Below are 72089 nucleotides of genomic sequence, written 5' to 3' on the forward strand. Positions count from 1 at the left end.
AAATATTTCTTGAAAAGTGCCTACTTTCAGAGCATCAAATGGTCATGAGATCATTGGATTTAGATAAGGGTCAAAGAGACAAATGTTTTCTCCACAACATAAGAAACATTTCATGCATACAAGATGTTTCCTAACCCTCACTCTCGCATGGTCAAGAATGCCCTTTGAAACAAAGAAAACCACTTTTAAAATTTTTTGACTCGAGATCTCACATGTAAACATACCCAGAATGACATAAAACACAATCAAAATAATGTCTTCATGTGCTCAAAACAAAATGTTCTTCATAAAACTAGCCTATTACATTCTCCCTAACCTTAAGAACTTTCTCCTCAAAGTTGGAATGCGGGAAATTCTACATGCAAATTGTCGAAATTAACCCAAGTGGCATCCTCAAATAGGATAGTTTTGCCACTTAATCAAAACTTCGATACTACTTCTATTCCTAAGATTCTTGACTTGCCTATTCAAAACAACATCATGTTCCAATTTCAATGTGCCATCATCTTTCAACTTAGAGTTGTCTTGCAAAACATGTGTAACATTAGGAACATAGGTGCTCAACAAACTCACATGAAAAACGGGATGAGCTTTGACATGCCAAGGCAACTCAAGTCGATAGGCTAATGAACCTATCCTCTTAAGAATCTTAAAGGGTCCTACAAAATGAGGTGAAAGTCTCTTATCCCTCCAAATATTTAAATTGGTCCATTCAAGATTAACTCGCAAAAAAAACCATTTTTGAATCATATTGAGTTCCTCTTCCATCTTCTCTAACATTTAACGAGACACTTCCACATTGTTTTGGGAATCCACAAAACTAATGGGACAAACACAATTATAACCATACATTGCTTCAAAGGCTATCATGCAAATGGATGCATGATAGAAAATATTATACGAAAATTCATCCAAAGGAAAATACTCGTTCTAATTACTTTGGTGTTCATTCATATACATACAAAACATGTCTTCAAGAACTCTATTCACCCTTTCAGTTTCCTCATCAGTTTGAGGATGAAATGCAGTTGACATTCCTAATTCGGTGCCTATGGCTGCAAATGTGGCTTGCCAAGAATGAGATGTGAACTTAGTTTCACAATCAGAAACAATACTTTTAGGCATACCAAGCAATCAAAAAATTTATTTTTCAAACAATCGTGCAACAATCAAAGCGGTATCAATCTTCTTCATCGGAAAGATAATTGAAATCAAAGTCATACTACTCAACGAAAAGTTTCAATACAACGTCATTGTTGCCACAGCAAGGGCTGTGTAAAGATATATTTCAGACTTTGATGATTGGTGTGTAATTCAAATTTCTCACCAAGTAGAAGATGTCTCCAATGTTTCAATAATGCATGCACAACGGCCAAAAGCTCCAAGTCATGGGTCGTATAATTTGATTCATGTTTTCTAAGTATCCAAGATTCATACGCCACAATCCTCCCTTTTTGTACAAGCACACAACCCAATTGATCCCCACATGCATCGCAAGAAACAACAAAAGGTTTACCCATCTTAGGCACTTTCAAAACACAATTTTTGGCAACCTTTTAATTTAACATATCAAATGCATGTTGACAATATGAAGACCATAGAAAACCCTTATTTTTCTTGTAAGGAATCTCCTTAATGAAATAATCCATATTCTCATCAAAAATCCGCTATGAATCAAGGAGTTTCTTAGTTATCGTTACATTGGTATTCAGAGCTTGTTAGGTTACTCTTTTCTTGCTTAAGAAGAGAGGTCCTAGGGTAGACCACAAGGTTAGATTTGTTTCTAGCAAGAACATACTTAAATTTTGCTTAGCATGGCTGAAAATAATCAAGAGAGTAGGATTAATGTTGATAACTTTGATTTTGCACATGATGGTGCTACTAATGATGGTCGTTGGCTTGTAAATTATCTAGTGACTAAGCTTCAACAAGCCATGGATAACCCCGCTCTACTAGGTGAAGTTATACAACAACTTCACACACATCGTATTCTTCCAACCACCCAAGAAGAGAGAGCTCCTATGAGGCCTCTAGGTGCGACCTCCAAAAGAGGAACCTCTATGGGTGATAAGGAGAATACCCACCATGAAGAGCTTCAACAAACATTTGGGGATGTACCTCCACTCAAAAGGAGAGATCATGCTCCAAATGAAGAGTCTCCATTAATGGAAGGATATAGAAGTGAGTCTTCAAACACTTCTAGTGAAGATGTGGCTCCAAGAAGACGGCGGTCACAAAGGTCTCCAACTCCTCCAAAGAGGAAAAGATCGCCGCATAGCTCTTCCTATCCTAATTCCAAGAGAGAAGGAAGAAGTACAAAGAGGAAAAAGGAGAGAGAGAGAGGTCACCCTCTTCTCCATCTTCCTCATCACCTTCTTCCAATGGAAGTAGCGGCTATTCTTCTAAGGAACCCAAGAGGAGAGGACATCGAAAATCCTATGCCGCATGGAAAAGCCGCATGGAAAAGGTTCAACAAGCTCAACATTGTTAATTTAGTCAATGGACTACCAGTTTTAGAGAAATCATGAATATGGGCTCTCTCATATTGTGCTAACCCTAGAAAACTCCTCATGTCCCTTAGACTCTTATGCGTAGGCCACTCCACTATGGCTTTAACCTTATTAGGGTCAATATGTATCCCATCCTTGGAAATTACCCTTTCCAAATAAACAATCTTGTCCTTGGCAACAAAGAAGCATTGGACAATTTATGTTCACACAGGATCTCCAAATTGCACAAATGATGAGCAGGTTCTTCTTCATGTTTTGAATAAACAAAACCATCATCCAAAAATACAAGAGTAAAGATATCAAGATACAGATAAAAAATATTGTCCATCAAAGACATGAATGTAGCAGGTGCATTAGTTAACCCAAATGCAACAACAATAAATTCATAATGCCCATAACGTGGTCTTTGGAATGTCTTCGTTTTTTAGTCTAATTTGATGATACCCAGAAAGAAGATCAATCTTGGAAAAAATCATAGCACCACTTAGCTAACTCAACAACTCCTCAATATGAGAAAGAAGATACTTATTCTAGATTGTTTGTTTAGCCTCCTGTAGTCAATGCACAACCTATAGGTACCATCTTTCTTTTTTGAAACAGAATTGGACTATCCCAAGGAGACACATTAAAGGTCAAATGAAATCTTTCTTCAAGAGACTATCAATTTCCAACTTAAATTCTCTAAACTCATCAATGTTAAATCGATATGGAGCCCTTGAATATGGTTTGGTGCCAAGGTGAAGGTCAATTGCATGGTCCATGGCTCTAAGGGGAGAAAGACTAGGTAAGTGATCGGGGAACACATCTTGATATTCACTTAGAAGTTTTTTAACATATTCAAAATTTGGGTTTTTTTCTTTCTTTTTCTCGAGAATCTCCTTGGCAAACACCAAGAAAGTTTGACAATCCTATCGGACACCCCTAGTGAGACTCATTGCAGATACCCCTATCGAACACCCCTAATGAGATTCATTGCAGATACCAAGATTGATTTTGCGTCTCTCTCTCAATAGCCTTAATCTTATGGCCATTCCCATCCCGTCCCCTGAAGACTAATTTTCTCGTTTTGCAAGCAATAATAGCTCGATGGAAACATAACAAGTCCAAGCCCAAGATGAAATCATGCATGCCCATACTAATCACATTAAAGTTAAAAATTTATTTTTTCTTATTTAGCATGAAAGAAACATTCCTAAAATGTCCTTGTGTATAATGCTTCTTTTCATTGGCTAACTCTATGTGCCATTTTGTGTTTGAGTCTACCATCAATTTTAGTTTTTGGACAAGTTTTGATGAAAGAAAACAATGTGTACTACCAAAATCAATCAAGAAATTCACTTTCTCAGTACCCATATTTCCCAAGAGTTTAATGATAGAAGCTCTTGAATGATGCAGAGAAGATGTCATGCACTTCAAAGTTGGGTCAATGCACTTACCTTTGTTGTTTGCATCATCAATTATAGTATCCATCCCATTTATCTTTGCTTACACCACACACACACAAGGATTCTCACTCTCTCTCTCTCGCACACATGCACAAGTATACACACACAGTCACATGATCACATGCCAACACGTACATGCACACATGCAAATACACAGGTATGCACACATATCCACATCTAATTACACTTATGCATACACTTGTTACACACACATGATTTCAAACACAAACTACCTTTGTCGTCTCTGCCTCATTGTCCGTACCTACTGCTTTTGAGTCCTCCTTTGCTAGCATTAGCTACGTCTAGAACACCATGAGCCAATTCTCTATCTCTAGAATGTATTGCTCTAGCTGCATCACCTGCTCACGATTTAATATCTATAAAAACATTTACTCCAACAACAAATACAACCAGCGAGTCTACAACATCATCAACTTTTTGCTTAACCCTATCTCTTTGCTTAGAAGGTACCCCTTAGTTACCCATGGGAGGAGGAAGAGGCAACAGGGCCGGTAAACAAGGTCAGGGCACATCCTACCAATTTTGGACTTGGGCTTCCCAGTGCCCTTGGATGTCCGCCTTCATTTTTGTCATCAAATCTCGAGGGTCAAGCAGGAGAAGGTTGGTGGCAGCATGCTGATAAGCCGTTTTTCGACTAGCATCCGCCCGATGCTGGGCCAATTTATCCCTGACCGACAAGGCAAAAGCCGCTTGCCAGCCCTCTACTATGGCTATCACTTGGGCTACAGCTAGTGCTTGATCCTTTGGTATTCCTCCACTTGTTGTTCCACTCGGCAGGCCTTTTCTACTTCCGCTCTGTGTTGCACTTCCAGAGCATCAACCCTCTCTTGCAATTGCTCATTTGCGGCTTGGAGCACCATATGCTATTGTTGGATAGTAGTCATCTGGGTGGCATGCTCTCTCGGAAGCAAAGATTCACTTGATACAAAAATCGCAGGCAATCTGTCATGTTGTAGTTGTCTAGCACATACCCTAAATCCAACCACAGAAAGTTATTGTCGCATTGTTGTAAGCCAGGTGCTCCTCGCAATTCTGTAAAATATGTGCCTTGGCTGCCATGCCAATCGGTGGACTGCATCGGTCTCAGCAAGGTTGTCCTTTCAGGATGCGTGGTCAAGACCGTGGAATCAATCTACACCATGGTCATTGCGAGTGCAGTTCTGCCCGTAATGAGTCCAACGGTGATGACTCGTGTGGCTTCCCTTCCAGAGCTGTGTGCAAGCCCTAATTATTTTAAGCCGTTGAATCTTAAGCCTAAGGTTCATATGATGTGCAAGTGGCCAAGTGGGCACCCCCACTTGCAAATTTCGAACCCCCCTTTGTAGGACTGTGACTCCTCATGTACTCTAAGTCTTTAGACTCTCCTCTAGGACACATGTCAAGCACAGAGTATTGTGGCCCTTGAGTAAGCTTAAATTTCATTGGATAGCTCACTTTGAGAGCCAATGAGAATTAAGCTTTACACATACAAAGGACTAAGCTCACCCTTCTCAAGAGGGAATGAAGGACACTTGTCACAATGCTAACACTCTGGCTTTATGAAGCTATTGGCTAGTCTATGTAGCAAGAGCCAATAGCTTCCAAGCATGCCTTTCTAGGGAGAATCAATTGGGGGTAGTCTCAAGAGAAGCCTCATTCAAGCTCTTTATGCTCAAGCAAGTCTCCTTCTCAAGGTGAGAGAAGTAGAGAAGCCTACCTCAACAACACTTGATCATGGAATGCAAATCCAAGCAAGTGCCATGCTCACAAGCAAGCTCTCTTTCTTCTCTAACTATTGTATTATGCTATGCTATACTCTATGAGTTGATGTAAGTAGGAAGAGTACTTCTTTCTTGTAGACATACTTCTTCTTCCTCTCAAACTACCTCTCCCCCCACTAGCTCTCTTCACCTTTGAAGGTGTTTGAGGTCTTGGGATGGAGGTCTCATCATCAAGTGTAAGTATTGGCGCATGAAGTTTTCCATCTTCATGGTATCAATGTGGCTTTTGAAGAGCACAAAGCTTGTATTGTAATCAAGTCTCTCTCAATGGGAGAAGTTATAATACAAAGTCCTTTTGGAGGGGGGACCGGCCCCAAGTAAATCTGGTCCTCAATTGTGAAGTTCAAAGAGGGAGGAAAGAGCATTACTTTCCTTACCTATGATGGAGGTTTTGGAGCCACTGACAAAGTGTTGGCCTTTATACAACAATTTGATGCGGCCTTTAGAGATGAAGGCTTCACGGAGTCTTCTAAGCTACGACATGTTGCTATGCATTTTCTAAAGTCCGCCGCTAGGCAATGGTGGGCTAGTCTACGAGCTAATGGAGAAGCTCCAAGAACTTGGAAGGCCTTAAGAGTTGCTATCATGAAACAATTCCTTTCAAGTGATGCCGAAGACAAAGTCCTCACCGAATGGCGAAGTCTAAAGATGGCACCTTATGAGTCTATCAACAAGTATATAGATAAGTTTTGGGACTTACATCTCAAAGCCACTGTCTATAAAAAGATAGGCTTTGCGGAGCAAAAGCAACAATTTTGTGCCGGATTCCCGAGGACATGAATGAATATGTCAACTCCCAAAGGCCTAAATCTATTTCGGCGGTCATCCACCATTCAATGGTTGCTTCAAAAATTAATTTCCAACAAGGGGCTAAAAAGAATTTTAAGCCCATGGAAATTAAGGATAAAAATGAGCACAAGGGGAGGAATAACGCTATGCAAAGTTCTTCCAAAGGTGATTCCAACAACAACAACAACAAGAAGGCAAAAGACAAAGGCGTCTACAAAGGTAAAAACAAACTCTCACCCGAAGAGTTAGAGTGTTATCGTAAGGATAACAAGTGTTTTAAGTGTGGGGAGCAAGGACATGTATATCGATCTTGTCCCCAAAGGAATGCACGTAATGTACCACCTAGAGCTTCTATGGTTGAAGCTCTAAAAGAGGATGGACATTACAAAGGATCACCACTCTCCTTTGCTTGGGGGAAAGTGAGAGAACATAATGCTTTCATACTCTTTGATCCTGGCTCTTGATCTTGGCTCAACTCACAATTTTATCTCTACTAAGCTAGCCGCCAAGCTAGGAGTACAAGCTTGTGAGATGGGGGATACTATGAAGGCGGATGGAGCCTTTAAAGGACAAGATGTCCTACTCACTCCTTTGATTGGGAAGTTAAGACTCCATATCCAAAGCTATGTAAATAAAGAAGACTTCTTTATCTCTCCTCTCAAACATGAAGGTGTAATCTTAGGGGCACCATGGTTTTCTCGCATGGCTGCCACTATGAAGTTTCCCGAGAGAATCTTTTCAAGCATAGAGAGAAAGATGTATATGATGCGAATGAAACAGGTAGCACTATACCCCTTGTACATACACAAGCTTTTAACAAGTCAATGAAAAGTTCTATTTCCGTTTACATGATTTTTGTTAAAGAGTTGATGAATGATTCTAATGCTTCACAAGGTCTCAATGATGGAACTAAAGAGGATTTAGAGTTATCTAAATTCCTAAATCAATTCCAAGATATTTTCATTGATGACATCCCTGGGGAGTTACCTCCAAAATGCGGGGATGATGATCATGCCATAGAACTTCTTCCAGGAAGTTCACCTCCCAATAAGCCTCCTTATAGAGTTTCCCCCTATTAGTGCAAAAGAAAGATGGCACTTATCGTATGTGCGTAGATTATCGAGCACTAAATAGAATCATAGTTAAGAATAGATTTCCCGTGCCACGGGTAGAAGATCTATTCGACAAGTTACAAGGGTCTACCTACTTTAGTAGAATTGACCTTAAAAGTGGCTATCATCAAATAAGAATAGTCAATGAGGATATTCTAAAGACTGCTTTTCGTACTACATGAAACTAAATTGGGATTAATTCACGACAATTAAGCGGAAATTAATTGCCTATTTAGCAACATTCATAAAAGAGAGGGAGAGAGAGCACATGCATACATGAAATCAGAAAATTTAGAGATAACTTGTATTAATGAGTTCTCTACAAGAGAGACTTGAGATTAATACATCTTTGGGACTTGCACATATTGAACTCTTTGGTTTATGGAAATTGCTTCTTCCATAACCAAAAGCATAGCTTGTGCTCTATAGAAAGCACAAAAGTGTCGGAGATCTCAGTCTCAAAGCCTCACACACGAGCGATGAGACCTATGGAGATTGATCATAGATTGAGAAGAAGAAGGAGTATATTCGAGATAGAAAGTAGTAGTTTGCTTGTGTGCACATATTAGCATAGCTCTTGGATATGGAGACTTGTATGAGGAAGAGAAGAAGAAAGAGAACCCCTTGTGTAGAAGGGAGAAGCTAACCTCTGCAGGGGGAGACAGCTCTTCTCTGCTGCAGTGATTCGAAGATTACTACCTTCTACGGTCCTCGCGGATGGAAAAACGTTCAACACGAAAGTTGTTCGTCTCGCCGTTTCTGATAACCTACGTGGCCGGTTTTAAGACATCGTCCTTTTATTTTGAGATAATCCAAAAATAGTCTCACTAGGTCTAAATCAGGTAGTCCTACTTGCTTTTTGCCCTTGCCCTCTCCTTTTCTTCATGATGAAATTCCTCCTCTACTTTCTAAGAGTCTTTTGTGCATGGGTGGTTGAGGGTTATCCACCTTTAACACTAGGTTCCCATGGATCTTGTTTCCCTCTTCCAAATATCTTTCGGAGGTCCTTTCCTATGCCATTGTGATCCCATTTTATAAAACGAGATCCATAGGATATGACTTAGTGCCTTATGAATGTTACGCAATCTTTTTTGCAACCATGCAAGATTACATCATATACATTTCCACTCATTAAGAACAATTTGATGACACTACATTTGGTCTTTATGAATATCTTGTCATGCCTTTTGGCTTGACAAATGCCGTTGACATTTATCACAATGTCTCACAAACTCGTCAGCCTCTTGAATTAAGGTAGGCCACCACATTCCAGCAGTCAACACAATCTTGACTGTTCATTCAACTGAGAAGTGACCCCCCGTAAGCCCTCCATGAGCCTATTCTAGTAAAGGTATGCACTCATTTTCGTGAGCACATAACCTTAGTTGACCATCTGGTCCTCTTTTGTAAAGTTGCTTGTTGATCAATGTATATCGACTAGCCTCTACTTCTAGAAATTTGCGACGTGTTTTTGACCAATTCCCTGGAAGTTTTCTTGTCGTCAAGTAATCAACGATAGCTTGACTCCACTGGGGTGCTATAGTGACTTGGTATAACGTGGCATAATCCACTGGTGGTTTGACCGCACAGAATGCACATGCATTGACATAATCTATTACATCTTTCTGCATTTTGGGCCAATACACTCCAAGTCTTCTCATGCGCTCATAAGTTCTATTCTTTCCACAATGAAATCCGCCCGATTATATATGAGCCTCCTTTAAATAACCAACGTATTCCTCAGGGCTTATGCACAATCGCAGGATATCATCCTGACCATAGTTATACAAGCGTCCGGCAATCATCTGATAATTTCGTGCTTGTCTAACCTCGTCCACCGTACTTTGTTCATCGAGGTTCAGTCCGTATGTCAGAAGAGGTATGATGTTCTTTGCCCATTGTGGTACCATCTCAATGTTGAAGAGGTAAGCATCTGGAAGGTCATCGTCTACACCACTCGATTGTTCACCATGAAGTAACCTTGAAAGGTGATCCGCTCTTTGATGAGTGGTTCCCTTCTTTACCACTACGGTAAAGTCAAACTCAAGAAATATAATAAACCATCTAACAATGCATCCGGTATTACAAGGTTTGTTCACCAAATATAGCAATGTCGGATGGTCCACAAAGAATGTGAACTTGTTGGTAAGCAAGTAGTGGCGGAACTTCTTAACTGCATAGATCATTCCTAGACCCTCTCTCTCCGTGGTTGTATAGTTTTTTTTTACACTGTTCAGCTGTCTGTTGGCTGGCATAACTAATGGGGAAATTCGTATTGCCATCACCTGCTCTGGTGGCGCTAGTATGCAACCAATTACAAACGCAGATGCATCCACGTGCACGTGAAAAAAATTCATCCAGTCCGGTGCTTTCAAGATAGATGCAAACACCAATGCATCTTTAAACATGGTGAATGACTTCTTGCATTCATCCGTCCAGATAAATACCGTGATAAGAATGTAGAGTGGCTTGGCAATGATGGCGTACATGTAGATGAATCTACGATAGTAGCCACAATGTCCCATGAACGATTGTACTTCCCTCACAGTCGTCGGCCTTGGTAATTCTATGATTACCATTATCTTAACTTCGTCTGTCGAGATTCCATTAGCAGACATAATATGACCCAAGGTCTTGCCTTGTCTAACCATGAACACGCATCTCTGGGTTAAGACAAATCCTGTAAGTCCTGCACTTCTCAAGTACTTGCCTAAGGTGATCTATGTGGTCTTCCCACAAAAGAGAATAAACGCACGTCATCCATGTATATGTCTAAAAATTTGTGTAAGTATTCTTTAAATGCATGCATCATGAGCCTTTGAAAGGTTACAAGAGCATTGGTAAAACCAAATGGCATTACTCTAAATGCGAAAATGCCCCATTCCGTAACAAAAGCTGTCTTGTACTGGTCCTCTGGCCTTATAGATAACTGGTTGTAGCCCGAAAACCCATTAAGAAATCTGTAGGCCTTCTTACTCGCTACACGCTCTAGCACATGTTCCGTGATAGGGAGAGGATAGTTGTTTGCAGCGTTTACCTTTTTGAGATTCACACATACTCGCAACTTTCCATTTTTCTTGGGAACCACTACAATTGGTGAATAGACTTCTTCATCTAGTGGCTCCTTATATTGCTCCAATACAGGAATTACTTCATGTATTGGTTGACTTTGTATCATTTCCTCACTATTGCTCAGGTTAGAGTCTTGATTTTCTTCTCTCTCCTCACGAATAGGGCTAAACATGTAATAGGGGATTATGTCATAGCCATTCTCATCACTATTACTCAGGTTAGAGTCTTGATTTTCTTCACTCTCCTCAACGAATAGGGCTAAACATGTAATAGGAGATTATGTCATAACCATTCTCATCACAAAAATTCGTTGGTGTGACTTCATTGACAGAGACATCCAAGGTTGCCAGAATTTGGGTCCACTCTAAAGGTTCAAGCTTGTCTTCTGGGAAGGGTTCTCTAATGTAAGCATCGTCTTCTAGTACCCTCTCCAGAACAGCTTCATTTCGTGCGAAGTTGCTGCACTCAGATGCTCCACACATCCATATCTTTTTTTTCTTGCATAACCATGCAGGCACTTCTGACCCACTCTGTGTGGCTGAATCAAAGTCTTCAATAGGGGTTCTGATGACATCCTTGTAGAGCTATGATCGCGTAAATCGATTCTCGTCGTCGTCTCTACATGTCGTAAAGTACAAATAATCATAACCCCAATCGTGAACCATCTTGAGTTGTCTCATGAATGGTCATCCCAAAATGACATCATAATTATTTTTCCTACCGAAATCCACTATGGCAAAAGTATGTTCATACTCAATGCCACATGACAATACCACTACAGTTTCTAACAAGCCTAAGGGTTTCTCCACATATCCGTCTGCGAATTGCAGTTTTATACGTGTTGTTGGGATAGCTGGTCTCTCCCACTTTTCCCATATAGCTCTCCTTGCTATGGCAATTCCAGCTCCACTATCGAGGATAGCTTTAGTTGTGACACCATTAAACTCGACTGGTAGAGTGGTATTACCATCTTCACCTTCATAGTACTCTCCTACTTTGTTCAGAGGTACCGGTCTGGAGTCCTCCCTTGGTCTCTTCATTTCTTCTAGTTCTCTATGTAGGAATTTAAGTGGACTTTTGACACCAAATTTCTCCAGGCACTGTCCAACCTCGGTCCACATACTTGGCCTAATCTTTAACAATTCAACCAATGTTATTGTGCACTTCACTGGCGTGGATAGCAACTCCGTCAACACTTTGGTATCGAGTTGTTGCTTTTGCCCTCACCTTTGCGATGGAACCTATTAAAAGACTAAGGTTATGTAAAAGGGTAGGAGAAGGGTGTGTGTGTGAATGGGACTTATGGTCCACTAGCTCACCTATTTAAAGGTGGAGCTAGAAGGCATTTTGATATGAGCAAAAGGCCAAGTTGTATTCATAAGCAACTTAATAAACAAGATATGTTCTTGTATTTTGAGTCTCTTTCCTCCACTCATATTGATCTAGCATAAGCACCACGAATTTTATCATGGTATCTAGAGCTAGGCAACTTGCAAGGTGTAGAATAGGTCAAAAAAGTGGTTTTTAGAGTGCACCTCATCTACCCCCAGCCAGTGGAGGCCTTCCAGCAGTTTGAGGAGGCCGAATCTCGATGTGATTTCAACTAGAAACTTGAAGAAGACCTCCGGGCGCTCAGGTTTGTACAGGCAATTGATGGATTACATCTCTCTCAGCCGCGCCATTGCCGTCTGAGCAGGCCGGCGCACGATTTCTCTGTAGCGCTTGTTTCGTACACAAATTCACGGCCTATGGTAAGAGTTAAGCCACATAAACTTAGGGCTTTTGAAGCCCATAGTCTCAAGGTTCTACAGCCCAGAGATGAGCCCCAATGGTTGCTCCGATGCGCGCGTAAGAGGCAAAAGACCAGGCGGCTACTGGTTTTCTCCATGAAAGCTTGCTCAAGAGCTTGTTAATAGTGTTCATAAATACTAATAGTGTTGATTAACACTAATGATGCTATTAATCCAGCAAAGGAGAGCCATTCCAAAGTGTTTCTAAACACTAATTATGTTCTTAAACACTAATGGTGAATCTAATCACCAATACAAGTGTCAATTGATGCCAAAAATGTGCTCTTAAGCACTAATAGTGTTGCTCAACACTAATGATGATCTTAATTACCAAAGAAAGTGTTCCTTGACACTAATGAAGCTTTCTCCATCAGAATTAGTGGTTGGGCACAAATCCTAAGTGCTAAACCATAAGCTTCACAATCTTAATCTCCTTTTTTATGCAACATTCTTCGCTTGATTAAGGGTTGTTGCACTCTCATAAGCCTTTCTCTTTCTACTTAAGCCAAATCATCACAAATTTTCTGGTTTTCTTCTTCATAAATCAGCCCATTACTCTCTTGTAATCTCCCTTCAATACCCAATGTCAAAGGAAAATACCCAAATTAAAAAGTTCTCATGAGAGGGCTTCCACACTTGGCAAGTTCTTATCAAGTACAAGATGATGTCCAAAGGTTTTTGGCCATTCATCTCCGGCACTAAGGTTATTGATCAAACTAAGGCTGAAGATGATGAGAGGGCACAAGCCATCATCATGCTTCATCTTGGATGAGGCTCTTATTCACCATGTGGACCAGCTTCCGCCGACTGCAAAGGAGAAATGGGATGAGCTTGACAAGCTCTATGGAGCTCGTGGTAAGAATTCCAAGATCTCACTTAAAATTGAATTTTTTAGCTTGGAGCTCAAAGAGGGAGATGGCATTGGAGCCTTTATCTCTAACTTGAAGGACCTTATGGCTGAACTTGCATCAGTGAATGCGAGAATGGATGAAGATGATGTAGTGGCTGTACCCCACCTTAGTCACCACCCTGAAGAACATACCTAATCCCACCCTTGAAGGAGTCATTCAATCTTGTCTTGATGAAGAGAAGAGGCCAAAGGGAGGAGCTGAATCTTCAAGTGCAACAACTTCATCGAATTTCGAACAAGCTTTGTCACATCAAGCGATCAAAGTAAGGTGTGTCCATTGCAAAATGTGGGTCATTTAGCAAATAATTGTTGGATCAAATATCCCAACAAGATGAAATGTAACAAGTGTAAACAAACGGGACATATCACTTCTAAATGTCCTAACAAAGAGTCAGCGGCTAACTTTGTATCAGCCTCTAACTCCACTGACAAATTGTTTTAAATCTCAATGTAACAACACCTATATTCCTAACCCTGTACACCTAATGTTATAAAGGCAGCCTATGTCCAATACCACCTATTCCAATTTTTTTCATAGTTGGTATTGAGGGGGGGTATTAAAAGACTAAGGTTATGTAAAAGGGTAGGAGAAGGATGTGTGTGTGAATGGACTTTTGTATTTTGAGTCTCTCTCCTCCACTCATATTGATCTAGCATAAGCACCACGAATTTTATCAGAACCTTCATTAACTCTGACCTTGCCTCATAATCTCCAATGTATGGTGGCAAAGTCCTTAGTGATGGTAGTCTTCTGTCTTCGGAGGCTACAGAGCCCACATCACCATAGAATGACCTCATATCAACATCCATTGGCGGTCGATCTAAAACGATTTCAGAGAATGGAGCTGATTTGACGTTATCTTCCCTTTCTTGGGCATTTTTGATAGCCGTCCATAACTCTTCTGGCCATTGCTCTCTTCAACAATAGGAACATAGAGTGGGAATTCCATCATTGATTCGTCCGTTGTGTTAGGAACTTCCCTAGGGTCTTGCGACCTAGGCAGCGGTTCTTCCCTACGAACCTCTTCTTCTTTAGGCATAATGACTTTATCGATCACTTCTCTGTGCACTGGTTGTACTACTCTATCCTTTAGATCTAAGGGTGGAGGTTCCAACAATGCTTGAGCAGTCTCTATAAGCTGCTTACACATTTCCAGCCTCTGCTTTTCTAATTCTGGATAGGGGATGAGTCAACCACCTTTGTTCTAGGGTCTGTCTGTTCCTCAATCTCCCCTCAAGTGCTTGCAATATGGCATCAAGCGGCTCAAAAACCTTGTCTACCAAGATGGATCCCCCTGAACTCGCACTTCTCGGTACATCAGCTGGTTTTAAGGGTTTTAGCCAATCCCTGAGGCTTAAATTGCTCTCAAGCTGCTCCCAGCTCAGCTTCTACAGCCTTCTACGCTCTACGTTCTTTCCATGGGTTGTCTCGACTAGAAGTTCTGACGCTAGACTTGTCAGTCTTCTCTTCCTCTGTTCTTTGCTCATCAGGCTTAGGCTCTTTTGCTCTCTTCTTAGCTTGTGCTCTTGTCACTACCTTCACTGGGACGGTCGTCTCATTCTCAGATCCTACTACCAGAGATCGTATACTGTGAACCATGTTTAAAGTTGACTTTCCTTTTTGGTCCGGATGGTTTGGACACTCAGGAATGAAATGTGTGATTCCACAGTCATTACAGTAAACATTGACTCTCAATATATTTGTTCTTGGACAATCTTTCATCAGGTGGTCTCCTTGGCACTTATAGCACAGTCCCCTAGGCATTGGAGTACCTGCATAAGGTCTGGGAGGGTAAGTTGGTCTAGGCTTAGTACCTCCTTACGCTATGAACATGACGGTTCTCTAGTCCTTAGCATAATGCCCTTCCATTATCGCCGAAGACGTTCCCGGAATGGCTACACTTCCTGGTACCCAAGTCTCAGGATGTGGTGCCTCTTCATAGACAGGGTAACCTGCACTGTTGTATCCACTGGGGTCCTCGTAATATGACGTTGACACTATAGCTTGTTCTTGTGACTCGTTCGCTGGTGAAGCGTAACGCACAACAACTTGTCCTTCTCCTGGCAGGGGTGGTTGCGCTCCTAGTACTGGCATCGGTTTCTCCACTCCTGCTGGGTAATGCACTGGCCCAGGTGCATATCTTGGTTGAGGCGATGCTAGTGCTACCGTTGGAGTCATTGGTCGCTCTCGGACATAACCTTTATTGTAGAAGCACTCCTCGGTCGTATGATTCGTGTATTTCTTTTCAATGTCACACCATTTAGGCATCTTTGGGGGAAGTGTTGTTGGGCAATCCCTTGATAGATGGTCCACCATTACATGTGTAGCATCTTTTAGGCTTAGGAACTATTACTGCTGCTACGGCGTTGACTCGATGAAGCACTTCCTCTGTGACCTGCTCATAGTCCACAGCTACCTCTGCCTTCTTGGTTGCTTTGACAGTGGAAGTTTCACTTGAAGTGGAACTTTTCCTGTTGCCATGCTTGTCAGCGTCGTCTTCAAAGACTTTGCAATTGTCAACTAAGTCAATTGCTTCCTTCGTGACCTCATCTAGGGAGACGCACTTCTTTATGTAGAGATTCTTCTTGAGTACTTCACTTCTCAACCCACGAATGAATCTGCTGAGACGATCCTCGCCTGAGTTAGAAGCTCCTCTAAAGGACATCTCTTCACATACCTCTTCATTCTCCTAGATGCATCCCTAACTGACTCTTTTGGTTCTTGTTGGAAGTCATAGATTTGGGAGTAGCTGTTGTGCTCAATTCCACGTTTCGAGAACTCTACCATGAATTCTTTATAGAATTCGTCCATGTTAGCGTATTCCACACTCTTCAAGGATTGGAACCAATCTGTAGCATCACCCTCTAGGGTCATTCCAAATCCTTGATACTATGTTCTCGTGTCAGTTACATTTTCTGCTTCTATGACTTGGACGTAACTTGCCACAAAAGTGAATGGGTCTCCAGATCCTGAGAATTTTTTATTGACCCACTTGGCAACCTGTGAGATGGTCGTACTCTACGCTCCTCGTACAATCTGCCCCTAGCTATATCTGGGAGATATTCACCCCGAGGAACTCTCCGAAGAGGTTCTCCTAGGTGGTCACCTCGATCCATTCTTCGTTCAGGAGCACGCCCGCCTGCTCGTTCTCCTCGTATTACCGAGGCATCTCCTCTGGGGTGTGGACGCAAAAACTCTATTTCGGCCGTATGTCCACCTCTTAACTCCGATGTTTTTGCAATCATACTGGGTGTAGGGATTCTACCGCCATGTCCTCTCATCTCGTTCCAGCTATAACTACTCCATCTTTTAAACTTCCCCTCTCAGGTCGTATCGGCATCCTCTCGAGTTGAGATTCAATCGCTCGTTCCGTTTCTACTCTTGACTGAGGTGTGGGATTAGCGGGATTCATTAGCACTTGAGAAGAAGGCGACCCTCCTATATGGAACCTGTTTAGATCAACAGAGTTGGCTCGACAATACTTCCGCTCAAATTTGTCCAGGATGAGAGTAGGCGCTCCAGCCTGTCTCTGATGTGTAAAAACATACAGATACTTCTCATCAGTCAACTCTCTAGCTCTTGGGTCCATGCACTTATAAAATGTGCCTCCTGTCTTCGTGTTCATCCGATAGAGCCCATCAGCTGCATGGTCAGTTGGTATCTTCTTGCCCTTGCATACACTCTTACGTATCCCCATAGGAACTATTGGTTGTATCTCTTCCACATCTTGTTCATCTCTGGCTAATGCCACGTTCCCATATTCGTCTATAGAGTCTGGGTCCTCTACTGTACGATATTGCATGCCTAACCGGTCCACATAACAATCGGAGTGTAAAAAACTTCCACCCTTTCTCAGGCAGGGTTTGACACATCTCCAACTCTATAGTAATAATTACGGTTGTCATCCTGGTAGATGCTAGCTCCATGTTGGTTAGAGTACTTGAGTTCTAACTCAATCTAGTTTCCCTCGTCAAAGAGATTAGAGGTTCCAGCCATTAAGTTACCACTGTGGAAACTCATAGCAGATCCTTCAGCAGCCATATTGACAGAGAAAACTCAGAACAAGTACTGGAGTACTCTTCCTCGAGGGGTCTTGGTCAACTTGGTTGACACTCTCTTCAGTCGATACTCTACTCTTTTGACTCCTGTCACTTCTATCTCCTGACTTAATGAATACTCCTGACCTCAAATACATATGGAGTAGAAATCAGACTTGATTGCTTACCTTAAATCGCTTCTGTCGTCCTTGATGGGAGCTCCAACTTCCTTTAAGTATGATTACCCTTTTTTGCTACTTACAAGGGTTGTATGAGATCTTGAACAGAAAGAATTTTAGAATTCACACTCAATATTCTATTCCAAGTCTTCTATGTTGCCTATACTTCTGCTCTATAGCTATTGACAGTACCAATGTGTGACTTAGACTCTTATACTTTTGGTCGTACCCCTCAAGGGTGGTTTAGTAATCAACTGTGTATGGAACTTAGGTTCCTCCTTGTATTCAACTGTGTATGGAACTTAGGTTCCTCCTTGTATTCAAGTCTAGCTCACCTATTTCTACTGTGCAATGGCTATCTGCTCGACTAGACCTTTTTATACAAGTCAGTGACCAAGTTTGACTGGTGTAGTCTTTTATCTGACTTGCTATCCTGGGTGCTCTGTTAGTCCAATTTCAAATCTAGAAATATGTATGAGACCCTTCAGAGAAGTATGAACCAAGGATGGAGTCAAAATATGACCTGGATCTTGTTTGCAGCAGACCAGTCTTCTATCACGAGAGAAGTCTGAACTGACTCTCTAGAGGTCAAAATCAACTTTTGCCTCTACATCTGGGTTCCATCACTTCTCACTAGTCTCCTCACCAATTTTCACCTGATTTGAACCTCTTATGATCTCTGGGTTAATTTTGGTGTTTATCAGAGCTACAAACTCAAGATGTGGGCTTAGGGTCAGTTTCAGGTGTCCGAATGCCTCCAAATTTTGTGTGTTTTCTCTATAGTTTGGCAATCCTGTGGCTAAGAGGGATTAGAAAAATTCAAATTCTATCACCTACCTAGTAGACTGACAGTGGTCAAATTTCATTTTTTTCCAAGTCTCTTTTTACCCTCAGTCTCCTTGTGCCTTGGGAAGTGTGTTCACCAAGTTTCACCTTATTTGGATTTATACTTTAAGCCCTAGGTCTCCAAATAGTGTTCTATCTCATTGGATGCACAAGGCTATTGGTAATCATCATACTTATCCAATGACCATGAAACTTTGGGTGTATACTATTTAAACCCTTCTTGACCTGGTGCCAACCCAAAAGATTGCAAAAAATGTCAAGAGGTAGCATATAGTCTTCTATCGTGATAGAAGCATATCTTGCTGTCCCTAACTCTTTTTACACTTTTCTTGAATTACACAGACCTTATACCTTTATACTCTTGCACTCAAGCCATAAAAACTCACTTCACACTTCTCTTTTACTTTTGCAAGCTCAAATCCATAAAAACACCTTCTGAAATTTACTAAATTGGACTTATCATGATACCTAGATGTCCAAATGATTCCCAATTTACTAAACTGGCCTTATCATGATACCTAGATGTCCAAATGATTCCCAATTTTAGCCACAGGGTAACTATGCTATGTATAACCCAGCCAAGTCAGCAAAAGTTCAGTTTGATTTTTCTTTTGTATGCTCTGACATCTATCGCGATAGAAGTCTAAACTGACAGATATGAGGCCAAATTCAATTCTCGAAGATTTCTGATGTATCTAGAATTTAAGTGGAAGTCAAATCCCTCAACAAACCAGAAATTCCCTTTGTTTTTACCCCTTATCGAGTCGGTTAGTGTTTCTTTGCAACTACCCTTGTTTTTCTCAGATTTCTCGCTAATCTTGCGTTTTTTTCATGTGCTAGATCAAAATCAAAGTTTCTATCCTACCTATAGACCTATGTTTTGTGTCGAAGGGTTGGATTTTGTGCTCAAGCAAGCGGATATCACTCTACGCTTAACTCGCGTTTCCCAAACTCTTCCGATACCATACGCATAACCCTAAATCCTACACTAAACACAAACCAAAAACTGAAACCCAATTACATTTCCCAATAGCGGACCCTCGGCAAGACTCACGCTTCCTGGCTATGCACTAGATCGCGAGATATCCTCTCTCGGATCCTATCAGAAAAATCGCTCTCTCTAGTCAAAACTAGAGCAAGCTAACCATCACTCGAGTGACATAGGCCTTCCTACTTAGAGTCTAGTGTCCCCGGCAACGGCGCTAATGTTTTAGGGGTCTACACACCTGCTCATGCATACACGCATAACCCTAGATTAACATGAATGTCAATTCGAAGACACAAGTGGCTCATAGGTGCACGGAGGTAATCTCGAGAGCTTGTGAGGCTGAGACTGTCCTATACATACGCACTCAAAAATGTATCATCCTAATCACATCTTAGTACATCAAAGATCGCCATTATCCTACGATCGCTCACGTTAGCATCTAACACCTCCAATCATGTGAGAATCGAACGAAACTAAACAGGTACCATCCCTACACTAGGATACACCTACCGAAGAGCTCCTATAACTCAAACCCTAACCCTAACCCTAACCCTAACCCTAATCCTCTCTGCAACAACCGTGATAGAGGACAGAGCAGAATTTCAAAATGCACGAAACTTAACTTTCTGAGTATCAATGTGTAGCTGATTTCGGCGTGGCTCTATAGACTACTAGAACACTCGGCTCTTACCTTCAGATTTACTCCGAGGGTGGAAGAGCTCGCGTCGCGCGATTGAGCGCGCGTGTTGAGTATGAGCGCATAGCCCTCGATGAGGCTACCGTGATGGCATTGTCCGCTCATCAATGCGGCAAGGGAGCAAGGTGTAGCGCAGTGGATAAGGTTGCAGCACTCTCTCTCTCTCTCTCTCTCTCACACACACACACACACACACACACACACACACACACACACACACACATACACACACACCACGGCACAGAAATCGATGCACCTTTGATTATGACTAAAAACTTGTAAGGTACAAACCCTAGGTGCCTTATATACTAAGGTCACCTAGTGTTGAAAATAGGAAAAATGTAAAAGATAATCCTACGACTACTCATACTGTACAAAGTGGAAACATCGCGTGTCCCAGTTTTTTATGGCATCTCAACAAAATTACATGAGTCGTTGCCGTTGCCGGTCAACACACATGTAGAGGATATGACGTACTCACGAACTTGACACTAGCGCCTTACATAATCTGTGTCATTTCACAGTCCTAAGTTCAGTGCTTGTCGCTCTCCTTTTGAGAGGATTGCCTTTTTCTAGCACTCTACCATCTAGATAGCTTAAGTGGCCACCATTGTCTATATTGGTGTGGGTTGTAGTTTCACAACCTTATATATTTTCCACACAAGAATTCTGCAATTTTGTCTTGAACCTTAATCTTGGCTCTACTGCTTGACTAGTATTGGTTCAGTGCTATGAATTTGCATATGATTATGATCATAGATGCTATCTTAGCATGTTCAAGTTCTTTTTTATAGCCAAGGCTATTATGTTTTCTTGAATCTTAATCTGACATTATGCTCACGATTATTATCCGTTCACAACCTTAATGTTTTATGTATTGAATTTGCATACGGCTTATTGATTTATGACTTCCTACTTTTGGTTTTTGGGGACAAAAACTTTTTCCAAAGGGGGGAGTAGTGTCAGGACAGTGATCCTGGAGTACCGGCCGTCCTAATGTGAAGAGAACGAAGGGGCTAGGGCATGGCTCAGGGGGCTATAAATAAAGAGAGCACGATTGGGTGGAGAGTCAGTAAGCCGGTCCCCTGTTCTCACACAACCATAAACTGCTTGGCCAAAGAAGGAGAGAAATTTTTTTACCCCAAGCTATCTCTTACACTTTGCTGGTGCACTACTTAGCGGCCTTGCGCTCACACTAAAGTTGCTTTATCGACCTCCCTAAGATTGGCGTGCCGCTTTGCCAACCACTCAAAGAGAGTGAGTGACAAAGTCTTAGGAATCTCTACGTGCTGCCCTATGCAGGGTTTGTAGCCACGCTTGCAAGTCCAAGTCTTTATCCCTTTGTTTGCATTTCCTGTTTCTTGCAAGAGAACGTGAGAAATGAAGCACAGAAGGCTCTGATACCAATGTAAGAGGTGTAGTGGAAGAATTGTGATGCCTTGCGGATAGTTGTACTTCACACAAACTCAAGCATTTGACAATGAATGAATAGGGTGAGCCTTAGGGTTACTCATGCCTTGAGAGACAGAGATAGATATGGAGAGAGAATGAGAGACAGAGATAGATATGGAGAGAGAATGAGAGAGTGAATGTGTAAGTGAGTGGAGAGAGAAAGATAGAGCAAGAAGCGACACCGGATGGGGTCCCAAACCCACCAAGGCCCCCCCACTCCGCAAGCGAAATGGTATTTGCTTTGATTGCACAAATAAATGCGATACAAGAATACCTCAATGGGTGAATGCTCGAGGGTGAATACTAATGCTCAAAGATGAAGGTAAATGCTCGAAGGCAAAGGTAAATGCTTGAAGGCGAATGCGAGAATTAACGCAAACCGGAGACGAACTCTGGAAATCGCAAAGACAGCGAATGCTATTGCGAATGTGCAACAGGAGGACAAACGCTAGAGAAGACAAGATGAGCCCATTAACCTAATGCGGTCCACTCAACCCAATCAGCCCAAACAAAAGTGCTCCAAGTGCCAAGCCTAAAACGCAAGCCTGCCAATACGCAGGCTAATGACCCCAAAATGCAAAGATCCCAAAAACGATGGGAATATGCAGAAAGGGGGGTGCTAGAGCTTGTGGATGCTGGTGCATGTATGGGATGCCAGATGGGGAGAGAGATCTACCCTTGGCAGCCTATTTATACCTGCTCCAGTCCCCCATGATTCTAGAGAGTGGGTGGCACTAATAAACTATTAAAGTCACTTTTAAAGTTATGAGTGACTTAACCCGATTTATGGTGCCAAAAAGGCACATTAGTTGGAGCTCTAACTGGCTGATGAATAATTAGATTGGCCTGAAAACTGGTCCACGAGTTGGCCTCTTAGTGCTCTACATGTGGACAGTCTCAAACGCCCACTTGAAGTGTAAAAACGCCCAATTTTGCCTTGTACAATCAGAGGGTATGATTTGAAGACGACTGTGCTAGCTTCCTTTGATGATGGTTGCTTCCAGTCCTTTAACCTGATTGAGAGCCTCCACACCTACCTTCCGCCCTTGTCTTCCATGGAGTGGTTATACCCTTCTGGGCTTCTCTTATCCCTTAAGTCTCATGCGTGCGGTGCTTTCTGATGTGCTCATCAACTTCTTCGCCCTCATCCACTATTTTGCTCTTGGAGGGTGCACCTAGGAATATCTTGTTTATCACGCCCTCATCCACTATTTTGCTCTTGGAGGGTGCACCTAGGAATATCTTGTTTATCACGTGCAATCCGGGGCTAATTACAAACTCCCTCGACACATATTTCATACATTGATAAAACAACCCCTCTTTCTTTATAAATTTACAGTTAAAAAAAGAAATCAAAACCTCACGTAGGCAACGAGCAACTTTTTTTTGTTTATAGCCGGGCATGGGTAACCTATTTCAAAAGCTCCTGTTTGAATTACCCCCAAGCGCGAAGAGCAGTAGCGAAGAAGAAGCAGGCGCGTTCTTGCAAACATGGCGAATTGGATTGGGGAGTGTGTGCCCAACGAGCGGTTGATTAGAAAGCAGGGCCTTTGGACCTACGATATAGAAGATTTCAAGAAGCTGTGGGCGTTCAACGACGATAGGATGCTGTCGTCCTTCACGTAAGATCTTTGTAAATTTGCCTGTGTGAGTGTGCGCTTGCGCGTGTGTGTATTAAGAAGGCTTGTTTCAGTTCTATCCCGGACATCTACGAGGAGAAGGTGCTGGACGAGAATCGGCAAGTGTTCACAGGCACAAAAATTTTTGCGTTGAGGTCAAGTGGTGGACGTGCATCTGCGTTTGCCTTATCACCTCCTGTGGCACGCTCTGCGCTTTGTGCCAGTGACGGGACTTTGCAAAGCTTTGCTAATGAAGTAGATCAGCTTTCCCAGCCATGGGATGGCTCCCATGTGGTTTCGTTTGCATCCGCCGGTCATGCTTTGGGAGCGTCAGACACAGATGTAAGAGCCACTGCCCTGCCACTTGCTTTAACTAGTATGCCTTTATTGTTTTGGCACTGTGAATATTTGAGAGAGAGAGAGAGAGAGAGAGAGAGAGAGAGAGAGATGCGTACAAAAGATAGTCTTCTCTCACGATGGAGAGGGAATGGTTGTTACATTGGGACAACGCCCTGAAAGTTTGTATGACTAAGTAGGCCCTAGCGACTCGACTGGTACAAGCGTAGGATTACAAAGGGAAACTAAAAACTAAAAGCCCATGGATAGTAGAAAGCTTGGAAGAGCAAAACTCCTCTATGATTCAATTGTAGTGGAGTGAGCTTGTCTCACGAGACTTGCGACGGAGCTCCTCTGCGATCCAAAACTTGGTGTCTTTGAGAAGGCGTGATTGTTGGAGGAGCCTAAATCCCTTCCCTGTCCCCGACTTCGAGAATGGCATGCCCGCTTCATATGTCCTTGGCCGCAGCCCTCGAGGAAGTACATTCAATCTTGTTGTAGTCGAGTTTGACTCGTTTGAGGGTCTCATTGAGAAAGTTGAAACACTCAAAGAAATCATCGGTGATTGTATCCCACGCTTGGGATAACCTGCCAATGCGTATCTGGAGCATAGAAACACGGAACGGGAAGGGGGGGCTCCGGAACGGGAAATGGAACGGGGGGCCCGGAAAGGCGGAACGGGAACGGGGGCCGGAACGCTAAACCTAAAATATGCATAAATTAGGCTGGATTTAACCTATATGGTAGTAGAGAGCCTGGTACACCCATTAGTCCAAGTAGAATCCTGTTTAGGCATGCTTTTCAATCATAGAATAGGGCTTAAGAGTCAAGACTTACGCGCGATAACCGGTTGCAAACACACTATTCATATTCTGCATAGAAAGATCAATAACTTAAAGTTGAATATTCAATAGAGTCCACACTCCACAGTGCACACAAAAGTTTGGAGGCTTGGAGCAACAAGATAATAGATCATTATTGTGGCTTACAAGGGTAGCGAAGCTGCTATGAAAAGATATGTAGAGGCTAGAGACTAGAGTGCAAAACAAAAACTGCAAGTCACTAGGTCAAGGCTCAATCACTCATGTGGTGGGCCGTGGGGCAATACAAAAAGGGGGTAAAGCTTCAAGAGTCAAGACTCAAAGGAAACAAAAAGTTAAAACCAATGAGCAATGAGTCGTGGCTCATGCCTCATGCCTGGGTAGGAGGAAAAGAGGCCCCCGCCTCCCAATCTGTAGTGGTGCCCTGCTGATCATGAATATTGTCCCAATCGTCCTGCATATGCTCATCCTCATGCGTAGATCCTCCGGCCTCTCCAAGCACCTCTGCCTCTGCCTCCATTTCCCACTGCAGAAAAGGGTCTGTCACTTTGGATGCTGACTTGCCAAGCATTCTTAAAGGGAGAGGAGTAGTAGTGGAAGTAGTAGAAGGAGGAATCATAGTAGATGAAGTTGCCATAAAAGGCATAGATGTTGTAGGGGGATATACCATAGAGGGCATAGAAGTATGTGGATAGGAAGGCATAAAGGACAAAGAAGAAAGAGAGAAAGGATCCGTAGAAGGTAATGGATATGACGGAAAAGAGAAAGTAGAAGCACCTACCGAAGAAGGAATTGCACCAACTTCCGTTGTAGTAGTTGCCAGTCCAACTATCGTAGGAGATGTAGGATCCATAGTATCTTCAAGTTTGCCTTTGTCTTTTGGAGTAGAGGACTTCCGAGATCCCATAGGGAGAGGAGAGTGGGAAAACACAAGGGAAGAAGTGTCGTACCTCCAAAAACGCAGCCAATAGATGGGCTGTCCACCAAGGAAGTATCTCCAAAATATGCACAAAGATAGTGCGAAAACGCAGCCACAAAACGCAGCCGATATATGAACCAATAGACTCCGTAGAAACCACCAAAAGAGGGCTGAGAATGTAGCCTTAGGTAGAAGGAGTATGGAGGAGTTCATTGTCCACAAAAACGCAAACACAAAGTATGTAGCAAAGTGGAATTTTCAACCAGTAGAAAGGTGTAGAAAAGAGGATGAATATATACCTCAAAACACCATGAAGAGGGCTGAAGTTGATGATGAAAACGCAGCCAAGAAATGGCTACAAATCTCTCCACAAGAAGCCTCCAAAAAAAACGCTACCGCATGTAGGGAAAACTAGTTGGCAATGTTTTCACCGCAAGTAGAGTTGTAGCACTCGGATTGAAGTGCTTTAAAAACACACTTGTAGAGGATGGTAAGGGGCTGGTTTGAAGCCTTTTGCATCATTAAATGAGTGCAAGGATGATGAGTAAGGGCTTCTGCAAAAAACGCAAGCAGAAATTCTGCATGCAGGCAGTCTGCGAAGAATAACTCAAAAACGGTGAGGTATTTGCGAAAACTTTCTTCTGCTAAGTTGTAGACCACGATGATTCCAGTAGGTCTCGCGGGCACAATCCTCAAAAACGCATTCGTTTAGCAGAAAATCAAAAAATGAAAAACGCCATTGAAAGCGGGGTTGTTGAAGAGGACTAGAGGTAGAGAGGAAGAAGGATAAGGAGGCTCTATGTGCGCCACCACCTTGCTCTGATACCATGTGAGAAAGAAGAGATGAGAGAAGAGACAATGTACTCAAGAACTCATCAATGAACCACTAGCCAACTTCAATAGAAATGAACTACAATGCCTCATATATATAGGCAGAAGATGAACGGATCTCTTGAAAAGTTCCTCCACCCTTTCCTCCACCCAAAAATGTGTAAATAGGAAAAAATGGAAATGAATGCTATAAATCCCAAAAATGCCTAGAGGCTAAAGAGTGTGCCACTAGCGTGACACCATCTAGAGATGACACCTATCCAACACTTTATTGGGTATAGAGTAGGAGATACTTTTAGATTGGATGGACATGATATTCAAGGTTCATTCCCAGGATATCCTCTTACTTGGATTACCTCTTTGGATCATGCACACCTTAAGCTTTCTGTATCAGAGGATGAGTTTAAGTCAAGGTGGAACCATACGCAGTGTACGATATGTAATCCAAACGTAAGGTACGTATATGTGTACTGTTAAACTTTTAAGGTACGCGTTAGGTACATACCATTTGTAAAAGCAATAGAAATTATGAAAGTTTTCAGCCAGAAATGAAGTTTAACCATATGATGCTTACGTCATGCTTCATGTTTAACCTTTATTGACAACCTCAGTGACATTGGTGTAGAGTGCCCAGGCTGGATTGGTTGAGCGCAATATGATGAAGGTTGCGCACAAACGTACTACAAAAGAGAAGAGAGAGAGAGAGAGAGAGAGAGAGAGAGAGAGAGAGAGAGAGAGAGAGACTGTGACTAAAGCTCTGATTCTCTTTGAGCACTTAGCAAAACGCATGTCTCTATGAATACGCAGATCTCTATAATCTTTAGCTAAGGTATTCTAAAAGAGGTGTGTGGCTTTCTAAGGGGCCTAGTAAGGCTGTTCGACCCTCCACTTGTGAAATCACGCTTGAGTTTTGATCGCGTGTGGATCCGTACAGTACAAACGGAACCGTACCTTATCCACGTACCTTACCTCAAGTAAGGTACATACATATTGATCCAACCGATTTGGAGGCTACTCTTCATCGACCGCATACCCCTACTAGTTTCTCTTGTATGCAAGGTGCAGTGCCTATATATTACTTCTCTATATACTCGGTTGTAAGGTGCAGTGGAAGATTTGAATTGCCTTGAGGATAGTTGTACTTCGCACAAACTCAAGCGAGCATACACTTGACACAATGAGAGTGGGAGTGATAGAGAGAGAATGTAGATGAATTGTGGAGAGAATGTGCAAGTGAGTGTGGGAGGGGGGGGGAGAGAGAGAGAGAGAGAGCGACACTCGAAGCCCCCCCCATTCCGCAAACGAAGTGGTATTTGCTTTGATTGCACAATGAATGCGATATAAGAATACCTCAATTGGTGAATATTGAATGCCGTCAATGTCGAAGGCAAATGCGAATGCGAGAATTAACGCAACCGGAGACGAACTCTAGAAAACACAAAGACCGCGACTGCAATTGCGAATGCGCAGGAGGACAAAGGCTGGAAAGAGGGAAGAGTCTGTCGACCTAACACGGCCCGCTCCAGCGGATCAGCCCCCAATCGCAAGCGCTCCAAACGCTAGCCCAAAATGCAACCTGCACGAAAACGCAAGTGCAAGCAGCCCCAAAACGCAAGCAATCCAAAATGTTGGGATTCTTGCTAGAAAGGGGGGCGCTAGGGCATGGAAGTGCTGGCGCATGCACACAGTGCCCGATGATCCCCTAATCGCTAGGGGTACCTGCCTATATATAATGCTCTAGACCCCACCATTTCTAGAGTGTGGGTGGCTTAATAAATTATTAAAGTCACTTTTAAGGTTACAAGTGACTTTAACTCATTTATTAAGTCAGGTGCCGGAAAGACCCATAAACCGGAGCTCTAACTGACTGATGCCTAATTTGATTGGCATCGTGGGTGCCCCGATCTTTGAACTTCAGGAAATATTGGTGTTGCTTCTTCTTGGAACCATGCTGAAACGATGAAGTAAGATCTGCTGCGGCTCCATCTCTTTAGCCTCATCAACAATCTCGGGTTCGTCCTCCTCAAGAATGGCCGTTGGTGGATCACCCTAAAACAACTTAAGCCACGAGACATGGAAAACATTATGCGTAGACCATGAATGAGGTAATTGCAATCGCATAGCAACATCATTGATTTTCTCAGTGACCAGAAACGGTTCATACATGCGGAAAGACAACTTAGGACACGTCTTACCGACTTCCTTCAATCTTTGCTTCATAATCCTTGAATAACCCAAATCCCCTTCATTGATCGTGACGACTTGTCAATGCTTATTAGCCTGCCTTGAATAAGATTCTTGAGCTTTGCTAAGCCGCAACTTCACACTCTCAACAACCTCAGCTAAGGGCTAGCTCTCAACATTAGCATCAGACACCCGGCTAACCGATCGAGTCAACAGAGACCGGAACGATCGATCGAAAGTTGCCTCGCAAGGAGTACGACCAACTGCACTGGAATAAAAGTCATTTAAGATAGCTTGCACAAGCGGGAGATACTGTTCCCACTTGGCCTGCTGATCATGAACATAAGACTTCCAAGACATTGAAGGCTAACTGATTGTAAATTTCAGTTTGGCCATGGGACTGTGGATGAAATGCAGAAGAAAAATTAAGCTTTGTACTAAAATTCTCAAACAATGCACGCCAAAATGCAGAAGTGAATTTTGCATCCCTATCAGACACAATGGACGTGCAAGATCTTGCCTTGTCTAACCATGAACACACATTTCTCCGGGTTAAGACAAATCTTGTAAGTCCTGCACTTCTCAAATACTTGCCTAAGGTGATCTATGTGGTCTTCCCACAAAAGAGAATAAACACACAAGTCATCCATGTATATGTCTAAAAATTTGCGCAAGTATTCTTTAAATGCATGTGTCATGAGCCTTTGAAAGGTTGCAAGAGCATTGGTCAAACCAAATGGCATTACTCTAAACGCGAAAATGCCCCATTCCGTAGCAAAAGCTGTCTTGTACTGGTCCTCCGGCCTTATGGATAACTGGTTGTAGCCAGAAAACCCATTGAGAAAACTGTAGACCTTCTTGCCCGCTACACGCTCTAGCACATGTTCTGTGATAGGGAGAGGATAGTTGTCACGGATAGTTGCAGTGTTTACCTTTTTGAGATTCACACATACTCGCAATTTTTCATTTTTCTTGGGAACCACTACAATTGGTGAAACCCAGTCAGTGTGCTCTATCTCATAAATGAACTTTTCTTCCTTTAGCTTATCTATCTCTTCCTTGATTCTCTTAGCGAACGTCTCATTATAGGTATAAGAACGTTGTCTACTTGGCTTAGCATCGGACTTTTGAAGGGATAGTGTGTTCACAGATGTTAGGATCCACCCCTTTTAAATCCCTATACGACCATGCAAAAACATCCTTATATTCTTTGAGAGTTTTTATCAAGAGGTCTTCCTCTTCCTGACTTAAATTTGTGGCGATGTAAGCAGGTTTGGGATCTTCCCCTGGTTCTGCTAAGTTTATCTTCTTGGCATTCTCGGGACCATCATATGATTCGTTTTGCTTGGGCTCTCTCATTGGCTGTTGGACTACTAGTCTTCTGTCTTGGATGGTATACTTACAGTAGTGTGAAGACACATCAATTTTGCCTTTCCCACTCTCATCTGTAGACTCATCATTGCCTTCTACTTTCGTAGTCCACACATTCTTGAGCGTCTGCTTGAGCTCATTGTGCCTCTTTTTTCTCTCAACTTTGGTGAGAATTGGATCACCGAACATGTCCAATTTTTCCACTAAGGGCTTTGTATGATTTTCAATGGTCTCTTGGTCTTCGTCGTCCTCAACTTTGGCTCGTAATCTTTGATCATAAGCACAAATCTGCCAGACAACTTGTCCTTAACACAATCAATTGCATTGATCTTCATAAGGAATTGTGTCTTGTTTTTGAATACGGGCATAGGTTTCAACTTTGTACTTAAACCTTGATCACGTCGCTTCCGACGGTCTCTCTCCTGTCGTTTAGGATGCTGGTTAGGAAAGTCATAAAACTTATGTCTCTCATCCTCTCCATCACTCTCACTCATAGGACACTCGGTCTTCTCGTCATCCGCATCATTCGAAGGCTCTAAGTGTCTGTAAGAGTCGTAATAGACTTCTTCATCTAGTGGCTTCTTATATTGCTCCAATACAGGAATTACTTCATGTATTGGTTGACTGTGCATCATTTCCTCACTATTGCTCAGGTCAGAGTCTTGATTTTCTTCACTCTCCTCAGGAATAGGGCTTAACATGTAATAGGGGATTATGTCATAGCCATTCTCATCACAAAACTTCGTTAGTGTGACTTCATTGACACAGACATCCAAGGTTGCCAGAATTTGGGTCCACTCTAAAGGTTCAAGCTTGTCTTCTGGGAAGGGTTCTCTAATGCATAGTTGCACTAGTACCTGGTATGCTTTTGCCCTAACCTTTGCGATGGAACCTTCATTAACTCTGACCTTGCCTCATAATCTCCAATGTATGGTGGCAAAGTCCTTAGTGATGCTGGTCTATTGTCTTCGGAGGCTATAGAGCCCACATCACCATAGAATGACCTCATATCAATGTCCATTGGCGGTTGGCGGTCGATCTAAAACGATTTCAGAGAATGGAGCTGATTTGATGTCATCTTCTCTTTCTTGGGCATTTTTGATAGCCGTCCATAACTCTTCTGGCCACTGCTCTTCAACAATAGGAACATAGGGTGGGAATTCCATCAATGATTCGTCCGTTGTGTTAGGAACTTCCCTAGGGTCTTGCGACCTAGACAGGGGTTCTTCCCTACGAACCTCTTCTTCTCTAGGCATAATGACTTTATCGTTCACTTCTCTGTGCACTGGTTGTACTACTCTATCCTTTAGATCTATGGGTGGAGGCTCCAACAATGCTTGAGCAGTCTCTATAAGCTGCTTACACATTTCTAGCCTCTGCTTTTCTCATTCTGGATAGGGGTGAGTCAACCACCTTTGTTCTAGGGTCTGTCTGTTCCTTAATCTCGCCTCAAATGCTTGCAATATGGCATCAAGCGCCTCAAAAACCTTGTCTACCAAGACGGATCCCTCTGAACTCGCACTTCTCGGTACATCAACTGGTTTAAGGGTTTCAGCCAATCCATGCTGCTTTAATTGCTCTCGAGCTGCTGCCAGCTCAGCTTCTAAAGCCTTCTGTTTACGTTCTCGTCTAGCCTTCGTCTGCGCTCTACGTTCTTTCCATGGGTTGTCTCGACTAGAAGTTCTGACGCTAGAATTGTGAGTCTTCTCTTCCTCCGTTCTTTGCTCATCAGGCTTAGGCTATTCTGCTCTCTTCTTAGCTTGTGCTCTTGTCACTACCTTCACTGGGACGATCGTCTCATTCTCAGATCCTACTGGAGATGGTATACTGTGAACCATGTTTAACGTTGACTTTCCTTTTCGGTCCGGATGGTTTGGACACGCAGGAATGAAATGTGTGATTCCACAGTCATTACAGTAAACATTGACTCTCAATATATCTCCTCTTGGACAATCTTTCATCAAGTGGTCTCCTTGGCACTTAGAGCACGGTCCCCTAGGCATTGGAGTACCTGCATAAGGTTTGGGAGGGTAAGTTGGTCTAGGCTTAGCTCCTTCTTGCGCTATGAACATGACGGTCCTCTGGTCCTTAGCATAATGCCCTTACATTGTCGCCGAAGACGTTCCCGGAATGGCTACACTTCCTGGTACCCAAGTGTCATGTGCACGCTAGGGGCAGGCAGATTGGCGAGCTAGAGTATGATATGTTGTGGGCGGACATGTGCTTTTTGGGCGTTCCTTCTCTTTTTATTGGGGGAAGGGATACGAGTTGGGCACACACTGTCAGATGGAGCACAGGAGTGCAAAGCGCGTGGAGCAGCAGCACCATCGCACAGGAGGCCGTCGTCCTTGGGGGACAACCCTGGGTGGTAGAGGACACCGGATGAGGACGATGGCAAGGCACTCACAAGAGCATGACGCTCTAGCTCGTGGCTAGGTGGGGACGGCCAAGATTGTGAGGTTCGCTCACGGGTGTCATGGTTGGGTGGCGAGTATGCCTGCACCTAGATATGTTTCTTCCGCTTTGCCTTGGTTCGTTGCTTTGTCTTGCTTTTTCATGGCTGTTTTGCAGGTTTCCTTCTCGGAGAGATCTCGGGATTTGACACCAAGTCTCAGGATGTGGTGCCTCTTCATAGACAGGGTAACCTGCACTGTTGTATCCACTGGGGTCCTCGTAATATGACGTTGGCACTATAGCTCGCTCTTGTGACTCGTCCGCTGGTGAAGCGTAACGCACAACAACTTGTCCCTCTCCTGGCAGGGGTGGTTGCGCTCCTAGTACTGGAATCGGTTTCTCCACTCCTGCTGGGTAATGCGCCGGCCCAGGTGCATATCTCGGTTGAGGCATGCTACTGCTGCCGTTGGAGTCATTGGTCGCTCTCGGACATAACCTTTATTGTAGAAGCACTCCTCGGTCGTATGATTCGTGTATTTCTTTTCAATGTCACACCATTTAGGCATCTTTAGGGGAAGTGTTGTTGGGCAATCCCTCGATAGATGGTCACCATTACATGTGTAACATCTTTTAGGCTTAGGAACTGTTACTGCTGCTGCAGCGTTGACTCGACGAAGCACTTCCTCTGTGAGCTGCTCATAGTCCACAGTTGCCTCTGCCTTCTTGGTTGCTTTGACAGTGGAAGTTTCACTTGAAGTGAAACTTTTCCTGTCACCATTCTTGTCAGCGTCTTCTTCAAAGACTTTGCAATTGTCAACTAAGTCAATTGCTTCCTTCGTGACCTCATCTAGGGAGACGCACTTCTTTATGTAGAGATTCTTCTTGAGTACTTCACTTCTCAACCCACGAATGAATCTGCTGAGACGATCCTCGCCTGAGTTGGAAGCTCCTCTAAAGGACATCTCTTCACATACCTCTTCATTCTCCTGAGACGATCCATTATCGCCGAAGACGTTCCCGGAATGGCTACACTTCCTGGTACCCAAGTCTCAGGATGTGGTGCCTCTTCATAGACAGGGTAACCTGCACTGTTGTATCCACTGGGGTCCTCGTAATATGACGTTGACACTATAGCTTGTTCTTGTGACTCGTTCGCTGGTGAAGCGTAACGCACAACAACTTGTCCTCCTCCTGGCAGGGGTGGTTGCGCTCCTAGTACTGGCATCGGTTTCTCCACTCCTGCTGGGTAATGCACTGGCCCAGGTGCATATCTCGGTTGAGGCGATGCTAGTGCTACCGTTGGAGTCATTGGTCGCTCTCGGACATAACCTTTATTGTAGAAGCACTCCTCGGTCGTATGATTCGTGTATTTCTTTTCAATGTCACACCATTTAGGCATCTTTGGGGGAAGTGTTGTTGGGCAATCCCTTGATAGATGGTCCACCGTTACATGTGTAACATCTTTTAGGCTTAGGAACTATTACTGCTGCTGTGGCGTTGACTCGATGAAGCACTTCCTCTGTGACCTGCTCATAGTCAATAGCTGCCTCTGCCTTCTTGGTTGCTTTGACAGTGGAAGTTTCACTTGAAGTGGAACTTTTCCTGTCGCCATGCTTGTTAGCGTCGTCTTCAAAGACTTTGCAATTGTCAACTAAGTCAATTGCTTCCTTCGTGACCTCATCTAGGGAGACGCGCTTCTTTATGAAGAGATTCTTCTTGAGTACTTCACTTCTCAACCCACGAATGAATCTGCTGAGACGATCCTCGCCTGAGTTGGAAGCTCCTCTAAAGGAGATCTCTTCACATACCTCTTCATTCTCCTAGATGCATCCCTAACTGACTCTTTTGGTTCTTGTTGGAAGTCATAGATTTGGGAGTAGCTGTTGTGCTCAATTCCAAGTAGTGTTCTATCTGATTGGATGCAGAAGGCTATTGGTAATCATCAAACTTATCCAATCACCATGAAACTTTGGGTGTATACTATTTAAACCCTTCTTGACCTGGTGCCAACCCAAAAGATTGCAAAAAATGTCAAGAGGTAGCAAATAGCCTTCTATCGCGATAGAAGTATATCTTGTTGTCCCTAACTCTTTTTACAATTTTCTTGAATTACACAGACCTTATACCTTTATACTCTTGCACTCAAGCCATAAAAACTCACTTCACACTTCTCTTTTACTTTTGCGAGCTCAAATCCATAAAAACACCTTCTGAAATTTACTAAATTGGCCTTAGCATGATACCTGGATGTCCAAATGATTCCCAATTTTAGCCACAAGGTAAGTATGTTATGTATAACCCAGCCAAGTCAGCAAAAGTTCAGTTTGACTTTTCTTCTGTATGCTCAGACATCTATCGCGATAGAAGTCTAAACTGACAGAGATGAGGCCAAATTCAATTCTTGAAGATTTCTGATGGATCTAGAATTTAAGTGGAAGACAAATCCCTCAACAAACCAGAAATTCCCCTTGTTTTACCCCTTATCGAGTCGGTTAGCGTTTCTTCGCAACCACCCTTGTTTTTCTCAGATTTCTCGCTAATCTTGCGTTTTTTTCATGCTCTAGATCAAAATCAGAGTTTCTATCCTACCTATAGACCTATGTTTTGTGTCGAAGGGTTGGGTTTTGTGCTCAAGCAAGCGGATATCACTCTACGCTTAACTCGCGTTTCCCAAACTCTTCCGATACCATACTCATAACCCTAAATCCTACACTAAACACAAACCAAAAACTAAAACCCAATTACATTTCCCAATACTAATCTAACTTACTAACACTACCTAGTCGCGGACCCTCGGCAAGACTCACGCTTCCTGGCTATCCACTAGATCGCGAGATATCCTCTCTCGGATCCTATCAAAAAAATCGCTCTCTCTAGTCAAAACTAGAGCAAGCTAACCATCACTCGAGTGACATAGGCCTTCCTACTTAGAGTCTAGTGTCCCCGGCAATGGCGCCAATGTTTTAGGGGTATACACACCTGCTCATGCATACACGCATAACCCTAGATTATCATGAATGTCAATCTGAAGACACAAGTGACTCGTAGGTGCACGGAGGCAACCTCGTGAGCTTGTTAGGCTGAGACCGTCCTATACATACGCACTCGAAAATGTATCATCCTAATCACATCTAAGTACATCAGAGATCGCCATTATCCTATGATGGCTCACGTTAGCATCTAACACCTCCAATCATGTCAGAATCGAACGAAACTCAACGGGTACCATCCCTACACTAGGATACACCTACCCAAGAGCTCCTACAACTGAAACCCTAACCCTAATCCTCTCTGCAACAAACGTGATAGAGGACAACAGAATTTCAAAATCATGAAACTAAACTTTCTAAGTATCAATGCGTAGCTGATTCCGTCGCGGTTCTATAGACTACTAGAACACTCAAATCAGACATCATTTGAGGCTCTTACCTTCAGATTTACTCCGCGGGTGGATGAGCTCGCGTCGCGCGCGATTCGGCGCGCGTGTTGAGTATGAGCGCGTAGCCCTTGACGAGGCTACCGTGATGGCGTCGTCTGCTCGTCCATGCGGCTAGGAAGCAAGGCGTAGCGCAGTGGATAAGTATGTAGCACTCTCTCTCTCTCTCACACACAGCACGACACAGAAATCGATGCACCTTTGATTATGACTAAATACTTATAAGGTACAAACCCTGGGTGCCTTATCTACTAAGGTCACACATGTAGAGGATATGACATACCCACGGACTTGACACTAGGGCCTGACATAATCTGTGTCATTTCAAAGTCCTAAGTTCAGTGCTTGTCGCTCTCCTTTTGAGAGGATTGCCTTTTTCTAGCACTCTATCATCTAGACAGCTTAATTGGCCACCATTGTCTATATTGGTGTGGGTTGTAGTTTCACAACCTTATATATTTTCTACGCAAGAATTCTGCAATTTCGTCTTGAACCTTAATCTTGGCTCTACTGCTTGACTAGTATTGGTTCAGTGCTATGAATTTGCATATGATTATGATCATAGATGCTATCTTAGCATGTTCAAGTTCTTTTTTATTGCCAAGGCTATTATGTTTTCTTGAATCTTAATCTGACATTATGCTCACGATTATTATCTGTTCACAACCTTAATGTTTTATGTATTGAATTTGCATACGGCTTATTCATTATGACTTCCTACTTTTGGTTTTTGCGGACAAAAACTAGCACGATTGGGTGGAGAGTCAGTATGCCGGTCCCCCGTTCTCACACAACCATAAGCTGCTTGGCCAAAGAAGGAGAGAAAAAAATTTATCCCAAGCTATCTCTTACAGCTTGTCGGTGCACTACTTAGTGGCCTTGCGCTCACACTAAAGTTGCTTTATCGACCTCCCTAAGATTGGCGTGCGGCTTTGCCAACCGCTCAAAGAGAGTGAGTGACAAAGTCTTAGGAATCTCTACGTGCTGCCCTATGCAGGGGCCACGCTTGCAAGTCCAAGTCTTTATCCCTTTGTTTGCATTTCCTGTGTCTTGCAAGAGAATGTGAGAAATGAAGCACAGAAGGCTCTGATACCAATGTAAGAGGTGCAGCGGAAGAATTGAAATGCCTTGCGGATAGTTGTACTTCACACAAACTCAAGCATTTGACAATGAATGAATAGGGTGAGCCTTAGGGTTACTCACGCCTTGAGAGACAGAGATAGATATGGAGAGAGAATGAGAGAGTGAATGTGTAAGTGAGTGGAGAGAGAAAGATAGAGAGAGAAGCGACACCAGATGGGGTCCGAAACCCACCAAGACCCCTCCACTCCGCAAGCGAAATGGTATTTGCTTTGATTGCACAAATGAATGCGATACAAGAATACCTCAATGGGTGAATGCTCGAGGGTGAATACTAATGCTCAAAGATGAAGGTAAATGCTCGAAGGCAAAGGTAAATGCTTGAAGGCGAATGCGAGAATTAACGCAGACCGGAGATGAACTATGGAAATCGCAAAGACCACGAATGCTATTGCGAATGTGCGGGAGGACAAACGCTAGAGAAGACAAGGGGAGGCCATTAACCTAATGCGGTCCACTCAACCCAATCAGCCCAAACACAAGTTTACGATTGTGGGGGGGTGCATCCGTTGGAGGTATTCACGACCACGCTGGTTCGTTCTGCGCTTATCTTATCATCCACCATGACTCCATATTAGAGCTCGGAGATGAGCCTCATTGTACAGATAGTATATCCTGTAAGTAGGCCACTCTGGCACTCACGGGAGTTCTATACTCAGTAATACAGAGACGTGTGCACCGGAAAAGAGAGAGAGAGAGAGAGAGAGAGAGAGAGAGAGAGAGAGAGATCATTTTAGTCTTTTTGCTTTAGTTTTGTGTTTCAATTTATGGGAACCAGCCCATCTCGTTTGTGTGTGTGTGTGTGTGTGTGTGAGAGAGAGAGAGAGAGAGAGAGAGAGAGAGAGAGAGAGAGAGATTTTACGTCTATTAAAGGCCAAAACCGGCCTATGAGACAAATCAGATTTACATGTGGTGTGTCTTCCCTCTGTCGGAAAAGACAAATAAAGCTGAACTGATACTACATTATAACTAAGTGGAAAATGGAAAAAACCCACTGGTGAGTGGGATGGAGCTCTATGTCTATGGGTGTATATGCTTATGTTAGTACAATCATGAGAATGCAGATACCTAGCTAGCTCCATCCACCAGTACTAATGGGGGGGTGTAAGATGTGATACATGGGTGGGTCGGGAGCAAAGGCTGCTCGTATGAGCGCTGCTGGGTCAGCCATCATCTGGGCTCGTCGCTCCTCCGTAGCGCAACTGTCTGTGGCGTGGATCTTGTGAATCTGTCTGCGGTGAAGTCGTGGGGCCCGACATCCTGCATCTCGTGGTCATTGTCTCGCCCCATGTGTCTCAGCCTGTTGCAGAGTCACTCCTCTCTGAGTGTCAGTGTGTAAAGGAAGAGGGGTGGTCCTTAGGACGAAGTTTGTGAGCTGTGCCTGTCGTCCTCCCGACTGTGCCGCCTTGGGGGGTGCAGAAAAGTGTCTCTGTGACTTTGTATCTCAAGTATGAAGCGCCCCACCTAATGCTGATCTCTACCATCCATGATCTCTCGGAGAGTAGGCTGCTCTCTGAACAAGGTCCCTGCAGATAAAGTGCTCCTCGCACTCAACCTCTCTGCAAAACTGGCAAACTCTCTCCTCCCGAGGGGTATCATCAGCTCGTCCAGTCTCGATCCGTAATGCCACCCTGTGCTGGCTGATAGCTACCCGTGAGCTGTGAGGCATGTATGTGTCCATGTAGCGTGGGCGTTGGATAAAACCATCATCTGACACCGTGAGGAACTGGTCTCTGTAGTCTGACATCTTCCCCCCCAGGGTGGATGTAATCCATGTCTGTCTAGTGTAGAGTTGCCATAAGTCCTGACGTGAGAGATGAATGAAGGGTGAGTCGGGGGATCGTATCGGAAAGGTGGTAGCCTTTCCATGTAAGGCCATGCGCTCTGAACCATGCTCTAACATGTGTGTACCATGATCTGTCATATCCAGACTCGGATATCTGGATGGAGGTGCAGCTAGCTTGGCTCGGACAATATCATGTGGCACTGTATGCTTGCTGCGAAATAAGCGTGAGATCATACATATCTGGAGCCTCTCGACCTGTCTCCACTGAACATCAGCCAATCCTGGTGTCCAGACTGCCGATGCATACATCAAAGCTGGAGTGACCAAAGTGTTGAATAGCCACCCCTTCGTATGGGGCTCCTGAAAGTGCGCTTGGTGGCATTCTTTCTCTAGCATGGCTAGAGCTGCATAACCTCGAGTAAGTCTGTCAATGGCGACCTGATGCATGGAGAAGGGCCATGGTAGGTCGACAAAGGTGACTCCTAGGTAGACATATGAGGTGACTACCTCAATCGCTCCTCCTGCTGGTATAAATGTGGCTGCACTCTGACTGCTGGGGAAGTGTGAAAGATCATGACCTTGGTTTTCTCAAGGTTCACCGTCAATTTTCAATGTGTGCAGAACTCATCCAAGACGCCTAGGTGGCGTTGTAAGCCCTCTGGCGACTTTGAAATCAATACAATGTCATCAGCATATAGCACAATATAAACTGGGGTACCTGCGAGATCAACTCTGGTCCCTCTCGCCCGTAAGATGTAGTAAGAGATCTCGTCGATGTATAACCCGAAAAGAGTCGGAGAGAGCGGGCATCCCTGCTTCACACCAATGGTGCTAGACAAGGACTCAGAAAACACCACCTGGGCATTGAACTTACCCCGTCTCCCTCTCATAGAGAGCATAGATAGCCCATAGCATCAGTAGAGCCTCTTCTTCCGCGTTTTCGCCCCATCAATGAGGCAGCACAGAATGAAGACATGGATGCTCGTCTAAAGCCTGCCTGGCCAGGGGCCTGTAGACCCTCCGCCTCTGCAAATGGGCTGAGGTCTGCCTCAAGTATTGCCCCGTAGAGTTTGGCCATTACATGGCCAATCATGATAGTCCTGTAGTTCCCTAGATCTAGGGTGTCGCCAGATTCGTGAATTGGCACAATGGTGTGCCTGGTCCTTTCCGGAAAGCCCTTCCCTATAGTGGTTGAAGACATGTGCGATCAACGGGGCTATTGTGGCGGCTGCGTGGATCAGGTGCTCACTCTTTAGTCCTATATGGTGAGCTGATCGTCGATGCTATAGACGGCGGATGGCTCTCTCGATCATCTCTGCTGTGAAGAAGGAAGAGCTCATGGGATGGGGCTCGGGTGGATGTGGGATAGGAGGCTGTCGTGGTATGTCATATAGCCGCTCAACGTAGTCATGCTATGTCTGTGGATCCTCAATAGGTGTACTCGGCTGGGGCTCTCGGAGGATGTGCCATGCTGTGGCACTATCCATACTCATGATTAATCGGTAGAGCTCAAGCTCATGTGCCTCCTTAAGTCTTCTGTCGTATCATTGTCTTCATCTGTCGCCTTGTCCCTCTCTCAGTGATCTCCCCAAGTGCTCGCTGCGCTCGAAGTCGTCGATATAGCTCTCTCCACTCATCATCGTACCAGCGATTCTAAGGCATAGTCCCAGGGGCGAGTGTGGCCTGTGTGAGTAGTATGTGGAAAGGGGCTAATAGCTGATGTCTGGAGGACTGAAGTGATGTGGGAGGTGAGTATGGATAGTGGCGTAGTGGGATGGAGTAACAAGAGGTCCTTCTTGACCTCAGCCGAGTAAATGGGGGCTAGCTCGTGTGTGAAATGGATAGTGGTGTGGAGTACGTGTTGTGGGTGTGTGGGATATAGTAGTATCTGCAGTGAGAGAAAATGTAAGCTATGTGTGGTTGGCTCCGATGGGTATGGGAGAGACGGTGAAAGAGGTGAGTAAGTGAGTGGCCTCCCTGGATCCCAAGATGTAATCCACTGTGCTCCCCCCTCGTCTGCGACTCCATGTGGCATACATGTCAATCCTCCTGACGCAGGCCACTGTGCTATCCCGTTATAAATAACGAGACGGTGCTATGAACCCAATCTCAGTAGACGATGGCTGTAGGCTAAAGGATCAGTCGTGTCTACATAAGTCTCGCACTGCTCACTGCGTGTCCAAGCATTGAAGTCTCCCGTAAGGAAGACTTCAATGCTCGGATGGTGTCCTCCGGTGTCCTCCTGTGTAGCGTGTAATGACTCTGGATCCGCGAGATCATAAGTCTCGCACTGCTCACTTCGTGTCCGAGCATTGCAGTCTGCCGTAAGGAAGACTTCCTTGACTGTAGAGTATTCTATGATCTCCTCTGATAAGCATGCATATGGTGATGGATCTGATAACTCTCGATCAGTGATGGCAAAGCTGGAGCCCATGGAAGCAAAGTAGATCACCCTATCGCGTGAGAGCTCAAAGTGAATCCTTTAAGTCTGTTTGCTTTAGTTTTGTGGTTTAATTAATGGGAACCAGCCCACCTCTTTTCAGAGAGAGAGAGAGAGAGAGATCCTTTTAGTCTATTTGCTTTAGTTTTGTGTTTTAATTTCAATTAAAAATCCTGATTTTTCTACCTTCAACGTTTTGATATAAGGGTGAACCATTTAATTCTTTTTTTGTTTTTGATTTGATGTAATGTTTTTTTTTCAGGTGCGTATCAACAGTGAGGTTTTTGTTGGTCGATTTTGTTCGGAGAGAACTTGGAAAAAAGGCGTACACGTGCTGGCACGGAATTTGCAGCCGGCGTGGCCAAAAATGTCGACTCAAAAGCAAAAGTCTCCACTTGTGAAGAAAAAGAAACTTGACTCGAAGCTGTCACCTGTCAAGCCGACATCTTCTAGTCACCATAATATTGAGCCCGATCTATTGTTTGGAGCAGTGACTGTTGGGAGCGATCTCTATGGCGACGTGTGGCCGAACCATCGCATAGAACCCAACGACAAACATTGGTGGTATGTGCCGACATGTGCCATTCCAGACACAGATAGTGACGAGCTAGTCTATTGTGTTAGCTATCCAGGTTAGTAGTCTCTCGCGAGGAACTAATATGGTTTGGGTTACCCTAGGTCTAATTTTTTCTTGCTATTGCTCTAGGTCCAGTCCAGGCTGCCGAGATGGATTTGAAATACGGCGTTGTGGATAGCAAAAAGGCCGTACAATTATTGACAGCTATGAATCAGTCCACTGTGGTACAGGACAGAATGTCATGCAGTGTGGGGGATATAATTGGGGCAAACGATTACATGTTGAAGTTCCGAGCAAGTACAACGAGTGGAAGCTCTGGAGGGCCGGTTGCCTCATTAGTCGAACCCCTCAAGCTCTATGGGGTCCATGTCCGTGGAAACTTCGATTATCGACTCTCCTCGGACATGGAGAGCAATTACAACCTCGCAACGAGTGTAAACAATCCCGTGTGGGTTGTCAATTATGCGAGGAGCGTCTTGCCCGTCCTCGCACACGTGAAAGAATGGCCAAATGGCTATATGTTAGATACTCTTGTCAAGTATTTGAATCACCATGAGGCAATTCTTCAAGATAATGACATGTGGGAGGTTGTCAGAGATTTCAAAAAATCCCAGGGAGTGGAAAGGTAGGGTCATCTCATAGATCAGCCCCATTTTGGATCAGCCCTATTTTGGATCAGCCCTATTTTGGATCAACCTTGGTGTGGTTTTCGGGCTTCCCTTGAGAGTTGTTTCTATCTACATGTTTTGATGACTGTGTGCTGGGCACTTATAGACATCGGTTGTCATGTGTGCGAGCCTCGTACGCCTGTGGTTTTTGTTTGCAGCTTGAGGGTGTCGTACATGCGTGCGGGCCAAGAGCCCTTGACAGGTTTCGATCCTTTAGAGATTTGCTCGCAATACTAGAGGTTTCAAAGCTAAGTGGAGGCGTGGATTTCTTTGTCATTGAGTACTTGTTGCCTTATTTGTGTACTTTAAGAAGTCTTTTCCGTGCTAGATGTTAGCAATGTTGATAATACCAAAACATTGCAGGGAAGAAAGCAATTGGCAAGCTTGCTGAACTTTCACATGAGTTTGGTTGACATCATTTTCTGTTTATTGTCTACTTGTGGCTCTATTAGATTGCGTGGAGTAGTTTAATGGTATTAGATTGTGTAGAGTAGTTTGGTAATAGCAAACGTGTATTTCCGAACTTCTAGCAAATGGATGTACTTAGTTTGTCTCTACTGCCTGATGGTCGAGTTGCGAGATTGAATGCTTTCAATGCTCTAGTGACAATGTGATGGAATGCTTTCAACTCAAATGTGATGGAAGGTTCTTGTAGATTCTAATGCTTGTTATTTTGTAGGTCCTTGTAGATTCCAATGCTCTCTCTCTCTCTCTCTCTCTCTCTCGCGCGCGCGCGCGTCAAGTCGCCACCCAATAAGCGGATAATCAAGTAGAAAAAGAATACGATGGCCTCGGTCATCTCCACTCATCTTTTCAACGTAGGGATTAGTGTTATCTAGAGAAGTGGAAGTAGGACCCTCCAGGGTATTTAAGGAAAAAAAACCAAGGCGCGAGAGGTGGGTAGGCAGCAAGGCGTGAGGTAGGCGGGTGTTGGCCGATGATGCGTAGGGGGAGGTAGGTCGATGGGGGTGAGACAGGGGGTGGAGCAGGTAGTGCGAGTAGACAGGGGAGGGAGTTGCATAGCAGAGCGCCACGACGATAAGGTGCATAGTTGGGCGGGGCTTTATTCCCAAAATATTCTGTGGTATCTTTTGAAAAATCTGTTTTTTTAATAAAAGAGGGCCAATAAAATAGGGCCCCCCAGTTGGGTTTTTTTTGGAAATAAGCAGAATGTAGTGATATTCCAGGAATGTAGATGTAGGTTTGTGGCTGTCAACAATGTTATTGTATGTGTCGTGCTCCTTGCATGCACAGGTGGAAGTTGCCTTCCAGCTTTTGCGAGTAGCCCTCTAAGGCGGTGCTCTCTCTCTCTCTCTCTCTCTCTCTCTCTCTCTCTCTCTCTCTCTCTCGGAATGTCGACAACCTGTGTTTTTTGCTAGTTGAGAGCTTCCTGCTCGCGCTCCTGCGATGCCTACCTGTGTGTACCCGTCAGCTCTTTAAACGAGAGGCCCTCTGCCTGCCTGAGCGGGTCTCACACCGAAGCTAACTGTATGAGCGCCTCACTCTCTGGCTCTCTCACCCTCTTGTTTCTGTGCACGGTTGATTGCCTTGCATCTCTCTCTTTCGCTCCCCCTATCTGTGTTTCTCGCCCTCTGTTTCTGCGCAGGGTTGGTTGCGTGTAAGGTTGAGTGTCGTCTTCCTGTCTGCGTACATAGGGCTTCAATATTTGCCTATTCTAAAGTTTCCTAAGGTGCTTTTGTTGAGTAAGAATATAATTGGAATCTTGCTGGGATGCAATTATTATTCTTGATGTCTGGGTTTGACCTATATTTTCACAAGTGGAATCTTTCCAACTAAGGAGTGGCCCTCTAATCAAGCGAGTAGGTGGTACCCAATCCATTTCTGGGTACCAAAAAGGAGAATCAGCAGCTATTCTAGCAGATTTGAAGGCGCAAGCACGTAATGCTTTTCACCCTTGCGTGCTCTCTCTCTCTCTCTCTCTCTCTCTCTCCCACTACGCGTGCATGCCGAAGGGCCACGACAACACAAGGCAAGTTGAAACGGCCTGCCCCTTTGGTGCGCTCTCTCTCTCTCTCTCTCTCTCTCTCCCTCCCCTATAGCTTCTTTGTTGCGCAGGCCATGTGCTACTGCACTCTCTCTGGCCCTTTGCCTGCCTGTAGCACTACGGGCTCCCCGCCTCTCCCTTCCAGCTATGTGCTCTTTTGTGTGTCGTGCCGCAAGCTGCTGGTCTATATCAGCAACTGTCTGCGATCATGAGGTACAGCGCGGCGCAGAGAGCCTGTACGCAAGGCAAGGCGAGAGGGGTAGAAGGGAAGCTGACAGAGGATTGGGATCATGGGAAGATTCTGGTTATTTCTTCACAAAGAGAATCTGTAACGATTCTAAAATTTCTTGCGTCCAGTAAAGTTTCCCTTATGGAAATGGCAAGAGAATCTCGCTCCATCTTACTCATTCCCAATTTCCTCCAAGATTCCATCATTTTTAAATAGGCTGAACAATAAGAACCCCTGAAAATTCAAGAATCAGAAAGATTCTCTGCCATAAAACAATTGGGAGAATCATTCTCGATTCTCCTATTACAAAACTCGCAAGGCTCCGTGTCCTCCACTGCTGCATAGGCAGCCAACACACAGACGCGAAACAACCAGAGAGCCTGCGTAGGCGAGAACACGCATAGAGACAGAGGAGGGATCATGGATGGCACACGTGATGGATCATGGCAGCTTAAACACCAAGGTTGTGTGCTGAACAAGAAAATCACAGGGCTGATCATGAGAGAGCTGGCCCGTTGAGCCAAAGAAGACAGAGAGTGCATGGTTGCGACCAGAGCTGCAAGAGCGAGATGCAGTTGAAGCGATAGAGAGAGGCAACTGAGGCAATCCAGGCTGGGAGACAGAGCCGTGTGCTCACACATCACATGAGAGATGGACATGGGCAAGTCAGACAGGGTACGATGGAGAGTGCGTGAGACAGCTAAGAACCCGAATGCTTGGGAAACCCCAACACTCACGGGCTGAGAGAGAGAGAGAGAGAGAGAGAGAGAGAGAGAGAGAGAGAGAGAGAGAGAGAGAGAGAGAGGCGAGTAGGTGACTTGTAGAAGAGTGGAAGTAAGTGCTACATAAAGAGGTAAAAAATCGTGGAGTGAAGGCACCTAAAGGTATGCATATCTCTCTCTCTCTCTCTCTCTCTCTCTCTCTCTCTCTCTACTTAGGTGTCCAAGAGTGCAATGAGCACAACAAGAGCTGTTGAGACCCCCACTAAAGCAAAACCTCTCGGTGCAAAAGGATGCGAATGCTCCAAGTTGCCACCCAATATTTGCAAGTTCAAAAGCCACCAAACAAAGCACTCAATGGCGAGTTGTCAGCAATTCCAATGCACAACAAACAACTGTGAAGCCCAAAGTAAAAATGGCGAGGACACAAAAGGGTAAGTCACGGGAGGTGGACAAGCTTACAAACCTTACCCCTGCAAACGCCAAGGTCACCATAGTGCCAGAGATGACGCCTAAATAACCTTATCAAAGAGTTATGGTAGAGCTACTAAGTGTGAATCAAGCATAGGTGCACTGCATAGCATTGATTATAGATGATGAAGACACCAATCACCTATTACATCAGAAATGGCAACAACTAGGTATGCATGAATTAATGCCCTCAACTAAGAAAGAAGCAACAAAGTTTTTCAAAGCAAGTTGAAACTCACATTCCACATAGAGATAGTTCACTTTTATGTGATGGCTACCGGAAAATTGCAAGAAGATCTCATTCTAGGCTAAGGTTGGATATCATAGCGGTTATGTTATTATCCCGCGTCATTGTTATAGACATTGTTATACATCACTTCCCTCATGCGAGTTTTGATATCTGGAGGGGGCGATCCATTCTCCAATCTCTAGTGCCATGTCAAGTATATCTTTATCCCTCTCTACATCTTTTCATGTACCTTCTTCTCAAGCGACTTCTTTGTGTTTTTCCATATATGCTTGCATAGGCCTTACTATCAATCCTCCAAGTTGACCTCCCGATGCAAGGGTTTTGTGGATTTTGTTGCTTGTCTTTTTGGCTTATAGGAAAGAAGTGGTGCAATTCTTCATGCATGGCCCGTTGTAGAACACGTGTGGCATTTGAATTTAATCAGCCTACATGCACAAAGACATGTGAGTTTCTTTATGTACATTTGTTTATGAGTTTTTGACTTGCAAAATGCCATAACAGAGGGTAGACAAAATTGATGCATCTCTTTTTCCGTTGGATGGATGCCGCATATTTGCCACCTGGTAAGGGTTTTTTACTATTAATATGCCTTTAATATTTTGCTATAGAAGGGGGCAACTTTGTACAAGTGCCCTCTGTGGGATCTCTTCGCATCTAGGTCACTTCACCAATAGATCGAGACCCTTCACCATGAAGCAAACTACCACAGACAGACTCACTCGAGGGTACGCAACTTTGGCTATGCTAGAGTGGAGATGCCCTCAGGCACACTTTAAAGAGCCCTATACGAAGGGGTGACTACTTGATGCACTAGTCACTCGAGCGTTGATGTATGGGCGTAATATGGGCATCTACATTGACGGTTGATCATTGAGCAAAGATCGAGAGGCCACATACATGTATACTCTCATGGTTGTTTCGCGGCAAGCACACAATGCCACATGACATTATCATAGTAGAGCTCACTACACCACCCATGGTAGTAGAGGCACTCTTCCAGACAGTTTGTTTTATTCAGAGGATGAGAGAGCTACCTGCTGATCGACTTGCACGCAGAGCTTTTGAGGCAGCTATACAAATATTAGAGTCTGGATATGATAGAGCGTGGTATACACATGTTAGAGCATGGTTTTTAGCAGATGGCCTTGCTATAGAGAGTCTACCACCCTTCGAGTATGACCGCGACTCAGCTTTTGTCCTTGTCTCTCGTAGTGAGAGGAAAATGGTGCTCAAACACGATCTTTAGCAGCTTATATATCAGATAAACTACATAGATCGGTTCCGTACTATACTAGCTGACGGGTTTATTCAACGACCACACTATATAGACACCTACATGCCTCATAGCTCACGAGTGGCGATTGGTAAGCTTAGGGTAGCATCACGCAGACTAGAGATCAAGACCGAACGAGCTATGGATACTCCTAGGGAGAAGAGGGTTTGTCGGATATGCAGAGAGGAGGTGGAGAGTGAGGAGCACTTTATTTGCAGATGCAAATTATATACATTGGGGACAGATACGAGGCCTTTATTTAGAGAACAAGCTACTCTCCGAGAGATCATGGATTCTAGAGATGAGTGACAACTAGGGCACTTCCTACTAGAGCTATAGAGACATACACACACTATTGCAGCCCCTTGCAACGATCAAGACAGGAGGGAGACAGTCACAACTCAAAAATTTCTCTCATGGACCGCAACCCCTCCATTCCACGGAGGGTGACTCTCCAACAAACAGAGATGAGTTGCGCGAGACGACAGTCATGAGCTACAGGATGCCGAGCTCTGCAACTCCATCGCAAACAAATCGAGGAGATGCACCATTTTTTGCGGACATGAATCACCTTTTGTAACAATCTTTTATTCATCATAAATCGGGACGCATGGCATTTCCACCTTGTACAGTATTCAGTAGATGTAGGTCCGTCTTTTCACATTTTTTCAACTTGATCACCAGGTGACCTTAGTATTTAAGGCACCTAGGGTTTGTACATTGTAAGCTTTTTATTATCATAATTGAAACATCATCGAAATTTGTGTCGTGCTGTGTGAGAGGGAGAGAGAGAGAGAGAAATGAAATGAAATGAAATGTTATATTAACGTCTTCAAAAGGCCATAATGACCTATGAGACCAAAAGTTACATCATGGTGGATCTGATACAATGTCTGGATAAAAAAACCCAGAAAATGAAAAAATAAAGATGATACTACTGGCACCTAAAAAATGAAACTGGAACTGGAAGGTACACTATGGAGGTACCTCCATCTCATAATATGTGCCGCATCGGACACTGGCGGATCTCCTCAATATCCTGTGTGGTCAGCACCCTGACTGGGTGTCTCGCATGCCTCGCAAGAATAATCCGAATCTGCCGCTGCAACATCCGTCTATGCTGGGATGCCCTCCTCCGTGGTCGTGGGCGTCTGGACCACCCAAGCTCAATCGCACGATCAATCAGTGTACCTCTGGTGTGGGCGGTATCCATGTCCTGCTGCTGCTGTGGTCCATCTGGCGCAGTGATGGCCGGACTAAAGAAGTCTGTAATGTGCCTCTGAGTCTGGCTCTCTGTGCGCCTAAGCAGGCTATCTCTATGTCTCCGTAGCTCAAGCAAGAACAATCCCAAACACCTCTGGTCCTGGTATCCCATGACTCTGGAAAGTGGTCCAAAACCCTCTCTGAATAAACAGTGGAAACGACCACGTATCTCATAGTATGCAGTACAATGGCATATATAATGCAGCTCTGTCTCTGGCTCCCCATGGCATACTCGGCATATCCTGGCCTCAGCTGGTATACCTCTATATCGGCCAATCTCAATCTCAAGCTGGTGTGAGGATGTGCGAATCTGACCAATAGCACATCGTACTGCATGAGACAAGTGTACATCCATGTAACTAGGTCTGATCACAAAACCATCTGCTGTGAGCTGAAGAAAATGTTCTCTGTAGAAAGCCATCTTCGTGCCCAGCTCCTCAGTCGGCTGTATCCATGTCCTCCTAATGTCCAGCTGAACTAAATCCTGACGGATGAGTCTGGTAATCTCTGTCCGTGTAAGAGTGAGAGAGGGTGCCTCCAGAGAATACTGGAAGGGAGGCAATCTGTCCATGCTAAAACCATGTGCCTGGAACCAAGATGTCATCTGTCCATACCAACAAGCCGTGTCTCCCTGTAAAGCTAACTGTCGGGAGGACTCCAGGGCGAGGCGTGCATATCTGTCTCGGGGGAGATCCCACAAGCCATGTATGTAGGAGACTGATCTCGTAAGAGCCTCAATCACCAGAGGGGCAGCCGCCAGCTCTGCTCGAATAATCTCATGAGGTACCACAGCCTTGGCTCTAATAAGCCTAGCAATCATAGATACCAAAGGCCTCTCCATACCTCTCCACCCGCCTGCGCTGTGATGGCCCACTGAAGGTCCCCATATCTGCACTCCATAAAGCATAGCTGATGTCACTAGAGTGTCAAAAAGCCAGAGTTTTGTTCGAGGTTCCTGAAACTGAACCTGCGAACACATCCTCTCCAAACCACCCAGGGCTGCATGTGCTCTAGTCAATCTAGTCTCTGCTGCTCTCCTCATCGAAAACACTGGCCCACTGAATACTACCCCAAGATATGTATATGCATCTGTATACTCCACAATCTCCTGCCCATATGTAAATGTGGAAGCTGATCGCCGAACCCACTGTGGCGTGGTGTTAAACACCATAACCTTGGTTTTGCCAAGGTTAACAGACAATCCACTATCATGTGCAAACTCATGTAAAGCATCCAGATGACGCTGCATACCCTCAGGAGAGTCAGAGATCAACACAATATCATCAGCATATAACAATAGTGGGATCCATGTACCTGCTAGCTGGGCTCCTCTGTCCCCCAATCTCTCAATGTAGTCAGAAGCCTCATCCACATACATACCAAACAGTGAAGGAGATAACGGGCAACCTTGCTTCACTCCTATAGTGGAGTGAACCAAAGTAGAGACCCCCTCTGGGGTGCGTACCTGTCCTGCAACTGATCTGTATAAAGCCATAATTCCCCATATGAGCTCTGTGGGTACCCCCATCTCCTGTAATCGCCTCATCAATCTGGCTCTGGGCACTGTATCAAATGCTTTGCGGAAGTCTACAAAGCTACAATAAATCCGTCGCCCATGCGACCTGCCCTCCTCAATAATGGCCCGGAGAGTCAAGATGTGGTCAAGAGTAGAGAAACCTCTCCTGAACCCTGCCTGTCCCTCTGCTCGAATGCCAACTCTCTCTGCCCATCTACTCAACTGCTGCTCAAGAATGGATGCATACAATCGTGCTAGTGTGTGACCAATCATAATAGTGCGATAATTCCCTGGCTGCATAGGGTCCCCTGACTTGAAGATAGGCACGATGGTGGACCTACTCCAAGTCTCGGGTAAGCCTTCGCACATAGCACGATTGAACATCACTGCTAGAAGCTCTGCCAGCATGTCTCTCGCATGAATAAAGTGCTCAGCAACCAATCCATCGTGATCATATGCTCTCCCAGTCTTCATCCTATCAATGGCCTTCCTTACCATCTCTGCGGTAAAGAAAGTACATGTCTGTGGGCATGGTGCTGGCGGGTCAGGAAAAGGTGTCTGTCCAGGAACTGTATATAGAGATGCTGCATAACTACCCCAGACCTCTGTAGAAGTGATGGCCAAAGCAGGGGAGGACTCATGAAACTGTCATGGCCCTGTGAAAATGGAGCAGGACAAGTGTGGGCATGGTGGTTGCAGGGTCAGAATATTTTATGATTCACATGGGGGGTGCCCGGACAGTGTTCAAAGATGTGTGGACAACCCTAGGTGTGAAGGGGGAACATTAAAACATTAACTTTTAATGTTTATAAAAGTTGCCCCTAGGCCTTAGTGGCCCTAGGGAACTTATTCAAGTTGGGCCCTAGGGATTATTATTATTTTTGGGGGAGGAGCCACTTTTGGAGAGTTTCTCTCTCTTCTCTCTCTCTCTCTTCCCTTTTGGGAGTCGTGGAGCAAAAGCATGTATTCTATGCGTGGAGAAGCTGAAGAAAGGGGAGGCGGCTGCTGAAGATCAGAACTGTTGCTGATTTTCTGAGAGAACCAGCCGTACAGCACTGTACGGCCAGAGCAGGACTCTCTCTCTCTCTCTCTTTCTCTCTCCTGTTGCTGGCGGCGCACAAGCTGTTGCTGTTAGGGGCTGCGCAGAAGGCCTGTGCAGGCTGCACAGCTTGTTTTTCAGCAGGTACACTTGGTACGGCTGCCGTACAGTGTACGGGCAGCAAGGTACAGACGGTACAGTTGCTGCAGAAGTGTTTACAGGTGCTGGACAGACCTGTACATGCTGATTCAGACAGGTACAGAAGTGGACAGCAGGCTGTTTTTGCAAGTACAACGCTTGGCACGCATCCCGAGGCGGTACAATCAAGTACAGTGCTGATTTTCAGATCTGTACTTTCAAGGACAGCATAGGAGTGAGCATCAGGAGGAAGATACAGGCAAGTGCAAGCACATGTGTGAAGCAGGATTGTGGGTTCAAGTGCCTGCAGGCACAGATTGGTGCTGTTGCCTCCTCCAGAGTTGTTTCACGAGCTGAACTTGGTAAGCCTTGACTCTGTTCATCCATCTCTCTTTCTATTGCTTGATGTCTGCTACAGGTATGTATTATCTGGCTCCTTGTGAGAGGAGGAGAATAGCAGATTGACAAGAGATTAAGACAGGGATTGAACAGCACATGTATGTTGAGCTGAGAATATGTATCATGCTTATGAGTTATGCCAGATGTATGCCCATGGCTGGCCTGCTTTGTGAACTTGGCTGATCAGAGGGAGGCACAGTGTGTTGCTTGAGGACACAGATCTGTGTGCATAGATCCTCTGTGCTGAGAAGGATTTGTGGGCAGTCAGATTGGACTACAGGTGTAAACTCTTGGCTGGTTTTTGTTTTGTACTCAGCCATACATATTATTTTAATGGAATAAAGAAATACCGCAAGGGGCGCCAAGCTTTGGGGCCAACAGGTGTCGTTGTGTATTCAGATTTGGGCACTCTAGCTCCAATCTGTGTTTGGTTTTTCATCTAGACTACAAGTGGACGTGTGTTAGCTCTTACCGCACTCTGGTTTTCTATCAGAGGCCGGTTTCAAGGTTCCGTTGCCGGGACCAATCATCAACTTTCTGAAGGGGGTGAGCTCGTGGTTGTTTTGGAGAAAGCCATCGCTGAAAATTCAGCAACCATGTCTGATACAGAGGAAGAGTACTTCTATCAAGAAGAAGAAGAGCAAGAGACTTCTCCTGAAAGAGATGTATCTGAGGATATTTTTGCAGGAGAACAGGCTGCAGATGTTGAGCCTTATGAGGATGTAACACAGCCAGAAGATGTGCATAGTAAAGAGGATGATGATGCTCGGTTCAAAGATCGCTTGGCTGGTGTTATGGATACTTTTATGCAGCTCACACAGAGCGAGAGATTTGCTGAATTTATGAGATCTCGCTCAGAGCCCCGCACAGAGCCCCAGAAAAAGAAGAAGAAGGTTCGTTCGAAGAATCTTTCTCATGGTCATAGTGGTACCACTCCACAGGATCCATCTCCTGCACAGTTTCCGAACATGCAGCATGCTTTTGGTGCAAACCCACAGAGTTCCTTCTATGGACAGCCACCTATTCCTCAGCAGAACATGCATCCAGGGTACTTTGGTGGTGGCTCAGTGTTTCAATCCATGACTGGGGGTTATCCTCAGGGAGGCATGGGTATGTATGGGCCTTTTGGAGCCAATTTTCAGCCTGGCATGCAAGGGAATATGTATGGTGGTATGCAGTCCGGTATGCAAGGAAATGTGTTTGGAAGCATGCAACCTGGAATGCAAGGCAATATGTTTGGTGGCATGCAGCCAGGTATGCAGCATGGAATGTATGGAAACATGGCTGGGATGTATGGTATGCCTGGTGTTGGAATGGGAAATGTTGACCCAATGATGGGTATGAATGTTGGGGGCAGCAATCTCACGAAACCACTTCCATATGATAATCTAACGCCTATGGGAAAGGCAAAGGATTACAAGGAAGGGGGAGCTGCAGTGAAGTTTGACACTTTCAGTGGGGCCAAGGATAAATTGAAGGCACTTACCTTTTTACAGCAGTTTGATGCTGCTTTTTCTGGTGGGAATTACACAGAGTCCTCGAAGGTGAGGAAAGCTGCCACTTTTCTCAAGGGCAATGCTTTGCAGTGGTGGTCTACTCTTCTTTTGCAGGGCATAGCACCCACCACATGGGTCCAATTCAAACAGGTTTTCTCTTCCGTATGGCTCACATCTACATTTGAGGTGGATGTTATGACAGCATGGCACAAGCTGGATGCTTCAAAGTGTGATAGTTTGGAAGACTATAACAAGAAGTTTTGGGAAGCTCTACTCCCAGTGACTTCTTATCGTGCCGTGCCATTATCTGAGCAGGTAGAGAAGTATTGTTGTGGGCTGCCCAAGGAGGTACGCGATTACTGTATAAAGACAAGAGTAACGAACATGTCACAGATGATTGAAAATGCTATGACAGCCAATGCGTTACTCACAGGTGGTTCATCTGGATTTAAAGGCAGTAAGAAATTGGGCAAGAAAGCTGAAAAATTTGGGCATGCTTCTCGTGATGCTAAAGGGTCTACAGAGACAAAGTATAAGAAGTTGCCAATGCCCAAAAGGACTTCTGAGGAAAGACAGGCTTTGAGAGATGCTCAAAAGTGTTTTTACTGTACTGAAGAGGGGCATATGTCATTCAATTGTCCCAAGAGAACGTCCAAGAAGGATCCTGACAATAAAGGAGAGCCCAAGCCAAAGAAACCAAAGCCTTCTGCAGGTTTAGTTCCTGATCTTGTGGGTGAGCAGCTAAGTGGTGAAGCTACAGAGTTGTGCAGGGCATGGGGCAAAGTGAGAGATCAGAATGCTTTGATCTTCTTTGACACAGGTGCTAGAGCCAACTTCATTTCACCAGATTTGGCTGGCCGATTGGGGATTCGCGCAGAGGAGATGGGGCCGTTACATGAGGCAAATATGGCTTGTCCAGGGTATGCAGAACCTGTTACTCCTATCATTGGGAAGCTTCGGCTTCATTTGCAGGGTTATGTGGACAGCGAAGAGTTCTTCATCATGCCTTTGGATGGCTGTGATGTTTTGTTGGGGATGCCATGGTGCCACAGGGTACATGCGGTGGTGGATACTTACAATAGGAAAATTACTCTGACTCATAGAGGGAAAGAGCATGTATTGGATGTAAAACTCAAAGGGGAATCTGTTCCTATTGTATCCGCTTCGGCGATTTCATCAGTAATGAAAAAGCATCTTTCCGCGTACTTGATTTATGTAAAGGATGCACAGGATGATGAGTCTAAGTCTAATTTGTCAATGTTAGATAAAGACAGGGCTGATTTCTTAAGTGAGTTTCAAGACTGTTTTTCCGAGTCATTGCCAGGAGAATTACCTCCTGAGAGGCCAGAAGATCATGCCATAGATCTGATTCCTGGTAGTACTCCACCGAATAGACCGCCGTATCGTGTTAGTGCAGCCCAACAGGAAGAGATTATGAGTCAGGTACAGGAGCTATTGAATAAGGGGTTGATACAGCCTAGCTCATCACCCTTTTGCTCACCTGTGCTCTTAGTGCAGAAGAAGGATGGTTCTTGGCGCATGTGTATTGATTACAGGGCGCTGAATAAGAATACCATCAAGAATCGATTCCCCATACCAAGGATCGATGACATCTTGGACCGCTTACAGGGCTCCACAGTTTTTAGTCGTATTGACTTGAAAAGCGGGTATCATCAGATACGCATTAGACCCGAGGATGTGCATAAGACAGCATTCCGAACCACATTTGGGTTGTATGAGTTCTTGGTTATGCCCTTTGGTTTAACGAATGCGCCTGCCACATTTAACCGAATGATGGACAGGATTTTCCGACCTCATAGAGAGTTTGTGGGCACATTCTTTGATGATATGATTGTGCATTCACAAACTGAGGAAGAGCATAGAAGGCATTTGGCCATTGTGTTTGCAGAACTCAGAAACCATAGGTTGGTGGTTAATGGCAAGAAGAGTGAGTTTTTCTTGCAGGACATACATTTCTTGGAGCATATTGTGTCTGGTCATGGAGTCCGTATGGATCCAGCAAAGGTGGAAGCAATACTTAATTGGCCAGCTTTGAGGACCGTGCATGATGTACGCAGCTTTCTAGGATTGTGTTCCTATTACAGGCGTTACATACGGCACTTTGCTGAAATTGCTTCGCCTCTTCATGCTTTGACGAAGAAAGCAACTCCGTTTAGATGGGCTGATCGGGAAATTACAGCATTCAAAAAGCTCAAAGAAAAGCTTACTTCGGACCCAGTATTGGTGTTACCGGACCTCCGAAAGGCTTTTGTTGTCCAGTGTGATGCATGTGGAAGTAGCATTGGTGCAGTTCTCATGCAAGAAGGACACGTGATAGCCTATGAGAGTAGAGTTTTGCAAGATGCCGAGAAGCATTTACAGGTGTATGAGAAAGAGATGTTGGCTGTAATTCACGCTCTTTCTACATGGAAACACTATTTGCTTGGGGCTGATTTCACTGTGCAGACAGATCATCAGACTTTGCGATATTTCCTCACGCAGACTAAGCTTTCAGAGAAGCATATGCGTTGGGCAAACTTTTTGTCAATGTTTCACTTCCAGATTGTGCATGTGGAAGGCAAAAAGAATGTAGTGGCAGATGCTTTGTCACGCAAGCCACAGGTCTCTGCAGTTTCACTTGCTTATCACCATGAGCTTGATGAAATGAAAGAGCAGTATGCCCATGACGAGGATTTTGAAAGGTTGTATGATCAGATGTCTGAGGGTCAGCGGCATGAGCATTACACTCTTAGAGATGGGTTTTTATTGATGCATGGCAGACTGTGTGTTACCAGGCCATTGCGACTCAAGGTTATGATTGAAAGTCATGCTCCACCGTATGCAGGTCATAGAGGTATTGACGCCACGGTCAAAGCAGTGGAGACTTTCTTTTATTGGCCAACCTTGAGGAGAGATGTTGACGCCTTTGTGAGGCAATGCATCGTATGTCAGAAGGTAAAGTTTGACCGTCAGAAGACACCAGGGTTATTACAGCCTTTACCTATTCCGGATAGACCTTGGGAGAGCATTGCCATGGATTTTGTATTTGATCTTCCACGGACACAAACGGGAAATGATGGTATCTGGACAATCATATGCAGGTTCAGTAAGCAGGCTCATTTCATTCCCGTGAGGAAGACAATTAAAGTGGATCATATGGTGAAGTTGTTCATGGCGAACATCTTCAAGTATCATGGCTTGCCTACGTCTATCATTAGTGACCGTGATCCACGGATGACGAGTTTGTTTTGGAGAGGGTTGTTTGACAACATGGGTACAACTCTCAAGTTTTCATCGTCATTTCATCCACAGACAGATGGTCAGTCAGAAGAGGCTAACTCTACGGTGTTGGATCTTCTAAAGTGTTATGTGTCAGAGCACAAGCAACAATGGGAAAAGTATCTTCCTTTGGTGGAGTTTGCATATAACAACACTGTACATAGCTCGACAGGCAAGGCGCCTTTTGAGATTGTAGAAGGAGGGAAGAAGATACCACCCATTTTGCATACAAAGGATAAGATTTTTGAGGCTGATCAGTATGTGGAGAGCTTGGATGAAGCTTATCGGAGAGTTAAGTTGGCCCTCCAGAAAACTCAGCAGAAGCAAAAGAAAGCCGCAGACCGTCACAGACGTGATTTACAGTTTGCATTGGGTGATTGGGTTCTTTTGCGTTTTGAAAAGGCTAGACTCAAGAAGATGAAGGGTAAAGAGCGCTTATTCCCTAAGTTGAGTATGCGATATTATGGGCCTTTTCAGGTTTTGGAAAAGATTGGTGAGGTAACCTATCGTTTGAAGCTACCAGATCACTGGAGGATTCACAATGCTTTTCACGTGAGTCTTCTTAGACCTTTCCGTGGGGATGTGCCTGAGGATGTATCAGATGAGGCTCAGCCGGAAGTTGAGGAACTTGATGAGGTTCTGATTCCAGAGCAGATACTGGCACATAAAGAAAGGAAGGTACGAGGTAAAGTTTCCCGTCGCTATCTTGTGAAGTTCAAGAACTATTCACCGATGGATGCGAAGTGGATGGAGGAAGGTGACTTAACAGATTCACCTCAGGTTTTGCAGCTTTATCTCGATGCCTTTGAGTTAGAGCCGACTCTTATTGTGGCTCATTCAGGTTCAGCAGAGCATGGGTCTGGAGCATTACTTGATGCTCAAGAGGGGGGTAGCACCTCCACTCCCTTGATACAGACAGGCTCAGATGACATCTAGAGGTCGCTTGGTGCAGATTTTATCTCATCCGAAGGTACTGAGGCTGACAGTACATCTGTTTATGGGACTTCTATGATATATGTGTACTAGTCACATGGAAATTTTTGTGGATATGTATGGTTCACAGTGGTATACAACTTGGACTATTACTATGCCATTGGTTTGCAGTGAATATTGATACATGTGTATGGCTCAGAGAGATTGGGACGCTGATCTTGCCATATTGTATATTTCGCTTTGGATATTTTGATGCATCACCAGAATGCAATCGAGGACGCTTGCCATCTTTCAAGAGGGGGGTATGTCATGGCCCTGTGAAAATGGAGCAGGACAAGTGTGGGCATGGTGGTTGCAGGGTCAGAATATTTTATGATTCACATGGGGGGTGCCCGGACAGTGTTCAAAGATGTGTGGACAACCCTAGGTGTGAAGGGGGAACATTAAAACATTAACTTTTAATGTTTATAAAAGTTGCCCCTAGGCCTTAGTGGCCCTAGGGAACTTATTCAAGTTGGGCCCTAGGGATTATTATTATTTTTGGGGGAGGAGCCACTTTTGGAGAGTTTCTCTCTCTTCTCTCTCTCTCTCTCTTCCCTTTTGGGAGTCGTGGAGCAAAAGCATGTATTCTATGCGTGGAGAAGCTGAAGAAAGGGGAGGCGGCTGCTGAAGATCAGAACTGTTGCTGATTTTCTGAGAGAACCAGCCGTACAGCACTGTACGGCCAGAGCAGGACTCTCTCTCTCTCTCTCTTTCTCTCTCCTGTTGCTGGCGGCGCACAAGCTGTTGCTGTTAGGGGCTGCGCAGAAGGCCTGTGCAGGCTGCACAGCTTGTTTTTCAGCAGGTACACTTGGTACGGCTGCCGTACAGTGTACGGGCAGCAAGGTACAGACGGTACAGTTGCTGCAGAAGTGTTTACAGGTGCTGGACAGACCTGTACATGCTGATTCAGACAGGTACAGAAGTGGACAGCAGGCTGTTTTTGCAAGTACAACGCCTGGCACGCATCCCGAGGCGGTACAATCAAGTACAGTGCTGATTTTCAGATCTGTACTTTCAAGGACAGCATAGGAGTGAGCATCAGGAGGAAGATACAGGCAAGTGCAAGCACATGTGTGAAGCAGGATTGTGGGTTCAAGTGCCTGCAGGCACAGATTGGTGCTGTTGCCTCCTCCAGAGTTGTTTCACGAGCTGAACTTGGTAAGCCTTGACTCTGTTCATCCATCTCTCTTTCTATTGCTTGATGTCTGCTACAGGTATGTATTATCTGGCTCCTTGTGAGAGGAGGAGAATAGCAGATTGACAAGAGATTAAGACAGGGATTGAACAGCACATGTATGTTGAGCTGAGAATATGTATCATGCTTATGAGTTATGCCAGATGTATGCCCATGGCTGGCCTGCTTTGTGAACTTGGCTGATCAGAGGGAGGCACAGTGTGTTGCTTGAGGACACAGATCTGTGTGCATAGATCCTCTGTGCTGAGAAGGATTTGTGGGCAGTCAGATTGGACTACAGGTGTAAACTCTTGGCTGGTTTTTGTTTTGTACTCAGCCATACATATTATTTTAATGGAATAAAGAAATACCGCAAGGGGCGCCAAGCTTTGGGGCCAACAGGTGTCGTTGTGTATTCAGATTTGGGCACTCTAGCTCCAATCTGTGTTTGGTTTTTCATCTAGACTACAAGTGGACGTGTGTTAGCTCTTACCGCACTCTGGTTTTCTATCAGAGGCCGGTTTCAGAAACAGACGCCAAGCCTCCCTCGAATCCTGGCTCAAGAACAGCTGGTATAATTCTTGCTCTAGCTGAGCAAGGAAGGCCCGCTTCTTCCTTCGCACAAGGCGTCGGAAGGCAATACGTGACTGTCGGTAAGTAGTGACTCCCAAAGCAACCTCCCGCTGCAGTCGGGCTCTGGTCTCTCTGCACTCCTCATCATACCAGCTGTTCTGGGGCATACATCTAGAATGCTGTCTCTGTCCAGGCTGAGTTTTACGCTAAGGCTTTGGAAGGCGTGAGAAGCGATTGACGAAAGCAGCAGACTTTGACAGCGGCAGAAGCGGTTGACGGCGGCAAGAGCACAGGCGAAGGCACGGTTTGCAAGCAGGCCGTCGACTGCTGTGGCTAGTGAAGAGTGGCAGCCTGCAGAAGAAAGCTTGCAAGGTGGCTGCAGCAGCTGACGTGGCTGGAGCTGACGTGGCCTGCAGAGGCGGCTGAAAGAAGACGAGAGGCGCTGGTCGTTTGCATCGAAGGCATCGTCTGCAACCTTGGCCGGTGTGGAGCTGCATCGTGGAGGGGGTCGTCTGCCTTGAGCGTTGCATTGAGAGGCTGCGGCTCTGGCAGCCGGTTGAAAGAAGACGAGGAGGTGGCGAAGGACCTGCATCAAACGCTGAAGTGGAAGTAGGCGGCTGGAAAGAGTGTCCGGCAGGCAGTTGAAAGCGGGCGGAGGAGACTGTGTGGGAGGCGGCTGGAGCTGAGGAAGCGGGCAGCTGCTAGGCAGTCGGCAGAAGCGGGAAGTAGCCAGCGTGGAAGGCTGCGTGGTGGCTGGAGAGAACGAATACGCCGATGGATGCATGGAGGCATTGAAGAGGAGCGAGGAGAGCGTCTGACTGAGAGCTGGCAGCATTGAAGAATCCGAGCGGTGCGGCGAACGGCGCGAAGAGGATAAGGTTAGTCGACTTTTCATTTTTTTTTATTTTTTATTTTTTTAATTACTTTTTATGTTTTTTTTAAAATTAAAAAAAAAACAAAAAAATATATATATATAGTATTTCTTACTAAAAAAAAAAAGAAAAAAAAAAGAAAAAAAGAGATCAAAAAAAAAATAGTGGAAAATCTTTTAAAAAAAAAAAATAGAGAGAAGAAAGAAAGAAAGAAAAAAAATTAAAAAAATAAAAATTCTAAAAATAAAAATAAAAATAAAATTATTTTTTTAGGAGTCCATATTGTTTGCATATTTTTTATTTTTCATTTCTGTAATTTTTAGCATAATTAGAGTGATTTGCATTGTTTTAACTTTTTGTTATTAATAAAAAAAAAAAGACAAAAAAAAAATAATTTTTATTTTTGTATTTGGAAACCATTGTTCATCATTTAAATTTTTGCATAATAAAGAAGCTTGCATTTTTTATTTTTATTTTTTAGAAGTTTTGTAAATGAAGCATAATTAGTAAATTCATATTTTTTATATTTGGTACGAAATTTATTAGTTTTATTAAAAAAAAAACAAAAGACAAAAAAAAAACAATTGTTTTAACTTTTTGTTATTAATAAAAAAAAAAAGACAAAAAAAAACAATTTTTATTTTTGTATTTGGAAACCATTGTTCATCATTTAAATTTTTGCATAATAAAGAAGCTTGCATTTTTTATTTTTATTTTTTAGAAGTTTTGTAAATGAAGCATAATTAGTAAATTCATATTTTTTATATTTGGTACGAAATTTATTAGTTTTATTAAAAAAAAAACCAAAAAAAACATTAAAAAAAAACAAACAAATAATAAAAAAATAGGGTAGATAGTTACGCCACACAGACCCATTTTTAGTTGCCTTTAGTGGTTAGGTAGGGTAAAAAATATATATATATATATACAAATATATATATATTTTTGTCAAAAAAAAAAAAACAAAACACAAAAACCAAAACCAAAACAAAACAAAAAACACATAACAAAACCAAAAAAATTTGACCTTATGCACTTGCGGTCGGGACGTTGTGTAGATTCTGCCATAGGACCTAGGGCACCTTCTAGAGTACCTACGCAAGAAAGTGGGACCCAATCGGTAGGCAATTTGACAGATATTGCTGAAACCCTATCTGAATCCCAATCCGATACCCTTTCCTCTAGAACAACTAGTTCATTGTCCATGGACAATCTAGGGCCGACAAATAGTCATCCCGTAGCCCCAAATAGAACACCCACAAGATCTTTTAATCCATTTGAAGCCGACACCATGGGGTTAACACTCAATGTGAGACTCCAATATGTCTACACAAATGCTCAAGGAGCTGAGATCTTTAGGGATCCACAACAACGGTATCTTGTTAAGATAGCCGACATATTCTCAGAACTTGATAGAGCACCTCTAGTCAATGACCAGGGTAACATGTACATGGGTGGAGATGGTGTTCGCTACGAAGTCACCTACCATCCAAAAAAGGTAGACAAATTAGGGGAGCTCTCTAAAACCGAGTTCTTAGATTTATCAGAACTTTCCAGAGCAAGGGAGTCTAGAGATGACTGGCTCATCGAGCCGGACATGCCTGGACCATCCAATGCCCAGTCCTCAAAGCCATCCATAGATGATTTACTTCTTGTAGATCTAAATTTGGAAAGGGATAGGAAAGGTAAGAGCAAACTGGATCAGGGGGCTGAAAGCCAATGGGAGTTTGTACGACAAATTCCTGTGACAAAGGTCTTACAGGATGACCCACTTCAAGAGGTCTATAAGGATTCGTTAGAGGGATACTATGCCACAACAAAATCGCCAGAGCTGGATCTTCCTCTAGCTTATGTGGTGGTAGTTGAGAAGCGTGCAGGACACATGAACAGAATAGTTGATAAATGGGCCAATGAATATCGAACGTTAGATTGGAAAGAGATTAGGGAACTCACGTGGAAAGGACAACCATTATTTATGGAAGTGTTCTCAACAAATACAGCCAAACCAGGAGAGACAGCCTTTCTTGGAGAAACTGTTGCTCCTCCCCTACGAGAGTTCACTAGAGAGGGACCTTCAACATCTAAGTGGACCTCTGCTAGTAGCCCAACTCTAGCACCACGATATCGTCCTACACCAAATGTGCGACCACCGGTCACACCACAACAACATCTTTCTCACTATAACAATCGGAGGATAGGGGAGCCAACTCGGCCTCCTATAAATGCACCTCCTGAAATGAGGGTGACAAGATCTTTGGAAGGGTTTGGTGAGGCTGGTAATAGGGTACCCACACCAATTTTGGAAACATGTGGACCATCTTTCCAAAGAGAGGAACAATTCCCACTAAGAGCGAGGGGCCGTAGGCCCTATGATGAGTATTCACGACAAGTAAGACCATCAACTCTTCAGAAACTGGTAAAGAAATATGAAGGGTCGGGAGATCCATACGATCATGTAGCAGCTTTTAGGCAAGCAGTTCGAGCTGAGCAAGTTGCTGATAAGCATACTCAGATAGAAGGGTTTGGACTCACTCTTGAAGGAAAAGCCCTGGCTTGGTTTCAGGCATTAGAGGCTTCAGACAAAACTTCTTTACGAGTTTTGGAAGAGAGATTCATTGCTGCTTTTTCCTTGATGGGAATACAACATGACACGGTAGCACACATCTACTCTTTCAAGCAAGGAGAGAATGAGAGTGTTAGAGACTGTGTAAATAGAATGAAGCAGTACATTAATCGTTGCCCAGAAGATGAGAAGCCCGCCCAAAGTCGATTAATTTCTCTCTTCTTAAAAGGCCTCAAAAATTCGACACTGCATACACATCTCTATGCGAAGAAACATACAAGTTTCAATGAGTGTTGCCATGATGCTATGGATTTCACCGATAACTTCAAGTTCCAAGATGGTTCTGGCCCTGAGGTGAAACCTAGAAATCAGTGGGGTGATGACCAAAGTTCAGGGTCTAGCGCGCTGGTAAATCCAGATCAGATAGCCAACCTAGTGCTAAGGAGATTAGGACAAACCTATCGTCCACCCATGCAGCCACAACAACAGCAGCAGAGAATGAGGAGTATACTTCCTACAGGTCCTCATCTTTGTGGAGCATGTGGCGGTGACCATAAAACAGAGGACTGTAATACCTTTTCTTCTCTAGTCACAAACCAACCCACAAAGAAGTGGTGCCAAGCCTGTGCTTGGAACTTTACTCATACCACACAGGATTGTACTCGCATTGCGAGAATGAGACAGGAACGTGAGCAGCCGAGGGGTGGAGTGGCTCCACAAATGTATCAACAATATACAAATTTTGAACGTAAGCCACTGATGACACAAGAACAAGCACGACCTGTTCTTGGTGCTCAACCTCCTGCTCCAGGGACTGCTCCTGTGAGGATTGTCGACTACGACAACTCAAATATGTGTAGAGAATTGGTAAACCCAGGCTATGTGGAAGAAGAATATGTATCATATTCATCCAAAGAAAATATCTTTGAAAGTCCCGCATACCCAAGCCAAGCACTGGAGACTCAACCAGGGGAACAAAACTCTTTAACGTTGCTAGGCGGCTACCAACCTAGGACTCCAGGCCCCTCAGGTCAATGGCAGCCAAGGAAAGTAGAGACCAAACCAATGGGCCCCTGTTATGAGTGCGGAGAACCCCATTGGGCTCGTGATTGTCCACATCGCTCAAGGCAAGCATCTAGATCCAATACAACAGTACAACAGTTTCCACCAATCGAAAGATATTGTCTAGGGTGTTGTGTAGAACACTTCCCAAAAGACTGTCTGCTGAAACCACATGAGGAAGGCACCTCTCAACCAAAGGTTTCACTTAACCTTGTAGGGGCAATTCCATCACCACCTTCATCTGAGAATGAGGATGTCGTGCCACTTAGAGTCATGACTCGATCACAGACACGAAACGCTGAAATACAGACTGATGAGACACCTCGAACCCGGGCCGCAAAGACAAATCTAGTGGACAAGACCCTACAGTCCAATAGAAAAAAAACCACTAGGAGAAAGAAGAACCGAAACAAACAAACTAAAAGTACATCCACTAGTTCTCAGGAGACCTCTAAACAAAACATAAGGGATAAAACTTTTACATCCCAGGAAGTGCGTGAGGAACATCAACCTCAACCTGAGCCTAGTGTTAAACAAGATAAGGCTAGTACGACTGAGGATAGTTCTGGGGGTTCTGTTTTTGTGGATAAAGTGAATGAGACTCTAGAGGCCATCATTGATGCTCATAGAAGTCGCATTGCAGCTTTATCTGAGCTACCCAAAAAGCTTCAAGAATACCCAAACCCTCGTGAGGAGAAGATCAATCTAGCTGTACACCAGCAACTCATTAGGGAAGCTCAGTCAATACTTGAGGGACCACCACCACCTATTCCTCGGGGCCCAGCCTCTCTTAAGCCAACATTAGAAACCATACCAGAAGTGTCATCAAGTAGGGAAATGAAAAGTGAGTTCATTTCACAAGCTCAAAGCGAAAGATCGGCACTAATTGACACTCCATTGAAAGAAGAAATTCTGCCATCACCCAGCCTTGTCTTCCCATGCAATGATGAAATTATTGATGCTAATGAGGACATGGCAAATGACATGTGGGCCGCAGTAAATGAGAAAATTAATGGGAACATGTCTTCTGTTAGTTCGCCTCCATTCTCTGAGGTGGATTTTACCAGAGAAACGGAAAACAACTTTGGACGCCCAAGCATCCAGGAGGAAGGTCAAACAATGGTTTCTCCTAGAAGTAAGCATACAATGAAAACCTTACCGTCCTATCTGGGAGAATATGAGAACTGTTCTCAAACTTTGAGGATACCCTCCATGCATAAAAGGTTGACAAAGGAGAAAGATATGAGTATGGTGCAAGCTATTTTGTCTGCACCAGTGGCTTGTACCTTACCTTTGCTTGAATTGATAAAGCTTAAACCTGAGTTGTGGAATGATATTGCCACATGTTTGTCAGAGCAGGTATTGCTACAAAAGGGTCACCATGAGTGTACTATACACTCTGAAACAAAGCATGTAATGCCAGTTCCTATCAACAAAGTAGGAAAATTTTGTGAAGACGATCAGGGAAATGCTACCCTCCCATTAGAAGTGCGAAAAGTATCTTCAACTGCAATACTTGATAGTGGCGCAGGAGTGGGCATTGTGACAAGGTCCATTTGGGAAAAGTGGGGCAAACCAGCTATTAGGAGTACCAGGATGCGCTTGCAGCTAGCAGATGGAAGCTTAGAACATCCCCTTGGGCTGCTCGAGAACATATTGGTCACCACATGTGGGATTGAATATGAGCATACCTTTGCAGTAGTGGATTTCGGAAAGCATCCAAACTATGAAGTGATATTGGGTAGACCATTCATGCGACAATTTAAAATGATTCAAGATTGGGGATACAACTACTTGTACCTCCGACATGATTCTGTCATCACAAGGGTCAACCTAAGTAATCACTCATATCGTGATGTAACAAGGTCTCCAATAGATGAGTTTGATTCTGCTTCATCTGAGGGCTCAAGAGTTACATTGTCCGACGGGCGAGAAGATCTATGGATGTGCGGAGCCTCATGTAGGGATTTCAACACTGAGAGACTTAAGGGTAATCGAAGTGTATCTGACGAGGCATACATTCCACAACCCTTCCCTGAGCATTTAATTGATCCATTAGAATGGAGTCATGTCCTTGCAACATTATCGACATGTGCTTTACCGAAGCCAATTCAATTCTGTGACTCAGATGGATATGATATTGTTCCTATACGAATGGTACAACCACATAACCTTCGAGATGATTTGTACTATAGGAATGCATCCACAACAGCTATGCATGTCGAGGAAGTCTCAGTTGAGAATTTAACACTCAAATCTGTTAATGATGCTGATAAGAAAGAGACACAAGCTCCAAAACAAATGATGTGGATAATTGATGAGTACTCAAGTGAGGGCCATGGCTGGCATGTTCCAACTACTCTAGTTGCTGCTCAAAGAAGGCCGGGCAAGAAGGAATTATCAATGTGGCTACCCAAAAATGCATACAAACTTGTACCATCTAGTCCAGTGGCTAAGCCTCTTAAGAAGCACATCATTTCCAAGCCCAAACCTCGGATTGTTACTCGATGGGTCCCAAAACGGGTTCTTAAAGCACAAGGTTATTATGAGGGTGCAACATCAATTTGGCTTCCAAAATGCCATGGATTGCTAAAGGTAAAAGAGTGTTTCAAAAAGATTCCAAGAGTCACCCCTGATTGCCCATATCAGTGGGTGCAAAAGAAATCAACACAAATTCTTCAAGAAAGGAAAGGTGGCTGTGATAGCACCTACAAAACTACTTGTGTTGATCTTCCTAAAACATGCCTTGAAACACCGATTGTCCCAATTTCACCATCAACTGGTGTACCTAAGACAAGTCCAAAGGAGTCTCATTTGAGCATAGATTCTAGCATTTCAAAGCCTAAATCCTCTTATCTTGCTCAAATTCCAAGACAATTGATAAAATTTCCACTCAAGAAGGACATACCTAACACCAAAGATAAGGCATTAACACTACAATTGAAGCTCTTTGGTAGATCAATGTTTGCATAGAGTGGTTCCTTATGCCTTTAAAGAATTATGTTCTTTTTGCGATGATCTCCACCATCAGCGCAAGAGTAACTCAGTGACTCCACAATAAGAACGACAAGCCAGGGCACTTTTCTCCCATTGGGTTTTTTCCCCTCGGCTATATTTGGTGATTGGCACCACTAACAAATTTTATTCTTTTGTTTTCTTTCTTTGTTGGTTAATAAAATTTTTGCAGAGATCTCAGCTTAAACAAGCAAGGCAGTGCGAAGCGAACAGGTTCACGCTGTCGTGCTGTGACACGTCCATATAGGGAAAATCTTCTCTGTGATTAATTCACATGAATTCAGAGACAAGGACATGCAAGCAGTGATGTATAAACTGTACATGGGCTTGATATGCTAGTACTCTGTAAATAGGAGTTCAAATATAGTGTGATTTCAATTATAAAGTGATACACTGGCATGGTTGATTTCTTTTGGGGTATACAGGGCATTTAGAGAGAGAGAGCGGCAAACTTATCCGCACGCTACGCCTTGCTCCCTTGCCGCATCAACGAACGGACTATGCCATCGCGATAGCCTTGTCGAGGGCTGCACGCTCATACTCAACATGCGCGCCGAATCGCCCGACGCGAGCTCGTCCACCCGCAGAATAAATCTGAAGGTAAGAGCCTCAAACGATATCGGAATTGAGTGTTCTAGTAGTCTATGGAACCGCGCCGGAATCAGCTACGCGTAGATACAAAGTTCAGTTTCGTGCACTTTGAAAATCTGCTCTGTCTTGTATCGCTTTTGTTGCAAAGAGGATTAGGGTTAGGGTTTCGAGCGTAGAGGCTCTTGGGTAGGTTTATCCTAGTGAAGGGATGATGCCCATTGAGTTTTGTTAGATTCTCACATGATTAGAGGTCTTAGATGACTATATGAGCTATTGTAGGATAATGGTGATTCCCGATGTATTCACATGTGATTGGAGTGATACATTCCCGAGTGCGTATGTATAGGACGGTCTTAGCCCAACAAGCTCACGAGATTGCCTCTGTGCACCTACGAGTCACTTGTGTCTTCGGATTGACAAGTATGTTAATCTAGTGTTATGCATGTATGCATGAGCAGGTGTGTTTACCCCTAAAACATTGGCGCCCTTGCCGGGGACACTAGACTCTAAGTAGGAAGGCCTATGTCACTCGAGTAGTGGTTAGCTTGCTCTAGCTTTGACTAGAGAGAGCAATTTTGCCTGATAGGATCCGAGAGAGGATATCTCGCGATCTAGTGGATAGCCAGGACGTGAGTCTTGCGGAGGATCCGCGACTAGGTAGTGTTAGTAAAATAGGTTAGTAGTAGGAAACACAATTGTGATTTAGTTTATGGTTGTGTTTAGCGTAGGATTTATGGTCATGAGTATGGTATTGAAAGAGCTTTGAAAAACGCAGGTTAGGCGGAAGGTGATAACCGCTTGCTTGAAAACAAAAACAAACCATTAGACATAAAACTTAGGTCTATAGGTAGAATAGAAATTTTGATTTTGATCCAGCGCATGAAAAAACGCAAGATGAGCGAGAAATCTGAGAAAAACAAGGGTAAGTGCGAAGAAACGCTAATTGACTTGATAAGGGGTTAAACAAAGGAAAATTCTGGTTTGTTGAGGGATTTGACTTCCAATAAAATTCTAGATACATCAGAAATTTTCCAGAAGTGAATTTGACCTCTTCTCCGTCATTTCAGTCTTCTATCGCGATAGAAGACTGAAAACTCAAGAGCAAAGTCAAACTGAACATTTGATGACTTGGCTGGGTTAAACATAGCATAAGGGAAATCATTTGGATACCTAGGTAACATGATAAGGGCATTTTAGTAAATTTCAGAAGATGTTTGTTGAGATTTGGGCTTGCAAAAGTGAAAAGGGAGTGTGAAGTAATTCAAAAAGAGTTTAGAAAGTGTTAAGGTCAACAAGATAGACTTCTATCGCGATAGAAGACTATCTGCAGCCTCTTGACATTTTTTGCAATCTTCTGAGTTGGCACCAGGTCAAGAAGGGTCAAAGTAGCACACACCCAAAGTTTCATGGTATTTGGATAAGTGTAGAGATCAAAAGTGGCCTTTTCCATCTAATCAGATAGAAGACTACTTGGAGACATAGGGCATAGAATACAGATCCAAATAAAGTGAAACTTAGTGAACACACTTCCCAGGGCATAAGGAGACTGAAAGTAAGAAGGGACTTGGAAAAAATTCAAATTTTACCACTACAGTCTTCTATCGCAATAGAAGACTAGGTAGGTGATTGAAATTGAGTTTTTCTAAACCCTCTTAGCCACACGACTACCAAACCACATAGGCATTTGGACAACTAAAAGTGACCTTAAGCCCACATCTTGTGTTTGTAGCTCTGATAAACACCAAAGTTGACCCAGAGATCATAAGAGAGGTTCAAATCAGGTGAAAATTGATGAGGAGACTAGTGAGAAGTGATAGAACCCAGGTGTAGGGACAAAAGTGGGTTTTGACCTCTAGAGAGTCAGTTCAGACTTCTATCTCGCGATAGAAGACTTATCTGTGCAAACAGAAACCAGGTCACATTTTGACTCCATCCTTGGATTATACTTCTCTCTAGGATCTCATACTTCCAGATTTAAAATTGGACTCACACAGCACCCATAACAGCAAGTCAGATAGAAGACTACCCGGTTCGACTTGGTCACTGACTTGTATAAAAAGGTAAGAGTCGAGCTGATAGCCGTTGTACAGTAAAAATAGGTGAGCTAGACTTGAGTACAAGGAGGAACCTAAGTTCCATACACAGTGATTGCTGAACCACCCTTGAGGGGTGTTCCACGGCCAAAAGTATAAGAGTCTAAGTCACATATTGATACTGTCAATAGCTATAGAGCAGAAGTATAGTCAACACCAGAAGACTTGGAACATGATATTGAGAGTGAATGATAAAAATTCTTTTTGTTCAAGATCTGATACAACCCTTGTAAACAACAAAAAAGGCTAATTGTACTTGTGTAGATACCAAGGAAGTCCTAGCTCCCATCAAGGGGATGACTAAAGCGGTTTAAGGTAAGCAGTCAAGTTCAGCACTTGGTCTCATTTCTGCTTCATATGTATTTGAGATTAGGAGTATTCATTAAGTTAGGAGCTAGAAGTGTCAGGAGTCAGGAAAGTAGAGTGTCGACTGAAGAGAGTGTCAACCAAGTTGACCAAGACTCCTTGACCACCATCCACGAGGAAGAGTACTCCAGTACTTCTTCAAAGTTTTCGCTATACTGCTATGAGTTTCCACAGTGGTAACTTAATGGTTGGAACCTCTAATCTCTCCAAGAGCCTCTACACCCGAAACCATAACCCTAATCCTCTCTACAACAAAAGCGATAGAAGACAGAGCAAAATTTCAAAGTGCACGAAACTGAACTTTGTGAGTATCTACGCGTAGCTGATTCCGGCGCGGTTCCATAGACTACTAGAACACTCAATTCCGATATCGTTTGAGGCTCTTACCTTCAGATTTATTCCGCAGGTGGACGAGCTCGCATCGCGCGATTCGGCGCGCATGTTGAGTATGAGCGTGTAGCCCTCGGCAAGGCTACCGCGATGGCGTAGTCCGTTCGTCGATGCAGCAAGGGAGCAAGGCATAGCGTGCGGATAAGGTTGCCGCTCACTCTCTCTCTCTCTCCCTCTCACAGAGCACGACACAGATTTTGATGATGTTTCAATTATGATAAAAAGCTTACAATGTACAAACCCTAGGTGCCTTAAATACTAAGGTCACCTGGTGATCAAGTTGGAAAAATGTGAAAAGACGACCTACATCTACTCAATACTGTACAAGGTGGAAACGCCACGCGTCTCGATTTACGATGAATAAAAGATTATTACAAAAGGTGATTCATGTCCGCAAAAAATGGTATCTTAGGCAAAGATTACACGAGTCGTCCGTTGCCGGTCAACACTCTACCCTTCCGAGTTCATGTCTACCATGACATGAATTTGTCATGGCCTTCGTCGTCTTTTGAGTCGCTCGCGTTCCATCACTGCCAAAAAATTTATCGTAGCGCCAAGAGTCGCCACCAAGGAATGGGCCAAAAATGCTGGTTTTAAACATGAAGTAACCGGTGTAGAAAGCTTCTTCGAAGGTTTGTAGATAGTGGCTTGGCAAAAACATAAGCCGGCGAAAGTAATTATGTAGAATAGCTTCCGAAGGTGGCTTACTTAGATCAAAAGAGAGATCCTGTTCTTGGCTATGTACAGATATGTAAATTGAATGGGTACTCAATCCTGGTACGAACGCCTGATAACAGGCCAAAAAGGTTTTACATATTTTGACCAACATTTTACAAGAGAGGTCGGGTGATCCTCTGTATCTGTCAATGGCTTTAGATAAGACTCGCAACATGTACCCTTCTCCTATTCTTTCTCCTCTTTCGGGCGCCAGCAAACATGGGAAGTTCAACCAAGTTGGATGAACCTTTTGTAGAGCTGCATGTTGATCATAGGTTCGGATTCGTGGCAGAGGGCAAAATGTAAGGTCATCGCGTACCTTCTTTGGCGCTGTTACCAGATATACTAGATTTTCTGGGTAAAACCTGAGCCATGCCTTCCTCCATGTCGGTTGGCTATCCACAATCCGCTGTCTCTGAAAGATGTTGGATACATCCCCTTCATAGATTGGGACCAATCCTTCTTGTGCTAGGAGGTTTTGGGTGCACATTGCCTTGTATTTGAGGAGAGGGAATGGAAGCATGGGCATGGTCCACATCTTGCGGATGTCATTCATATGGCTATGTTTTCCCTGCTAACAAATGCTAGTAGATTCTTCTCATATTTTATTGCATCCCTCCACCATTCCTCCATCTCACTTTCCATTGCGGTGATGAGTTGCTGTTCTTCATCTATGATAGGGTTCTCCTGCCTCTGACTTGAGCTTGGTCCTAGATCTTCTCGTTGAATTGTTGTTGCAGCTTCTCTGTCAGGTGGCTCGGCTTGAGTTGATTGAGTTGGTGATGGCTGATCTTCTTCTCTTTGTGCTTCAGGTGGCTCTTGATCATTGGTCTCAGGAAGATCGGCCGGGTCATCTGAATCTGCATAAGTTGCCGCTAAATCGGCCAACCCTTGAGTTGCAGGGACTTGGGTCTCATCAGATAAGGCTAGTTCCTGTCGTGCCCTCATTTTAGCCATCTACCTCAACATAGCTGCATTCTCTTCCTGTACATGGCGTAGCTCCTCCGTGTCATCCCTGGGCCTACTTTGAGCGGCTTGGAGCTCTTCAAGTTGTCTTCTTAATTCCTCATTTTCTTCCATGACTTGGAAGATGCTGTCTTCAATGTCGGGGTGACTAGCTTCTTCGCGCATCTTCTCTAGTTGGGCTTGAAGTTCTGTAGTTTGCTGCATAAGATCCTCCTCTAACAGCATAGAATTTTATGTTATCATCATCCTTTGTCGCCTCTCTAACGTTAGCTCTCTTTCTAATTCGGCGACGCGGTCATCTGATGGAGGAGGTAGTGCTTCTTCAGTGGTTCTTGGCTGTCTTTTTGCTCTTTCGATGTCTCCCGCTTAGATAGCATTTTGCATACGGAGGTCCTGCACTTCCTCTTCTAGGAGAGTGACAACCTTTTGCACCTGCTCTTTCTGCTCCTCAATGGTAAGAGCTCGTTTTTGGGCCACTTGCAGCTCCTCCTGCAGTCTGTGTACTTCTTCGTCGAGGGTCTGAG

At 44.2% G+C, this 72089-nt stretch overlaps 1 protein-coding gene across 2 annotated transcripts; it reads left to right on the forward strand.

The window, feature by feature from the left end:
• The first annotated feature begins 22994 nt into the window (after positions 1-22994).
• LOC147628800 (uncharacterized) lies at positions 22995-42411 on the forward strand. 2 transcript variants are annotated; one of them, XM_086811954.1, is made up of 5 exons: positions 22995-23231; positions 23303-23570; positions 41149-41518; positions 41593-42088; positions 42290-42411. In XM_086811954.1, exons 1-5 carry the CDS (start codon positions 23101-23103, stop codon positions 42366-42368), a joined length of 1344 nt encoding a protein of 447 aa, XP_086668080.1. In that variant the 5' UTR covers positions 22995-23100; the 3' UTR covers positions 42369-42411. The 2 variants fall into 2 exon arrangements, with proteins under 2 accessions (XP_086668080.1, XP_086668081.1); XM_086811955.1 differs by having other exon boundaries at positions 23001-23231; positions 23453-23570.
• Positions 42412-72089: the final 29678 nt, after the last annotated feature.

Source organism: Cibotium barometz, chromosome 18 (assembly GCF_041138505.1).
Source record: "Cibotium barometz isolate CiBa-2024 chromosome 18, ASM4113850v1, whole genome shotgun sequence".
Taxonomy (NCBI): domain Eukaryota; kingdom Viridiplantae; phylum Streptophyta; class Polypodiopsida; order Cyatheales; family Cibotiaceae; genus Cibotium; species Cibotium barometz.

What these genes read in the sequence shown, in the direction of transcription:
- LOC147628800 (XM_086811954.1), top strand. Translation starts at nt 23,101, where the DNA reads ATGGCGAATTGGATTGGGGAGTGTGTGCCCAACGAGCGGTTGATTAGA. An exon ending in AGGATGCTGTCGTCCTTCAC is followed by an intron (nt 23,232 to 23,302) that starts GTAAGATCTTTG and finishes GGCTTGTTTCAG; the next exon opens with TTCTATCCCGGACATCTACG. An exon ending in CTATTGTGTTAGCTATCCAG is followed by an intron (nt 41,519 to 41,592) that starts GTTAGTAGTCTC and finishes CTATTGCTCTAG; the next exon opens with GTCCAGTCCAGGCTGCCGAG.